General features: G+C 34.2%; 1 protein-coding gene and 2 long non-coding RNA genes across 5 annotated transcripts; 2 read left to right on the top strand and 1 right to left on the bottom strand.

Annotated features, from left to right (window-relative positions):
• Nucleotides 1-26,725: 26,725 nt before the first annotated feature.
• On the bottom strand, nucleotides 26,726-35,555 carry LOC139521916 (uncharacterized). Its single transcript, XR_011664095.1, has 3 exons — nucleotides 35,451-35,555; nucleotides 29,297-29,382; nucleotides 26,726-26,895 (listed from the first exon to the last, which is right to left on the bottom strand). It is a non-coding gene; the product is annotated as an uncharacterized lncRNA (long non-coding RNA).
• A 3,772-nt stretch (nucleotides 35,556-39,327) lies between these two features.
• Nucleotides 39,328-57,974, top strand: LOC139521909 (ubiquitin thioesterase Zranb1-like). 3 transcript variants are annotated; one of them, XM_071315628.1, is made up of 8 exons: nucleotides 39,328-39,458; nucleotides 51,460-52,628; nucleotides 53,396-53,467; nucleotides 54,213-54,408; nucleotides 55,140-55,258; nucleotides 56,020-56,145; nucleotides 57,178-57,407; nucleotides 57,686-57,974. In XM_071315628.1, the coding sequence occupies exons 2-8, from the start codon at nucleotides 51,503-51,505 to the stop codon at nucleotides 57,908-57,910; spliced, it is 2,094 nt and encodes a 697-aa protein (XP_071171729.1). In that variant the 5' UTR covers nucleotides 39,328-39,458; nucleotides 51,460-51,502; the 3' UTR covers nucleotides 57,911-57,974. The 3 variants fall into 3 exon arrangements, with proteins under 3 accessions (XP_071171729.1, XP_071171730.1, XP_071171731.1); XM_071315629.1 differs by having other exon boundaries at nucleotides 39,368-39,471; XM_071315630.1 differs by lacking the exon at nucleotides 39,328-39,458 and adding an exon at nucleotides 47,174-47,253.
• Nucleotides 57,975-65,145: 7,171 nt separating this feature from the next.
• Nucleotides 65,146-68,506, top strand: LOC139521915 (uncharacterized). Its single transcript, XR_011664094.1, has 2 exons — nucleotides 65,146-68,147; nucleotides 68,184-68,506. It is a non-coding gene; the product is annotated as an uncharacterized lncRNA (long non-coding RNA).
• The last annotated feature ends 3,583 nt before the right edge of the window (nucleotides 68,507-72,089 follow it).

Genomic DNA, 72,089 nt, shown 5'->3' with positions numbered 1-72,089 from the left:
TCCAGAAAAAACAGATCTTATTGCCTATCGAATATAAACAAAGTTTGAAGAAAAACTGTAATGACGGAATAATACCCACATGTGAAAACCCTGCCCAAGCCATGAGTGGTGTGGTGTCCTCCCTCCTGTTCATCTGTGCAGGCCGGGCCACGTAGAGGCTGTCTACCTGCAACAAAAAACTATAAATTAATATCATCTTTAAATACCGACTCTTTCCTGTTGCAATTTTTCAGAATTTAATCTTGATAAAGAAAGAAGATGTGGTATGATTGCCAATGAGAGACAACTCTCCGCAAGAGACCAAAATGACACAGAAACTAACAATTATAGGTAACCGTACGGCCTTCAACAATGAGCAAAGTCCAAACCCCATGGCATTTTTAAATCAAAACCAAAAGTTTGCTCTCCGCAGAGTGAATACTGCTTTTAAAAGTCCCATTTTAACATAAATAAAGCCTCTGTTTTTTTTCAAACTATTCCAGAAAAAAACAGATCTTATTGCCTATCGAATATAAACAAAGTCTGAAGAAAAACTGTAATGACGGAATAATACCCACGTGTGAAAACCCTGCCCAAGCCATGAGTGGTGTGGTGTCCTCCCTCCTCTTCATCTGTGCAGGCCGGGCCACGTAGAGGCTGTCTACCTGCAACAAAAAACTATAAATTAATATCATCTTTAAATACCGACTCTTTCCTGTTGCAATTTTTCAGAATTTAATCTTGATAAAGAAAGAAGATGTGGTATGATTGCCAATGAGAGACAACTCTCCGCAAGAGACCAAAATGACACAGAAACTAACAATTATAGGTAACCGTACGGCCTTCAACAATGAGCAAAGTCCAAACCCCATGGCATCTTTAAATCAAAACCAAAAGTTTGCTCTCCGCAGAGTGAATACTGCTTTTAAAAGTCCCATTTTAACATAAATAAAGCCTCTGGTTTTTTTCAAACTATTCCAGAAAAAAACAGATCTTATTGCCTATCGAATATAAACAAAGTTTGAAGAAAAACTGTAATGACGGAATAATACCCACGTGTGAAAAACCCTGCCCAAGCCATGAGTGGTGTGGTGTCCTCCCTCCTCTTCATCTGTGCAGGCCGGGCCACATAGAGGCTGTCTACCTGCAACAAAAAACTATAAATTAATATCATCTTTAAATACCGACTCTTTCCTGTTGCAATTTTTCAGAATTTAATCTTGATAAAGAAAGAAGATGTCGTATGATTGCCAATGAGAGACAACTCTCCGCAAGAGACCAAAATGACACAGAAACTAACAATTATAGGTAACCGTACGGCCTTCAACAATGAGCAAAGTCCAAACCCCATGGCATTTTTAAATCAAAACCAAAAGTTTGCTCTCCGCAGAGTGAATACTGCTTTTAAAAGTCCCATTTTAACATAAATAAAGCCTCTGTTTTTTTTCAAACTATTCCAGAAAAAACAGATCTTATTGCCTATCGAATATAAACAAAGTCTGAAGAAAAACTGTAATGACGGAATAATACCCACGTGTGAAAACCCTGCCCAAGCCATGAGTGGTGTGGTGTCCTCCCTCCTCTTCATCTGTGCAGGCCGGGCCACGTAGAGGCTGTCTACCTGCAACAAAAAACTATAAATTAATATCATCTTTAAATACCGACTCTTTCCTGTTGCAATTTTTCAGAATTTAATCTTGATAAAGAAAGAAGATGTCGTATGATTGCCAATGAGAGACAACTCTCCGCAAGAGACCAAAATGACACAGAAACTAACAATTATAGGTAACCGTACGGCCTTCAACAATGAGCAAAGTCCAAACCCCATGGCATTTTTAAATCAAAACCAAAAGTTTGCTCTCCGCAGAGTGAATACTGCTTTTAAAAGTCCCATTTAAACATAAATAAAGCCTCTGTTTTTTTTCAAACTATTCCAGAAAAAAACAGATCTTATTGCCTATCGAATATAAACAAAGTTTGAAGAAAAACTGTAATGACGGAATAATACCCACGTGTGAAAACCCTGCCCAAGCCATGAGTGGTGTGGTGTCCTCCCTCCTCTTCATCTGTGCAGGCTGGGCCACGTAGAGGCTGTCTACCTGCAACAAAAAACTATAAATTAATATCATCTTTAAATACCAACTCTTTCCTGTTGCAATTTTTCAGAATTTAATCTTGATAAAGAAAGAAGATGTGGTATGATTGCCAATGAGAGACAACTCTCCGCAAGAGACCAAAATGACACAGAAACTAACAATTATAGGTAACCGTACGGCCTTCAACAATGAGCAAAGTCCAAACCCCATGGCAATTTTAAATCAAAACCAAAAGTTTGCTCTCCGCAGAGTGAATACTGCTTTTAAAAGTCCCATTTTAACATAAATAAAGCCTCTGTTTTTTTTCAAACTATTCCAGAAAAAAACAGATCTTATTGCCTATCGAATATAAACAAAGTTTGAAGAAAAACTGTAACGACGGAATAATACCCACGTGTGAAAAACCCTGCCCAAGCCATGAGTGGTGTGGTGTCCTCCCTCCTCTTCATCTGTGCAGGCCGGGCCACGTAGAGGCTGTCTACCTGCAACAAAAAACTATAAATTAATATCATCTTTAAATACCGACTCTTTCCTGTTGCAATTTTTCAGAATTTAATCTTGATAAAGAAAGAAGATGTGGTATGATTGCCAATGAGAGACAACTCTCCGCAAGAGACCAAAATGACACAGAAACTAACAATTATAGGTAACCGTACGGCCTTCAACAATGAGCAAAGTCCAAACCCCATGGCATTTTTAAATCAAAACCAAAAGTTTGCTCTCCGCAGAGTGAATACTGCTTTTAAAAGTCCCATTTTAACATAAATAAAGCCTCTGTTTTTTTTCAAACTATTCCAGAAAAAACAGATCTTATTGCCTATCGAATATAAACAAAGTTTGAAGAAAAACTGTAATGACGGAATAATACCCACGTGTGAAAACCCTGCCCAAGCCATGAGTGGTGTGGTGTCCTCCCTCCTCTTCATCTGTGCAGGCCGGGCCACGTAGAGGCTGTCTACCTGCAACAAAAAACTATAAATTAATATCATCTTTAAATACCGACTCTTTCCTGTTGCAATTTTTCAGAATTTAATCTTGATAAAGAAAGAAGATGTGGTATGATTGCCAATGAGAGACAACTCTCCGCAAGAGACCAAAATGACACAGAAACTAACAATTATAGGTAACCGTACGGCCTTCAACAATGAGCAAAGTCCAAACCCCATGGCATCTTTAAATCAAAACCAAAAGTTTGCTCTCCGCAGAGTGAATACTGCTTTTAAAAGTCCCATTTTAACATAAATAAAGCCTCTGGTTTTTTTCAAACTATTCCAGAAAAAAACAGATCTTATTGCCTATCGAATATAAACAAAGTTTGAAGAAAAACTGTAATGACGGAATAATACCCACGTGTGAAAACCCTGCCCAAGCCATGAGTGGTGTGGTGTCCTCCCTCCTCTTCATCTGTGCAGGCCGGGCCACGTAGAGGCTGTCTACCTGCAACAAAAAACTATAAATTAATATCATCTTTAAATACCGACTCTTTCCTGTTGCAATTTTTCAGAATTTAATCTTGATAAAGAAAGAAGATGTGGTATGATTGCCAATGAGAGACAACTCTCCGCAAGAGACCAAAATGACACAGAAACTAACAATTATAGGTAACCGTACGGCCTTCAACAATGAGCAAAGTCCAAACCCCATGGCATTTTTAAATCAAAACCAAAAGTTTGCTCTCCGCAGAGTGAATACTGCTTTTAAAAGTCCCATTTTAACATAAATAAAGCCTCTGTTTTTTTTCAAACTATTCCAGAAAAAAACAGATCTTATTGCCTATCGAATATAAACAAAGTCTGAAGAAAAACTGTAATGACGGAAAAATACCCACGTGTGAAAACCCTGCCCAAGCCATGAGTGGTGTGGTGTCCTCCCTCCTCTTCATCTGTGCAGGCCGGGCCACGTAGAGGCTGTCTACCTGCAACAAAAAACTATAAATTAATATCATCTTTAAATACCGACTCTTTCCTGTTGCAATTTTTCAGAATTTAATCTTGATAAAGAAAGAAGATGTGGTATGATTGCCAATGAGAGACAACTCTCCGCAAGAGACCAAAATGACACAGAAACTAACAATTATAGGTAACCGTACGGCCTTCAACAATGAGCAAAGTCCAAACCCCATGGCATTTTTAAATCAAAACCAAAAGTTTGCTCTCCGCAGAGTGAATACTGCTTTTAAAAGTCCCATTTTAACATAAATAAAGCCTCTGTTTTTTTTCAAACTATTCCAGAAAAAACAGATCTTATTGCCTATCGAATATAAACAAAGTCTGAAGAAAAACTGTAATGACGGAATAATACCCACGTGTGAAAACCCTGCCCAAGCCATGAGTGGTGTGGTGTCCTCCCTCCTCTTCATCTGTGCAGGCCGGGCCACGTAGAGGCTGTCTACCTGCAACAAAAAACTATAAATCAATATCATCTTTAAATACCGACTCTTTCCTGTTGCAATTTTTCAGAATTTAATCTTGATAAAGAAAGAAGATGTCGTATGATTGCCAATGAGAGACAACTCTCCGCAAGAGACCAAAATGACACAGAAACTAACAATTATAGGTAACCGTACGGCCTTCAACAATGAGCAAAGTCCAAACCCCATGGCATTTTTAAATCAAAACCAAAAGTTTGCTCTCCGCAGAGTGAATACTGCTTTTAAAAGTCCCATTTTAACATAAATAAAGCCTCTGTTTTTTTTCAAACTATTCCAGAAAAAAACAGATCTTATTGCCTATCGAATATAAACAAAGTTTGAAGAAAAACTGTAATGACGGAATAATACCCACGTGTGAAAACCCTGCCCAAGCCATGAGTGGTGTGGTGTCCTCCCTCCTCTTCATCTGTGCAGGCCGGGCCACGTAGAGGCTGTCTACCTGCAACAAAAAACTATAAATTAATATCATCTTTAAATACCGACTCTTTCCTGTTGCAATTTTTCAGAATTTAATCTTGATAAAGAAAGAAGATGTGGTATGATTGCCAATGAGAGACAACTCTCCGCAAGAGACCAAAATGACACAGAAACTAACAATTATAGGTAACCGTACGGCCTTCAACAATGAGCAAAGTCCAAACCCCATGGCATTTTTAAATCAAAACCAAAAGTTTGCTCTCCGCAGAGTGAATACTGCTTTTAAAAGTCCCATTTTAACATAAATAAAGCCTCTGTTTTTTTTCAAACTATTCAAGAAAAAAACAGATCTTATTGCCTATCGAATATAAACAAAGTTTGAAGAAAAACTGTAATGACGGAATAATACCCACGTGTGAAAACCCTGCCCAAGCCATGAGTGGTGTGGTGTCCTCCCTCCTCTTCATCTGTGCAGGCTGGGCCACGTAGAGGCTGTCTACCTGCAACAAAAAACTATAAATTAATATCATCTTTAAATACCAACTCTTTCCTGTTGCAATTTTTCAGAATTTAATCTTGATAAAGAAAGAAGATGTGGTATGATTGCCAATGAGAGACAACTCTCCGCAAGAGACCAAAATGACACAGAAACTAACAATTATAGGTAACCGTACGGCCTTCAACAATGAGCAAAGTCCAAACCCCATGGCATTTTTAAATCAAAACCAAAAGTTTGCTCTCCGCAGAGTGAATACTGCTTTTAAAAGTCCCATTTTAACATAAATAAAGCCTCTGTTTTTTTTCAAACTATTCCAGAAAAAACAGATCTTATTGCCTATCGAATATAAACAAAGTCTGAAGAAAAACTGTAATGACGGAATAATACCCACGTGTGAAAACCCTGCCCAAGCCATGAGTGGTGTGGTGTCCTCCCTCCTCTTCATCTGTGCAGGCCGGGCCACGTAGAGGCTGTCTACCTGCAACAAAAAACTATAAATTAATATCATCTTTAAATACCGACTCTTTCCTGTTGCAATTTTTCAGAATTTAATCTTGATAAAGAAAGAAGATGTCGTATGATTGCCAATGAGAGACAACTCTCCGCAAGAGACCAAAATGACACAGAAACTAACAATTATAGGTAACCGTACGGCCTTCAACAATGAGCAAAGTCCAAACCCCATGGCATTTTTAAATCAAAACCAAAAGTTTGCTCTCCGCAGAGTGAATACTGCTTTTAAAAGTCCCATTTAAACATAAATAAAGCCTCTGTTTTTTTTCAAACTATTCCAGAAAAAAACAGATCTTATTGCCTATCGAATATAAACAAAGTTTGAAGAAAAACTGTAATGACGGAATAATACCCACGTGTGAAAACCCTGCCCAAGCCATGAGTGGTGTGGTGTCCTCCCTCCTCTTCATCTGTGCAGGCCGGGCCACGTAGAGGCTGTCTACCTGCAACAAAAAACTATAAATTAATATCATCTTTAAATACCGACTCTTTCCTGTTGCAATTTTTCAGAATTTAATTTTGATAAAGAAAGAAGATGTGGTATGATTGCCAATGAGAGACAACTCTCCGCAAGAGACCAAAATGACACAGAAACTAACAATTATAGGTAACCGTACGGCCTTCAACAATGAGCAAAGTCCAAACCCCATGGCAATTTTAAATCAAAACCAAAAGTTTGCTCTCCGCAGAGTGAATACTGCTTTTAAAAGTCCCATTTTAACATAAATAAAGCCTCTGTTTTTTTTCAAACTATTCCAGAAAAAAACAGATCTTATTGCCTATCGAATATAAACAAAGTTTGAAGAAAAACTGTAATGACGGAATAATACCCACGTGTGAAAACCCTGCCCAAGCCATGAGTGGTGTGGTGTCCTCCCTCCTCTTCATCTGTGCAGGCCGGGCCACGTAGAGGCTGTCTACCTGCAACAAAAAACTATAAATTAATATCATCTTTAAATACCGACTCTTTCCTGTTGCAATTTTTCAGAATTTAATCTTGATAAAGAAAGAAGATGTGGTATGATTGCCAATGAGAGACAACTCTCCGCAAGAGACCAAAATGACACAGAAACTAACAATTATAGGTAACCGTACGGCCTTCAACAATGAGCAAAGTCCAAACCCCATGGCATTTTTAAATCAAAACCAAAAGTTTGCTCTCCGCAGAGTGAATACTGCTTTTAAAAGTCCCATTTTAACATAAATAAAGCCTCTGTTTTTTTTCAAACTATTCCAGAAAAAAACAGATCTTATTGCCTATCGAATATAAACAAAGTCTGAAGAAAAACTGTAATGACGGAAAAATACCCACGTGTGAAAACCCTGCCCAAGCCATGAGTGGTGTGGTGTCCTCCCTCCTCTTCATCTGTGCAGGCCGGGCCACGTAGAGGCTGTCTACCTGCAACAAAAAACTTTAAATTAATATCATCTTTAAATACCGACTCTTTCCTGTTGCAATTTTTCAGAATTTAATCTTGATAAAGAAAGAAGATGTGGTATGATTGCCAATGAGAGACAACTCTCCGCAAGAGACCAAAATGACACAGAAACTAACAATTATAGGTAACCGTACGGCCTTCAACAATGAGCAAAGTCCAAACCCCATGGCATTTTTAAATCAAAACCAAAAGTTTGCTCTCCGCAGAGTGAATACTGCTTTTAAAAGTCCCATTTTAACATAAATAAAGCCTCTGTTTTTTTTCAAACTATTCCAGAAAAAACAGATCTTATTGCCTATCGAATATAAACAAAGTCTGAAGAAAAACTGTAATGACGGAATAATACCCACGTGTGAAAACCCTGCCCAAGCCATGAGTGGTGTGGTGTCCTCCCTCCTCTTCATCTGTGCAGGCCGGGCCACGTAGAGGCTGTCTACCTGCAACAAAAAACTATAAATCAATATCATCTTTAAATACCGACTCTTTCCTGTTGCAATTTTTCAGAATTTAATCTTGATAAAGAAAGAAGATGTCGTATGATTGCCAATGAGAGACAACTCTCCGCAAGAGACCAAAATGACACAGAAACTAACAATTATAGGTAACCGTACGGCCTTCAACAATGAGCAAAGTCCAAACCCCATGGCATTTTTAAATCAAAACCAAAAGTTTGCTCTCCGCAGAGTGAATACTGCTTTTAAAAGTCCCATTTTAACATAAATAAAGCCTCTGTTTTTTTTCAAACTATTCAAGAAAAAAACAGATCTTATTGCCTATCGAATATAAACAAAGTTTGAAGAAAAACTGTAATGACGGAATAATACCCACGTGTGAAAACCCTGCCCAAGCCATGAGTGGTGTGGTGTCCTCCCTCCTCTTCATCTGTGCAGGCTGGGCCACGTAGAGGCTGTCTACCTGCAACAAAAAACTATAAATTAATATCATCTTTAAATACCAACTCTTTCCTGTTGCAATTTTTCAGAATTTAATCTTGATAAAGAAAGAAGATGTGGTATGATTGCCAATGAGAGACAACTCTCCGCAAGAGACCAAAATGACACAGAAACTAACAATTATAGGTAACCGTACGGCCTTCAACAATGAGCAAAGTCCAAACCCCATGGCATTTTTAAATCAAAACCAAAAGTTTGCTCTCCGCAGAGTGAATACTGCTTTTAAAAGTCCCATTTTAACATAAATAAAGCCTCTGTTTTTTTTCAAACTATTCCAGAAAAAACAGATCTTATTGCCTATCGAATATAAACAAAGTCTGAAGAAAAACTGTAATGACGGAATAATACCCACGTGTGAAAACCCTGCCCAAGCCATGAGTGGTGTGGTGTCCTCCCTCCTCTTCATCTGTGCAGGCCGGGCCACGTAGAGGCTGTCTACCTGCAACAAAAAACTATAAATTAATATCATCTTTAAATACCGACTCTTTCCTGTTGCAATTTTTCAGAATTTAATCTTGATAAAGAAAGAAGATGTCGTATGATTGCCAATGAGAGACAACTCTCCGCAAGAGACCAAAATGACACAGAAACTAACAATTATAGGTAACCGTACGGCCTTCAACAATGAGCAAAGTCCAAACCCCATGGCATTTTTAAATCAAAACCAAAAGTTTGCTCTCCGCAGAGTGAATACTGCTTTTAAAAGTCCCATTTAAACATAAATAAAGCCTCTGTTTTTTTTCAAACTATTCCAGAAAAAAACAGATCTTATTGCCTATCGAATATAAACAAAGTTTGAAGAAAAACTGTAATGACGGAATAATACCCACGTGTGAAAACCCTGCCCAAGCCATGAGTGGTGTGGTGTCCTCCCTCCTCTTCATCTGTGCAGGCCGGGCCACGTAGAGGCTGTCTACCTGCAACAAAAAACTATAAATTAATATCATCTTTAAATACCGACTCTTTCCTGTTGCAATTTTTCAGAATTTAATTTTGATAAAGAAAGAAGATGTGGTATGATTGCCAATGAGAGACAACTCTCCGCAAGAGACCAAAATGACACAGAAACTAACAATTATAGGTAACCGTACGGCCTTCAACAATGAGCAAAGTCCAAACCCCATGGCAATTTTAAATCAAAACCAAAAGTTTGCTCTCCGCAGAGTGAATACTGCTTTTAAAAGTCCCATTTTAACATAAATAAAGCCTCTGTTTTTTTTCAAACTATTCCAGAAAAAAACAGATCTTATTGCCTATCGAATATAAACAAAGTTTCAAGAAAAACTGTAACGACGGAATAATACCCACGTGTGAAAAACCCTGCCCAAGCCATGAGTGGTGTGGTGTCCTCCCTCCTCTTCATCTGTGCAGGCCGGGCCACGTAGAGGCTGTCTACCTGCAACAAAAAACTATAAATTAATATCATCTTTAAATACCGACTCTTTCCTGTTGCAATTTTTCAGAATTTAATCTTGATAAAGAAAGAAGATGTGGTATGATTGCCAATGAGAGACAACTCTCCGCAAGAGACCAAAATGACACAGAAACTAACAATTATAGGTAACCGTACGGCCTTCAACAATGAGCAAAGTCCAAACCCCATGGCATTTTTAAATCAAAACCAAAAGTTTGCTCTCCGCAGAGTGAATACTGCTTTTAAAAGTCCCATTTTAACATAAATAAAGCCTCTGTTTTTTTTCAAACTATTCCAGAAAAAACAGATCTTATTGCCTATCGAATATAAACAAAGTTTGAAGAAAAACTGTAATGACGGAATAATACCCACGTGTGAAAACCCTGCCCAAGCCATGAGTGGTGTGGTGTCCTCCCTCCTCTTCATCTGTGCAGGCCGGGCCACGTAGAGGCTGTCTACCTGCAACAAAAAACTATAAATTAATATCATCTTTAAATACCGACTCTTTCCTGTTGCAATTTTTCAGAATTTAATCTTGATAAAGAAAGAAGATGTGGTATGATTGCCAATGAGAGACAACTCTCCGCAAGAGACCAAAATGACACAGAAACTAACAATTATAGGTAACCGTACGGCCTTCAACAATGAGCAAAGTCCAAACCCCATGGCATTTTTAAATCAAAACCAAAAGTTTGCTCTCCGCAGAGTGAATACTGCTTTTAAAAGTCCCATTTTAACATAAATAAAGCCTCTGTTTTTTTTCAAACTATTCCAGAAAAAACAGATCTTATTGCCTATCGAATATAAACATAGTCTGAAGAAAAACTGTAATGACGGAATAATACCCACGTGTGAAAACCCTGCCCAAGCCATGAGTGGTGTGGTGTCCTCCCTCCTCTTCATCTGTGCAGGCCGGGCCACGTAGAGGCTGTCTACCTGCAACAAAAAACTATAAATTAATATCATCTTTAAATACCGACTCTTTCCTGTTGCAATTTTTCAGAATTTAATCTTGATAAAGAAAGAAGATGTCGTATGATTGCCAATGAGAGACAACTCTCCGCAAGAGACCAAAATGACACAGAAACTAACAATTATAGGTAACCGTACGGCCTTCAACAATGAGCAAAGTCCAAACCCCATGGCATTTTTAAATCAAAACCAAAAGTTTGCTCTCCGCAGAGTGAATACTGCTTTTAAAAGTCCCATTTTAACATAAATAAAGCCTCTGTTTTTTTTCAAACTATTCCAGAAAAAAACAGATCTTATTGCCTATCGAATATAAACAAAGTTTGAAGAAAAACTGTAATGACAGAATAATACCCACGTGTGAAAACCCTGCCCAAGCCATGAGTGGTGTGGTGTCCTCCCTCCTCTTCATCTGTGCAGGCCGGGCCACGTAGAGGCTGTCTACCTGCAACAAAAAACTATAAATTAATATCATCTTTAAATACCGACTCTTTCCTGTTGCAATTTTTCAGAATTTAATCTTGATAAAGAAAGAAGATGTGGTATGATTGCCAATGAGAGACAACTCTCCGCAAGAGACCAAAATGACACAGAAACTAACAATTATAGGTAACCGTACGGCCTTCAACAATGAGCAAAGTCCAAACCCCATGGCATTTTTAAATCAAAACCAAAAGTTTGCTCTCCGCAGAGTGAATACTGCTTTTAAAAGTCCCATTTTAACATAAATAAAGCCTCTGTTTTTTTTCAAACTATTCCAGAAAAAACAGATCTTATTGCCTATCGAATATAAACAAAGTTTGAAGAAAAACTGTAATGACAGAATAATACCCACGTGTGAAAACCCTGCCCAAGCCATGAGTGGTGTGGTGTCCTCCCTCCTCTTCATCTGTGCAGGCCGGGCCACGTAGAGGCTGTCTACCTGCAACAAAAAACTATAAATTAATATCATCTTTAAATACCGACTCTTTCCTGTTGCAATTTTTCAGAATTTAATCTTGATAAAGAAAGAAGATGTGGTATGATTGCCAATGAGAGACAACTCTCCGCAAGAGACCAAAATGACACAGAAACTAACAATTATAGGTAACCGTACGGCCTTCAACAATGAGCAAAGTCCAAACCCCATGGCATTTTTAAATCAAAACCAAAAGTTTGCTCTCCGCAGAGTGAATACTGCTTTTAAAAGTCCCATTTTAACATAAATAAAGCCTCTGTTTTTTTTCAAACTATTCCAGAAAAAACAGATCTTATTGCCTATCGAATATAAACAAAGTTTCAAGAAAAACTGTAATGACGGAATAATACCCACGTGTGAAAACCCTGCCCAAGCCATGAGTGGTGTGGTGTCCTCCCTCCTCTTCATCTGTGCAGGCCGGGCCACGTAGAGGCTGTCTACCTGCAACAAAAAACTATAAATTAATATCATCTTTAAATACCGACTCTTTCCTGTTGCAATTTTTCAGAATTTAATCTTGATAAAGAAAGAAGATGTGGTATGATTGCCAATGAGAGACAACTCTCCGCAAGAGACCAAAATGACACAGAAACTAACAATTATAGGTAACCGTACGGCCTTCAACAATGAGCAAAGTCCAAACCCCATGGCATTTTTAAATCAAAACCAAAAGTTTGCTCTCCGCAGAGTGAATACTGCTTTTAAAAGTCCCATTTTAACATAAATAAAGCCTCTGGTTTTTTTCAAACTATTCCAGAAAAAAACAGATCTTATTGCCTATCGAATATAAACAAAGTTTGAAGAAAAACTGTAATGACGGAATAATACCCACGTGTGAAAACCCTGCCCAAGCCATGAGTGGTGTGGTGTCCTCCCTCCTCTTCATCTGTGCAGGCCGGGCCACGTAGAGGCTGTCTACCTGCAACAAAAAACTATAAATTAATATCATCTTTAAATACCGACTCTTTCCTGTTGCAATTTTTCAGAATTTAATCTTGATAAAGAAAGAAGATGTGGTATGATTGCCAATGAGAGACAACTCTCCGCAAGAGACCAAAATGACACAGAAACTAACAATTATAGGTAACCGTACGGCCTTCAACAATGAGCAAAGTCCAAACCCCATGGCATTTTTAAATCAAAACCAAAAGTTTGCTCTCCGCAGAGTGAATACTGCTTTTAAAAGTCCCATTTTAACATAAATAAAGCCTCTGTTTTTTTTCAAACTATTCCAGAAAAAAACAGATCTTATTGCCTATCGAATATAAACAAAGTCTGAAGAAAAACTGTAATGACAGAATAATACCCACGTGTGAAAACCCTGCCCAAGCCATGAGTGGTGTGGTGTCCTCCCTCCTCTTCATCTGTGCAGGCCGGGCCACGTAGAGGCTGTCTACCTGCAACAAAAAACTATAAATTAATATCATCTTTAAATACCGACTCTTTCCTGTTGCAATTTTTCAGAATTTAATCTTGATAAAGAAAGAAGATGTGGTATGATTGCCAATGAGAGACAACTCTCCGCAAGAGACCAAAATGACACAGAAACTAACAATTATAGGTAACCGTACGGCCTTCAACAATGAGCAAAGTCCAAACCCCATGGCATTTTTAAATCAAAACCAAAAGTTTGCTCTCCGCAGAGTGAATACTGCTTTTAAAAGTCCCATTTTAACATAAATAAAGCCTCTGTTTTTTTTCAAACTATTCCAGAAAAAACAGATCTTATTGCCTATCGAATATAAACAAAGTTTCAAGAAAAACTGTAATGACGGAATAATACCCACGTGTGAAAACCCTGCCCAAGCCATGAGTGGTGTGGTGTCCTCCCTCCTCTTCATCTGTGCAGGCCGGGCCACGTAGAGGCTGTCTACCTGCAACAAAAAACTATAAATTAATATCATCTTTAAATACCGACTCTTTCCTGTTGCAATTTTTCAGAATTTAATCTTGATAAAGAAAGAAGATGTGGTATGATTGCCAATGAGAGACAACTCTCCGCAAGAGACCAAAATGACACAGAAACTAACAATTATAGGTAACCGTACGGCCTTCAACAATGAGCAAAGTCCAAACCCCATGGCATTTTTAAATCAAAACCAAAAGTTTGCTCTCCGCAGAGTGAATACTGCTTTTAAAAGTCCCATTTTAACATAAATAAAGCCTCTGGTTTTTTTCAAACTATTCCAGAAAAAAACAGATCTTATTGCCTATCGAATATAAACAAAGTTTGAAGAAAAACTGTAATGACGGAATAATACCCACGTGTGAAAACCCTGCCCAAGCCATGAGTGGTGTGGTGTCCTCCCTCCTCTTCATCTGTGCAGGCCGGGCCACGTAGAGGCTGTCTACCTGCAACAAAAAACTATAAATTAATATCATCTTTAAATACCGACTCTTTCCTGTTGCAATTTTTCAGAATTTAATCTTGATAAAGAAAGAAGATGTGGTATGATTGCCAATGAGAGACAACTCTCCGCAAGAGACCAAAATGACACAGAAACTAACAATTATAGGTAACCGTACGGCCTTCAACAATGAGCAAAGTCCAAACCCCATGGCATTTTTAAATCAAAACCAAAAGTTTGCTCTCCGCAGAGTGAATACTGCTTTTAAAAGTCCCATTTTAACATAAATAAAGCCTCTGTTTTTTTTCAAACTATTCCAGAAAAAACAGATCTTATTGCCTATCGAATATAAACAAAGTTTGAAGAAAAACTGTAATGATGGAATAATACCCACGTGTGAAAACCCTGCCCAAGCCATGAGTGGTGTGGTGTCCTCCCTCCTCTTCATCTGTGCAGGCCGGGCCACGTAGAGGCTGTCTACCTGCAACAAAAAACTATAAATTAATATCATCTTTAAATACCGACTCTTTCCTGTTGCAATTTTTCAGAATTTAATCTTGATAAAGAAAGAAGATGTGGTATGATTGCCAATGAGAGACAACTCTCCGCAAGAGACCAAAATGACACAGAAACTAACAATTATAGGTAACCGTACGGCCTTCAACAATGAGCAAAGTCCAAACCCCATGGCATTTTTAAATCAAAACCAAAAGTTTGCTCTCCGCAGAGTGAATACTGCTTTTAAAAGTCCCATTTTAACATAAATAAAGCCTCTGTTTTTTTTCAAACTATTCCAGAAAAAAACAGATCTTATTGCCTATCGAATATAAACAAAGTTTGAAGAAAAACTGTAATGACGGAATAATACCCACGTGTGAAAACCCTGCCCAAGCCATGAGTGGTGTGGTGTCCTCCCTCCTCTTCATCTGTGCAGGCCGGGCCACGTAGAGGCTGTCTACCTGCAACAAAAAACTATAAATTAATATCATCTTTAAATACCGACTCTTTCCTGTTGCAATTTTTCAGAAATTAATCTTGATAAAGAAAGAAGATGTGGTATGATTGCCAATGAGAGACAACTCTCCGCAAGAGACCAAAATGACACAAAAACTAACAATTATAGGTAACCGTACGGCCTTCAACAATGAGCAAAGTCCAAACCCCATGGCATTTTTAAATCAAAACCAAAAGTTTGCTCTCCGCAGAGTGAATACTGCTTTTAAAAGTCCCATTTTAACATAAATAAAGCCTCTGTTTTTTTTCAAACTATTCCAGAAAAAAACAGATCTTATTGCCTATCGAATATAAACAAAGTTTGAAGAAAAACTGTAATGACGGAATAATACCCACGTGTGAAAACCCTGCCCAAGCCATGAGTGGTGTGGTGTCCTCCCTCCTCTTCATCTGTGCAGGCCGGGCCACGTAGAGGCTGTCTACCTGCAACAAAAAACTATAAATTAATATCATCTTTAAATACCGACTCTTTCCTGTTGCAATTTTTCAGAATTTAATCTTGATAAAGAAAGAAGATGTGGTATGATTGCCAATGAGAGACAACTCTCCGCAAGAGACCAAAATGACACAAAAACTAACAATTATAGGTAACTGTACGGCCTTCAACAATGAGCAAAGTCCAAACCCCATGGCATTTTTAAATCAAAACCAAAAGTTTGCTCTCCGCAGAGTGAATACTGCTTTTAAAAGTCCCATTTTAACATAAATAAAGCCTCTGTTTTTTTTCAAACTATTCCAGAAAAAAACAGATCTTATTGCCTATCGAATATAAACAAAGTTTGAAGAAAAACTGTAATGACGGAATAATACCCACATGTGAAAACCCTGCCCAAGCCATGAGTGGTGTGGTGTCCTCCCTCCTCTTCATCTGTGCAGGCCGGGCCACGTAGAGGCTGTCTACCTGCAACAAAAAACTATAAATTAATATCATCTTTAAATACCGACTCTTTCCTGTTGCAATTTTTCAGAAATTAATCTTGATAAAGAAAGAAGATGTGGTATGATTGCCAATGAGAGACAACTCTCCGCAAGAGACCAAAATGACACAAAAACTAACAATTATAGGTAACCGTACGGCCTTCAACAATGAGCAAAGTCCAAACCCCATGGCATTTTTAAATCAAAACCAAAAGTTTGCTCTCCGCAGAGTGAATACTGCTTTTAAAAGTCCCATTTTAACATAAATAAAGCCTCTGTTTTTTTTCAAACTATTCCAGAAAAAAACAGATCTTATTGCCTATCGAATATAAACAAAGTTTGAAGAAAAACTGTAATGACGGAATAATACCCACGTGTGAAAACCCTGCCCAAGCCATGAGTGGTGTGGTGTCCTCCCTCCTCTTCATCTGTGCAGGCCGGGCCACGTAGAGGCTGTCTACCTGCAACAAAAAACTATAAATTAATATCATCTTTAAATACCGACTCTTTCCTGTTGCAATTTTTCAGAATTTAATCTTGATAAAGAAAGAAGATGTGGTATGATTGCCAATGAGAGACAACTCTCCGCAAGAGACCAAAATGACACAAAAACTAACAATTATAGGTAACTGTACGGCCTTCAACAATGAGCAAAGTCCAAACCCCATGGCATTTTTAAATCAAAACCAAAAGTTTGCTCTCCGCAGAGTGAATACTGCTTTTAAAAGTCCCATTTTAACATAAATAAAGCCTCTGTTTTTTTTCAAACTATTCCAGAAAAAAACAGATCTTATTGCCTATCGAATATAAACAAAGTTTGAAGAAAAACTGTAATGACGGAATAATACCCACATGTGAAAACCCTGCCCAAGCCATGAGTGGTGTGGTGTCCTCCCTCCTCTTCATCTGTGCAGGCCGGGCCACGTAGAGGCTGTCTACCTGCAACAAAAAACTATAAATTAATATCATCTTTAAATACCGACTCTTTCCTGTTGCAATTTTTCAGAATTTAATCTTGATAAAGAAAGAAGATGTGGTATGATTGCCAATGAGAGACAACTCTCCGCAAGAGACCAAAATGACACAAAAACTAACAATTATAGGTAACTGTACGGCCTTCAACAATGAGCAAAGTCCAAACCCCATGGCATTTTTAAATCAAAACCAAAAGTTTGCTCTCCGCAGAGTGAATACTGCTTTTAAAAGTCCCATTTTAACATAAATAAAGCCTCTGTTTTTTTTCAAACTATTCCAGAAAAAAACAGATCTTATTGCCTATCGAATATAAACAAAGTTTGAAGAAAAACTGTAATGACGGAATAATACCCACATGTGAAAACCCTGCCCAAGCCATGAGTGGTGTGGTGTCCTCCCTCCTCTTCATCTGTGCAGGCCGGGCCACGTAGAGGCTGTCTACCTGCAACAAAAAACTATAAATTAATATCATCTTTAAATACCGACTCTTTCCTGTTGCAATTTTTCAGAATTTAATCTTGATAAAGAAAGAAGATGTGGTATGATTGCCAATGAGAGACAACTCTCCGCAAGAGACCAAAATGACACAAAAACTAACAATTATAGGTAACCGTATGGCCTTCAACAATGAGCAAAGTCCAAACCCCATGGCATTTTTAAATCAAAACCAAAAGTTTGCTCTCCGCAGAGTGAATACTGCTTTTAAAAGTCCCATTTTAACATAAATAAAGCCTCTGTTTTTTTTCAAACTATTCCAGAAAAAACAGATCTTATTGCCTATCGAATATAAACAAAGTCTGAAGAAAAACTGTAATGACGGAATAATACCCACGTGTGAAAACCCTGCCCAAGCCATGAGTGGTGTGGTGTCCTCCCTCCTCTTCATCTGTGCAGGCCGGGCCACGTAGAGGCTGTCTACCTGCAACAAAAAACTATAAATTAATATCATCTTTAAATACCGACTCTTTCCTGTTGCAATTTTTCAGAATTTAATCTTGATAAAGAAAGAAGATGTGGTATGATTGCCAATGAGAGACAACTCTCCGCAAGAGACCAAAATGACACAGAAACTAACAATTATAGGTAACCGTACGGCCTTCAACAATGAGCAAAGTCCAAACCCCATGGCATTTTTAAATCAAAACCAAAAGTTTGCTCTCCGCAGAGTGAATACTGCTTTTAAAAGTCCCATTTTAACATAAATAAAGCCTGTTTTTTTTCAAACTATTCCAGAAAAAAACAGATCTTATTGCCTATCGAATATAAACAAAGTTTGAAGAAAAATTGTAATGACGGAATAATACCCACGTGTGAAAACCCTGCCCAAGCCATGAGTGGTGTGGTGTCCTCCCTCCTCTTCATCTGTGCAGGCCGGGCCACGTAGAGGCTGTCTACCTGCAACAAAAAACTATAAATTAATATCATCTTTAAATACCGACTCTTTCCTGTTGCAATTTTTCAGAATTTAATCTTGATAAAGAAAGAAGATGTGGTATGATTGCCAATGAGAGACAACTCTCCGCAAGAGACCAAAATGACACAGAAACTAACAATTATAGGTAACCGTACGGCCTTCAACAATGAGCAAAGTCCAAACCCCATGGCATTTTTAAATCAAAACCAAAAGTTTGCTCTCCGCAGAGTGAATACTGCTTTTAAAAGTCCCATTTTAACATAAATAAAGCCTCTGGTTTTTTTCAAACTATTCCAGAAAAAACAGATCTTATTGCCTATCGAATATAAACAAAGTTTGAAGAAAAACTGTAATGACGGAATAATACCCACGTGTGAAAACCCTGCCCAAGCCATGAGTGGTGTGGTGTCCTCCCTCCTCTTCATCTGTGCAGGCCGGGCCACGTAGAGGCTGTCTACCTGCAACAAAAAACTATAAATTAATATCATCTTTAAATACCGACTCTTTCCTGTTGCAATTTTTCAGAATTTAATCTTGATAAAGAAAGAAGATGTGGTATGATTGCCAATGAGAGACAACTCTCCGCAAGAGACCAAAATGACACAGAAACTAACAATTATAGGTAACCGTACGGCCTTCAACAATGAGCAAAGTCCAAACCCCATGGCATTTTTAAATCAAAACCAAAAGTTTGCTCTCCGCAGAGTGAATACTGCTTTTAAAAGTCCCATTTTAACATAAATAAAGCCTCTGTTTTTTTTCAAACTATTCCAGAAAAAAACAGATCTTATTGCCTATCGAATATAAACAAAGTCTGAAGAAAAACTGTAATGACGGAATAATACCCACGTGTGAAAACCCTGCCCAAGCCATGAGTGGTGTGGTGTCCTCCCTCCTCTTCATCTGTGCAGGCCGGGCCACGTAGAGGCTGTCTACCTGCAACAAAAAACTATAAATTAATATCATCTTTAAATACCGACTCTTTCCTGTTGCAATTTTTCAGAATTTAATCTTGATAAAGAAAGAAGATGTGGTATGATTGCCAATGAGAGACAACTCTCCGCAAGAGACCAAAATGACACAAAAACTAACAATTATAGGTAACTGTACGGCCTTCAACAATGAGCAAAGTCCAAACCCCATGGCATTTTTAAATCAAAACCAAAAGTTTGCTCTCCGCAGAGTGAATACTGCTTTTAAAAGTCCCATTTTAACATAAATAAAGCCTCTGTTTTTTTTCAAACTATTCCAGAAAAAAACAGATCTTATTGCCTATCGAATATAAACAAAGTTTGAAGAAAAACTGTAATGACGGAATAATACCCACGTGTGAAAACCCTGCCCAAGCCATGAGTGGTGTGGTGTCCTCCCTCCTCTTCATCTGTGCAGGCCGGGCCACGTAGAGGCTGTCTACCTGCAACAAAAAACTATAAATTAATATCATCTTTAAATACCGACTCTTTCCTGTTGCAATTTTTCAGAATTTAATCTTGATAAAGAAAGAAGATGTGGTATGATTGCCAATGAGAGACAACTCTCCGCAAGAGACCAAAATGACACAGAAACTAACAATATAGGTAACCGTACGGCCTTCAACAATGAGCAAAGTCCAAACCCCATGGCATTTTTAAATCAAAACCAAAAGTTTGCTCTCCGCAGAGTGAATACTGCTTTTAAAAGTCCCATTTTAACATAAATAAAGCCTCTGTTTTTTTCAAACTATTCCAGAAAAAACAGATCTTATTGCCTATCGAATATAAACAAAGTTTGAAGAAAAACTGTAATGACGGAATAATACCCACGTGTGAAAACCCTGCCCAAGCCATGAGTGGTGTGGTGTCCTCCCTCCTCTTCATCTGTGCAGGCCGGGCCACGTAGAGGCTGTCTACCTGCAACAAAAAACTATAAATTAATATCATCTTTAAATACCGACTCTTTCCTGTTGCAATTTTTCAGAATTTAATCTTGATAAAGAAAGAAGATGTGGTATGATTGCCAATGAGAGACAACTCTCCGCAAGAGACCAAAATGACACAGAAACTAACAATTATAGGTAACCGTACGGCCTTCAACAATGAGCAAAGTCCAAACCCCATGGCATTTTTAAATCAAAACCAAAAGTTTGCTCTCCGCAGAGTGAATACTGCTTTTAAAAGTCCCATTTTAACATAAATAAAGCCTCTGTTTTTTTTCAAACTATTCCAGAAAAAAACAGATCTTATTGCCTATCGAATATAAACAAAGTTTGAAGAAAAACTGTAATGACGGAATAATACCCACGTGTGAAAACCCTGCCCAAGCCATGAGTGGTGTGGTGTCCTCCCTCCTCTTCATCTGTGCAGGCCGGGCCACGTAGAGGCTGTCTACCTGCAACAAAAAACTATAAATTAATATCATCTTTAAATACCGACTCTTTCCTGTTGCAATTTTTCAGAATTTAATCTTGATAAAGAAAGAAGATGTGGTATGATTGCCAATGAGAGACAACTCTCCGCAAGAGACCAAAATGACACAGAAACTAACAATTATAGGTAACCGTACGGCCTTCAACAATGAGCAAAGTCCAAACCCCATGGCATTTTTAAATCAAAACCAAAAGTTTGCTCTCCGCAGAGTGAATACTGCTTTTAAAAGTCCCATTTTAACATAAATAAAGCCTCTGTTTTTTTTCAAACTATTCCAGAAAAAAACAGATCTTATTGCCTATCGAATATAAACAAAGTTTGAAGAAAAACTGTAATGACGGAATAATACCCACGTGTGAAAACCCTGCCCAAGCCATGAGTGGTGTGGTGTCCTCCCTCCTCTTCATCTGTGCAGGCCGGGCCACGTAGAGGCTGTCTACCTGCAACAAAAAACTATAAATTAATATCATCTTTAAATACCGACTCTTTCCTGTTGCAATTTTTCAGAAATTAATCTTGATAAAGAAAGAAGATGTGGTATGATTGCCAATGAGAGACAACTCTCCGCAAGAGACCAAAATGACACAAAAACTAACAATTATAGGTAACCGTACGGCCTTCAACAATGAGCAAAGTCCAAACCCCATGGCATTTTTAAATCAAAACCAAAAGTTTGCTCTCCGCAGAGTGAATACTGCTTTTAAAAGTCCCATTTTAACATAAATAAAGCCTCTGTTTTTTTTCAAACTATTCCAGAAAAAAACAGATCTTATTGCCTATCGAATATAAACAAAGTTTGAAGAAAAACTGTAATGACGGAATAATACCCACGTGTGAAAACCCTGCCCAAGCCATGAGTGGTGTGGTGTCCTCCCTCCTCTTCATCTGTGCAGGCCGGGCCACGTAGAGGCTGTCTACCTGCAACAAAAAACTATAAATTAATATCATCTTTAAATACCGACTCTTTCCTGTTGCAATTTTTCAGAATTTAATCTTGATAAAGAAAGAAGATGTGGTATGATTGCCAATGAGAGACAACTCTCCGCAAGAGACCAAAATGACACAAAAACTAACAATTATAGGTAACTGTACGGCCTTCAACAATGAGCAAAGTCCAAACCCCATGGCATTTTTAAATCAAAACCAAAAGTTTGCTCTCCGCAGAGTGAATACTGCTTTTAAAAGTCCCATTTTAACATAAATAAAGCCTCTGTTTTTTTTCAAACTATTCCAGAAAAAACAGATCTTATTGCCTATCGAATATAAACAAAGTTTCAAGAAAAACTGTAATGACGGAATAATACCCACGTGTGAAAACCCTGCCCAAGCCATGAGTGGTGTGGTGTCCTCCCTCCTCTTCATCTGTGCAGGCCGGGCCACGTAGAGGCTGTCTACCTGCAACAAAAAACTATAAATTATCATCTTTAAATACCCACTCTTTCCTGTTGCAATTTTTCAAAATTTAATCTTGATAAAGAAAGAAGATGTGGTATGATTGCCAATGAGAGACAACTCTCCACAAGAGACCAAAATGACACAGAAACTAACAATTATAGGTAACCGTACGGCCTTCAACAATGAGCAAAGTCCAAACCCCATGGCATTTTTAAATCAAAACCAAAAGTTTGCTCTCCGCAGAGTGAATACTGCTTTTAAAAGTCCCATTTTAACATAAATAAAGCCTCTGTTTTTTTTCAAACTATTCCAGAAAAAACAGATCTTATTGCCTATCGAATATAAACAAAGTTTGAAGAAAAACTGTAATGACGGAATAATACCCACGTGTGAAAACCCTGCCCAAGCCATGAGTGGTGTGGTGTCCTCCCTCCTCTTCATCTGTGCAGGCCGGGCCACGTAGAGGCTGTCTACCTGCAACAAAAAACTATAAATTAATATCATCTTTAAATACCGACTCTTTCCTGTTGCAATTTTTCAGAATTTAATCTTGATAAAGAAAGAAGATGTGGTATGATTGCCAATGAGAGACAACTCTCCGCAAGAGACCAAAATGACACAGAAACTAACAATTATAGGTAACCGTACGGCCTTCAACAATGAGCAAAGTCCAAACCCCATGGCATTTTTAAATCAAAACCAAAAGTTTGCTCTCCGCAGAGTGAATACTGCTTTTAAAAGTCCCATTTTAACATAAATAAAGCCTCTGTTTTTTTTCAAACTATTCCAGAAAAAACAGATCTTATTGCCTATCGAATATAAACAAAGTTTCAAGAAAAACTGTAATGACGGAATAATACCCACGTGTTAAAACCCTGCCCAAGCCATGAGTGGTGTGGTGTCCTCCCTCCTCTTCATCTGTGCAGGCCGGGCCACGTAGAGGCTGTCTACCTGCAACAAAAAACTATAAATTAATATCATCTTTAAATACCGACTCTTTCCTGTTGCAATTTTTCAGAATTTAATCTTGATAAAGAAAGAAGATGTGGTATGATTGCCAATGAGAGACAACTCTCCACAAGAGACCAAAATGACACAGAAACTAACAATTATAGGTAACCGTACGGCCTTCAACAATGAGCAAAGTCCAAACCCCATGGCATTTTTAAATCAAAACCAAAAGTTTGCTCTCCGCAGAGTGAATACTGCTTTTAAAAGTCCCATTTTAACATAAATAAAGCCTCGGTTTTTTTTCAAACTATTCCAGAAAAAACAGATCTTATTGCCTATCGAATATAAACAAAGTTTGAAGAAAAACTGTAATGACGGAATAATACCCACGTGTGAAAACCCTGCCCAAGCCATGAGTGGTGTGGTGTCCTCCCTCCTCTTCATCTGTGCAGGCCGGGCCACGTAGAGGCTGTCTACCTGCAACAAAAAACTATAAATTAATATCATCTTTAAATACCGACTCTTTCCTGTTGCAATTTTTCAGAATTTAATCTTGATAAAGAAAGAAGATGTGGTATGATTGCCAATGAGAGACAACTCTCCGCAAGAGACCAAAATGACACAGAAACTAACAATTATAGGTAACCGTACGGCCTTCAACAATGAGCAAAGTCCAAACCCCATGGCATTTTTAAATCAAAACCAAAAGTTTGCTCTCCGCAGAGTGAATACTGCTTTTAAAAGTCCCATTTTAACATAAATAAAGCCTCTGTTTTTTTTCAAACTATTCCAGAAAAAACAGATCTTATTGCCTATCGAATATAAACAAAGTTTCAAGAAAAACTGTAATGACGGAATAATACCCACGTGTTAAAACCCTGCCCAAGCCATGAGTGGTGTGGTGTCCTCCCTCCTCTTCATCTGTGCAGGCCGGGCCACGTAGAGGCTGTCTACCTGCAACAAAAAACTATAAATTAATATCATCTTTAAATACCGACTCTTTCCTGTTGCAATTTTTCAGAATTTAATCTTGATAAAGAAAGAAGATGTGGTATGATTGCCAATGAGAGACAACTCTCCACAAGAGACCAAAATGACACAGAAACTAACAATTATAGGTAACCGTACGGCCTTCAACAATGAGCAAAGTCCAAACCCCATGGCATTTTTAAATCAAAACCAAAAGTTTGCTCTCCGCAGAGTGAATACTGCTTTTAAAAGTCCCATTTTAACATAAATAAAGCCTCGGTTTTTTTTCAAACTATTCCAGAAAAAACAGATCTTATTGCCTATCGAATATAAACAAAGTTTGAAGAAAAACTGTAATGATGGAATAATACCCATGTGTTAAAACCCTGCCCAAGCCATGAGTGGTGTGGTGTCCTCCCTCCTCTTCATCTGTGCAGGCCGGGCCACGTAGAGGCTGTCTACCTGCAACAAAAAACTATAAATTAATATCATCTTTAAATACCGACTCTTTCCTGTTGCAATTTTTCAGAATTTAATCTTGATAAAGAAAGAAGATGTGGTATGATTGCCAATGAGAGACAACTCTCCGCAAGAGACCAAAATGACACAGAAACTAACAATTATAGGTAACCGTACGGCCTTCAACAATGAGCAAAGTCCAAACCCCATGGCATTTTTAAATCAAAACCAAAAGTTTGCTCTCCGCAGAGTGAATACTGCTTTTAAAAGTCCCATTTTAACATAAATAAAGCCTCTGTTTTTTTTCAAACTATTCCAGAAAAAACAGATCTTATTGCCTATCGAATATAAACAAAGTTTGAAGAAAAACTGTAATGATGGAATAATACCCACGTGTTAAAACCCTGCCCAAGCCATGAGTGGTGTGGTGTCCTCCCTCCTCTTCATCTGTGCAGGCCGGGCCACGTAGAGGCTGTCTACCTGCAACAAAAAACTATAAATTAATATCATCTTTAAATACCGACTCTTTCCTGTTGCAATTTTTCAGAATTTAATCTTGATAAAGAAAGAAGATGTGGTATGATTGCCAATGAGAGACAACTCTCCACAAGAGACCAAAATGACACAGAAACTAACAATTGTAGGTAACCGTACGGCCTTCAACAATGAGCAAAGTCCAAACCCCATGGCATTTTTAAATCAAAACCAAAAGTTTGCTCTCCGCAGAGTGAATACTGCTTTTAAAAGTCCCATTTTAACATGAATAAAGCCTCTGTTTTTTTTCAAACTATTCCAGAAAAAACAGATCTTATTGCCTATCGAATATAAACAAAGTTTGAAGAAAAACTGTAATGACGGAATAATACCCACGTGTTAAAACCCTGCCCAAGCCATGAGTGGTGTTCTCCTCTTCATCTGTGTAGGCGGGCCACGTAGAGGCTGTCTACCTGCAACAAAAAACTATAAATTAATATCATCTTTAAATACAGACTCCTGTTGCAATTTTTCAGAATTTAATCTTGATAAAGAAAGAAGATGTGGTATGATTGCCAATGAGACAACTCTCCACAAGAGACCAAAATGACACAGAAATTAACAATTATAGGTAAACTTTAATAATAAGCAAAGCCCATACTGAATGTCATTTTTAAATTGAAACTTACGGTAAGTTTGCTCTCTGCAGTGGTCTGCTTTTACAAGTCCCAATTTAACATGAAGCAGTTTTTTTTCCAAAACTGTTCAGAAAAAATTGATCTGAATGTCTATCAAATAGAAACATAGTTTTAAGAAAAACTGCAAAAAAAAATACATACAGGTTGACTGACTCCTCCTGTCTGCCATGAATCCATCTTCTTCAGTCCAAAGTGGCAACATATATTAAAGAAAAGGCTGTATCTTTAACAAAAGCTATAAATAATTATCAACTTTAAATAGACACTGATTGGTGTTGCAATTTTCCGATTTAAAAAAAATTAATTTTAAATTAGAGCCAATTATGAAAATCTATATTGGTGCACCAGCCATTAGCCTTGCTATCAAATGTTAACAAAATGGTAAATATTTTATTGAAATTTTTTCTATACAATTTCAACGAGCAAACTCATTTATACTCAGGAGAAACTATAAGTCTTGGGTCAAGGTCAATCCAAATTTAAAGGCATGATCATTAATCAATGCAATTATCAAAAACATGATTTCATCATAACACATCAATAAAGAGGTCAATAATGAATATGCTTTTTGAAGGAGCTAGTTCCAGTGGTCCCTAGTCCCATTCAACTTGGATATTTTGTCCAGGTGTAGTGTCTTCAGTCCACGTGCAGTGTTTTGGTCTTCAGTCCAAGTGCAGTGTTTTGGTCTTCAGTCCAAGTGCAGTGTTTTGGTCTTCAGTCCATGTGCAGTGTTTTGGTCTTCAGTCCAAGTGCAGTGTTTTGGTCTTCAGTCCAAGTGCAGTGTTTTGGTCTTCAGTCCAAGTGCAGTGTTTTTGTCTTCAGTCCAAGTGCAGTGTTTTGGTCTTCAGTCCAAGTGCAAGTGCAGTGTTTGTCTTCAGTACAGGTGCAGTCTTTATGCAATATATAGTATATACAAAGTAGAGATGAGTTAAATTATTTTCAATCAATATTTTCTTCACAAGTTAGTAAAATATATTACATTGTAATATATGGTCTATGACGTAGGATACACTAAGAAGTTAGTGTGCTTATAGGGAGGGATCCATGCTATTCCAATGTTTCGTTTAAAAAAATGGCATCCAACATCATAACCAGTTATAAAAAAAATGAAAAAGTTATCTTTAATTGACGTAAGCATGGCTATGGTTAATGTTATATAGGAAAAGTTTTGAATTTCTTTAAGTTATGTTATCACTTTATAGAAATGCTGAAAAGAAAAAATATTTATTAGAATTTTGTATGAAGAAACCAGATTAAGAGAAGGTCTACACATAAATTAGCTCATTGAAATAAATATCTTAAATACCTAAATAATTATGATCAAAAATAATTCTAACTAGTTTTAAATGTTTTATAATTGATAATTTATAGTTTTATGCAAAACCAAATCATGAAAATTCAAGTCAGCTGACTTTGGATAAAACAATGATCAATGTTTATCATAAAAATCAATAACCTCAATGTGATTAGAGTTATCTCCCATTGAATACTGGTCTAAACTTCATGAAAACAACCACCTTTAGCTTTTAAAAAATGTCTTGTCTTTTCAATAACTTTTTTCAGTTCATAGTGATTAAAAACTTGAATATCCCTTATTTAAGTATCTTGTGATAAGTCATCTTTCCTTTCTGAATAAACATAAACATGCTAGCTCACAGATATATCAAAAAAACAACTTCTCTGGTTTAGGTCTAACTGATAGAATCTTAATAAAGCAATCTTACATATAAAATGTATTTATCAAAGTTGTACAAAATGGAACATGTAAAATGTTGTTTGTTTTTGTTAACATGTGTTTGGTTAATTATAGTAAGGTCGGTTCAATTGGAATATTGAGTTCATGCACGAGTGAACTCAGGTGGTTTAAAGTCATTCGAGCCATTGCAGTCAAAGTGTACATGTGGTAGCATTTTGCAAATTAAATAATATTATTAATCATATTATTTATTTTCAGATTTGTGGACCACAAGTATGGGGAAACCAGTACAAGCGGCTTAATAGCTATGTATATATATATATACTGTATATGAACTTTCAACAATATTATACTCATATTTATAATCAAATGTGCGCTTGTCTCTGCAAGTGGCGTCTCCCATGTAAGAGTTTGTGGTTATTTGATAAATATTTTATGTTCGTTTGAGTTTATGAATTAGAATTTAAGATCAATAGCTTATGGCATAGTTTTATCTGTTTAATATTGAAAACCAATTAAAGATTTGGAGTCTGCACAAAGGAAAGAAAAATGACTGACTAAATGGTTAAAACCTATGTAGCATGGGGTGTGATAATAATAAGATTTTTTGTGTGAATCCCTAAGGTTCAAGCATATTTATAAGTTAGAAATATAGTCTATGGAGGAATATTCGAAACCTTAATTATTGTTCGTTCAGAACATTTATTCTTCTTATCTGTATTAGCTTCCTGTAATTAAGAGCACCTTAAAAATTGGCAATAAAGAAATTTATACAGTTCACTTTATATCTGCTACATGTATATGGTAATGAATGATATAGTTGATAATCTATATAGAAAAAAAATAGATTCCCATACGTATAATTCTTAAAGAATAATAAAGATTCAAAACATGGACAAATGTACCTCAGTCTTTCAAAAATTCTTTAAATTAATCTAGAAATAATAAAAGAGGCATTGTGAAATGGTCAACCAGTAGGAGACATTAATTGATGTTCCTTACGACTGATCATCAATAAGTGTAATTCTCCAACAAGACCCATTGAGAGATTACATGATCTAATATACAATAATTTTTGCATCTCTCTGTCTTATTAATAAATATGTGAGATAGGTTCAAATGCAAAGAAAACATTTAAAAAAAAACACAAAAAATAGACATGTCACATGATAATAATCAAACAGAAAAACAGGCTCCGGATATGACAGGATATTAAGTATTCATTGTGTGTTAATTTGTGTTTTTTTTTATTGAGCAAAGCCTTCCAATTGATATTTTATAGTGTGTCTTTCTATGTTGTGATGTTGTACTATTGTTTCAGAAAAGGGAGAAGGTTTGGCACCATTAAAATGTTTAACCCTGCTGCAAATGATAGCACCTGTCCTAAATCGGGAATCTGATGTAAAATGGTTGTCATCCATACATGTTTCTCGTTTTTTATATAGATTAGACCCTTGGTTTTCCTGTTTGAATGGTTTTACACTAGTAATTTTTTTGGACCCTTAATAGCTTGCTGTTCGGTGTGAGCCAATACTCTGTGTTGAAGGGAATCAAGGTGTAATATTACCTCTACCAATAAACACCATAGAAGTGTCATCCATTGGTAGTAGTTGGTATTCAAACTGGTAAAAATGAAAGCTAACACCATCCAGAAACGAACTAATGAAATAAACACATCCCTTATCTCCCTTCTTTATATTTAACACCACTCTCGACATGCCATAATTATCCTGATTTACAATAAAAAGAAAATGTTAGCCTCCACACACATGGTAATGAAAATACTGAGATTTAATTTACAATTCAGTTAAAATAATTAGCAAAAAAAAAGTTCTAAGGTTCACGTATTGACTTTTTTTTTTTAAAAAGCAACTTGTCAAATCATTTATCATAAATAAAAAGCTGACTATACCTAGGGCTACCATAATCTGGCTCTCCAAAATACATCTCATTTCCAAGTAAGGTGACTGCAGGTTTTAGTCATATCATATTCAAGAACTGAAATGAGATGAACAACATAGGTCAATAAAGTAAAATCAAAGCACCAAAGGCTGCTATAGGCAGTTAATCAAAAACCCAAAGGCAAACTTGGCCACGTTCAGATGAATATAGTGTAGAGAATTAGTCAAAATATTTATCTCAGGCATTGTTCTCAGCTATTTCTAAAGTATCAAATAATGCTTGTACAGTAATGTTTATGTTATGCAATCCTACCACTTTCAAAAGTTATTTCCAATTTATATTGATAAAGATTCAATGTCTGAGATTATACACATACACTGTCCTATGTTAGGGGAGAGTTTTGTGCCAGTTAAGATGTTAAAGCCGCCACATTCTGTATGTACCTGTCCATAGTGAGGACCCACTAATGCAGTGATTGTTGCTGTATATCATATTTATTTTTCATAATTGTTTTGTACATTTTTTTAAATTTTATTAATTTCTTGTGTATGCTTCTGATTTTAGTATGATGTCCAAGTTATTGTAAATGCTCTTTTGTTCCGACGTTGGAAAGTTCCAGGCGGAAAGAACTAACTAGCCGAAAAGTTCTCCAGAACTTATTAACTACATTGTAGTTACTTTGTTCTTCCTCTGGTTTAAAAGTTCCACCTGAACAAGTGACTAGTTGAAATAGTTTACATTTTTGTTATCATGGTTATTGTGTTAAGGGGCCAGCAAAAGCAATCCTTTGGGTGTAGGAGTTTCTCCCTGCATTAAAGATCCATTGGTAACCTTCGACTGTTGTCTGCTCTAAGATCTGGTTATTGTCTCTATGACACATTCCCCATTTTCACTCTTGATTTTTTTTACGTCTCAAATTATAACTGAATTAAAATATATTGATTACGGTTTAACTGTCTTCCATTACTAATATCATATAGAAAAAACATTTATTTAAACTTTCAATAACTGTAATAGTAAGAATTAAGACAAGAGGCTCTCAAGAGCCTGAATCGCTCACCTGAATTTTTTTGGTTTAATCTCTCATCAATGATTATTTTGGCTTTTCAATTTATTTAAATGTTCTTTGAATCGTCCTATTTTCTTCAAAAGCAAAAAAAAATCATTTTCTCCTATGTTCTATTTTAGCCATAGGAGCTATGTTTCTTGACATACAAGGAAATGAAATATAAAATTTATACTAGATACTCTGAAACTCTGAAACTCATTTAGCATAAGTTTGGCTGAAATTGATACTGCAGTTTCATAAGAGAAGATTTTTTAAAGTAAGTCAACATGGTGAACAAATTGTGAAAAAAGTCTTTAAAGGGCAATAACTCCTAAAGAGGTCAATTGACAATTTTGGTCAAATTGACTTATTTGTAGATCTTACTTTGCTGATCATATTTGCTGTTTACAGTTTATCTTTATCTATAATAATATTCAAGATAATGACCAAAAACTGCAAAATTTCCTTAAAATTACCAATTAAGTGGCAGCAACCCAACAATTGGATATTTGATTCATCTGAAAATTTCAGGGCTGATAGATATTGACCTAATGAACATTTTTACTCCATGTCAGATTTGCTCTTAATGCTTTCGTTTTTGAGATATAAGCCAAAAACTGCATTTGACCCCTATGTTCTATTTTAAGTAACGGCGGCCATGTTTTTTGACGGATCAAAAATCAAAGCACACACTTTGTGCAGGATAATCTAAGGAACAACCATGCTAAGTTTTAACCAAATCCATTCAGTAGTTTCAGAGGAGAAGATTTTTTAAAGTTAGCAAATATGATGAACAAATTGTGAAAAATTGTCATTAAAGGACAATAACCCCTTAAGGGGTCAATTGACAATTTTGGTCAAATTAACTTATTTGTAGATCTTACTTTGCTGATCTTTTTTGCTGTTTACAGTTTATCTTTATCTATAATAATATTCAAGATAATGACCAAAAACTGCAAAATTTCCTTAAAATTACCAATTAAGTGGCAGCAACCCAACAATGGTTTGTTTGATTCATCTGAAAATTTCAGGGCTGATAGATCTTGACCTAATGAACATTTTTACTCCATGTCAGATTTGCTCTAAATGCTTTCGTTTTTGAGATATAAGCCAAAAACTGCACTTGACCCCTATGTTCTATTTTAAGTAACGGCGGCCATGTTTTTTGACGGATCAAAAATCAAAGCACACACTTTGTGCAGGATAATCTAAGGAACAATCATGCTAAGTTTTAACCAAATCCATTCAGTAGTTTCAGAGGAGAAGATTTTTTAAAGTTAGCAAATATGATGAACAAATTGTGAAAAATTGTCATTAAAGGACAATAACCCCTTAAGGGGTCAATTGACAATTTTGGTCATATTAACTTATTTGTAGATCTAACTTTGCTGATCTTTTTTGCTGTTTACAGTTTATCTTTATCTATAATAATATTCAAGATAATGACCAAAAACTGCAAAATTTCCTTAAAATTACCAATTAAGTGGCAGCAACCCAACAATGGTTTGTTTGATTCATCTGAAAATTTCAGGGCTGATAGATCTTGACCTAATGAACATTTTTACCCCATGTCAGATTTGCTCTAAATGCTTTCGTTTTTGAGATATAAGCCAAAAACTGCATTTGACCCCTATGTTCTATTTTAAGTAACGGCGGCCATGTTTTTTGACGGATCAAAAATTGAAGCGCACATTTTGTGCAGGATATACTAAGGAACAATCATCTTAAGTTTCATTCAAATCCATTCAGTAGTTTCAGAGGAGAAGATGTTTGAAAAATTGTTAACGACGACAGACGACGACGACGACGTCGACGACGACGGACGCCAAGTGATGAGAAAAGCTCACATGGCCTTTTAGGCCAGGTGAGCTAAAAAACTTGTTTGTAACTTCAACTTGTTGAAAACATATTAAACGTTTCTCGAGTCTTGTTAGTCGACTCGTTACCTTTTTATCGTATCATGCGATTTCTTTTCTTATTATTTTCATGGGGAAATCGTTTACCAGCATAAATATATATCATAATCAGTAGCCCATCCATAACTATTCAAAATGTTACAACTTCTTAAATCAGTGTAGAGGTTAATAAACTTAATATACATTTCCGTTTTTACAGGAAAATATGATTTTGTCTTAGATTTTATGCATAAAAAAATCCCAATTGGGATAAAAATTCCCAATTAGGTGTTCAAGGGACCTATTTGAAAACACTTGGAATCATCCCTGGTTTGTTAAACATTCGTCAAAGTTTTTTTAAAGTTTTTTTTCATGGTTAATTTCTGAAGCAAACTTTTTTCCGTTCATTTTTCAGTTTTAAACTAACAGGTGGACTTATCTTTACGCAATTTTGATCAGACAATCTGGAATTTTTGGCGCAAGTACAAAATTTCAATGCTGGTATCTATGATGAGTTAATTTAAAATGATAAATTTATAAACCTCCATAGTATGCATGAAACTTCAAATGAAAATATTTGATTTGTTTAAATCCTGTAATGGATTGATAAATGAATCAATATACTTTATGCGGGGAGAAATCCCAGGCGAGAACCAAGGTTCCATAGAGAACCCTTTACAAATTTTAATATTGCACCTGAAAAACTAATTTACGAAATTTGCACATGAACTTGTGTTTTTGTTGATTGAGTCCTTTGCCTAACAACTCTGTTTAGTCATATTTCAAAGTAACTGGTTTGGACGTTTACTCCAAAGCCAATGACCGTCAGTAGATTCTAAATAAACACAATGAATAGATTAAACATAAAAAAGAAACCATTTGTAATCTGAAGAATGTTGTTATTGATGAGTTTTCAATGACAGGAATGGTATGTCAGTCTCGATAACTCTTAAACTTCGGGAGGCTTCCCTCCCGCTAATCTACTACCAGCAAATTCTTTGTCCTGGATCCGCTTGGGTCTTCAGGCCACTTACCAAGGTTCAGCTGTACACGTAAAACTGACCTAGCTACGCCACTGTACAACACCATACAATAATTCCACACACCAAATATAGTGGACCTATTGCATACAGTATAACAAAAACAGACGTAAACACAAAAACTATAACCACTGAAACATGAAAATGAGGACAAGGTCAGATGACACCTGCCAGTTGGACATATACACCTTACAGTGCTTCCATACACAGAATATACTAGACCTATTGCTTATAGTATCTAAGATATGGACTTGATCACCAAAACTTTACCTTTTTCACTGATCCATGAAATGAGGTCGAGTAAAAACTGTCTGATGGGCATGAGGACCTTGCAAGGTAAGCACATACCAAATATACCAAATATAGTTATCCTATTTATTTATAATAAGAGAGAATTTAACATTACTAAAAATAACTTTTTTTTCATGTAGTCACTGAACAATAAAAATGAGGTCAAAGACATTGGACATGTGACTGTCGGAGGGAAACTTCGTGACATGACGCATCTATATACAGAGTATGAAGCATACAGGTCTTCCACCTTCTAAAATATAAAGCTTTTAAGAAGCTAGCTAATGCCCCCCGTGGCCCCTGGATCACTATCCCTATGTCAAGCTTTCTGCAACAAAAATCGCAGGCTCGACAAAAATCAGTTGAAAAAGGCTCAACTCATCAGATGGACAAAAATACAAATGGATGTGGCCGGGTACTTGTACAACAAAAAGACACTAGGCCACACTTAAAAATATTTTGGTTTGCCCAAACTCTACCCAAAGGTTGAGACAGTGGGTAGGTAGGTAGGCATTTTTTTTTTTTTTTCAAAAAAAGAAATTGAAGTATCAGATGTTTATTAACGTAACTACAATCCCCTTCCCTTTCATGAATATGACCTACTGAATTAGACTATTTACCGGATTTGTAATCACATAAGCAACACGACAGGTGCCACATGTGGAGCAGGATCTGCTTACCCTTCCGGAGCACCTGAGATCACCCCTAGTTTTTGGTGGGGTTCGTGTTGTTTATTCTTTAGTTTTCTATGTTGTGTCGTGTGTACTATTGTTTTTCTGTTTGTCTTTTTCATTTTTAGCCATGGAGTTGTCAGTTTGTTTTAGATTTATGAGTTTGACTGTCCCTTTGGTATCTTTCGTCCCTCTTTTATTAGTCTTCATGCCTATTTGATTAAAAAAAAACTTCTTCAAATCAGGACAATAAAAGAATTTGAGTAGGCAGCTTTTTTCTGGGTAGGTAGCGTTTGGGCAAACAAACCTATTATTTATTATGGCCCTAGGAACAGATCTGAGAGTACTCACAGTTAACTGACAGCTAGTTCAAAGCCACTAACAACTAATAAAAAAATCATGCATCTAAGACTAAATTATCAATCTGCACACATCCATTAGTGTAAAGACGTCATAAACAGTCAAGAGAAAAAAACATGACCTTGTGCAATGCCAAGATACAAGTATCCACAGATTGTAGATCCATTAATGTGTATATATATATATACATTGTATATAACCATGGAAGTATTATATTGACAGGAACTAGTACAACCCGACTTCAAAAAATTCATCTGCGAAGGCCGGGCGCAATTTAAAGACTTGTTAATTAGCATGAAACATAGCACATAATTTACACACCAGCACATGGCGCCCTACAATATTGTCATCCTTGGTTGCTTTCGTAATTACAGAAATAAACCAATAGAGTGCTTGATGGATTAATGCAAGTCATCATTTACTCTATAGAAAAACACAGACAATGGAAATTTGTACCAAATTTATTGAATAAATAAATTGGGATATACCATTTTCATGGCTGTAATGTGGGTCATTTAGACACACTCAAGTGTAAACAAACTGTGTGGCATGATTCTGTATAATAAAGTATCATAAAATTGAGCTGTTTTCATTAAGAAACACATACAAACATATATATACGTTTATCATACAACTCAAAATGTAAACAACCCCTAAAATACACAAATAAAATTGTTATTAAATACACGGTTTCCGCTGAGTTTGTCAGTTGGTATGACTGACATTAGATAAAATAAAAATAGATATGTCAGTTGATAATATATTCAATAAATTTTTGTTGGTTGAAATGTCAGAAATGTGATGGGATTATGCCTCAGTTTTGAATATAGACTAGAGTTGAGACTAAATGTGTACAAACCTGACATCTAACTGTGTTGTAGAAAATGTGATCATCAACAATTTTATTTCACAATATATATGCATTAATCCAAATTCACATCCATTCGTACGGTCTCAATAGAAGAATTTCCCGCGGAAATGTCATGTGATATAAACATGGAATTGTTCACACCGATACACTAAATACGTAGAAAAAGAATTGTGGACACAGCAATAAGATCAGATTTAAGACCCTCATGAGCTCGGTGTTAACTAAAAAATAAGTAAAAATCAATTATTTAATAAATGTGCTCGATTAACCTTAATTTTTGAAGTTTAAAATTTGCGTCTATCGAGTGAACCTTTAGTCTTTGGTCTTTAGAAGTGTCAACTTGACACTATAATCTCTATCTGTAATTTAGATCACTCTGGTAATTTTATGTCGCTATTGTATAAAACTCATTAGTACATTTGTATTTATGATGTGGCACTGCAGAAAGAAAAAAAAATCCTTAGGGCGCACTACGTTTGCGCGCATTTGGGGATTAAATATTTACGTTATAAATAATTGAACAAATTAATAAATAATAAGTATTATGACCTGTATAATATTTTACCTGATTTTACCTGTCAAAAAATGCGCGCAAATGTAAGCAAAAGCTGCGCGCAAACGTAATGATTTTTGCGCGCAAATGTAATGGTAATGCACGCAAACGTAATGCACCGATTCCTTAAACGCCAACATAATTTTACAGGTAAATTGTCGGTAGATCAAAGGATGTTGGCTTTCAAGGGATAAACCGGCCTGTGTGTTTTTCTTGACTAATGTTTCTAATTAACTTTAAGTTTTCAGTGTTCAATATATGGTCTATCGTTTGCAGTTATGTGTCTTATCTGTACCCGGGTTTGTCTTTTTTTATTTATTGTCCTACTTTATGACTATAGTCTAAGTGTTGATTTTTGTTTGAAAATCTAGAAATTTTGTTTTAAGCTTGCGTTTATTATACCTTTCGTCTACTAGTTATTAAAAAAAAACTTCGAATCATTAAATTGTAAGAATATTTGAAATTAGCTATGGCATCAAATCATTTGGAAAAAAAACAATGTATTGCAATATGACCTTTTGCATTGAAGGATTAAACTTGCATTAAGTCGTGTGCAGACCCTTTATACGGTAATAAAAACTAAAGGAGTATTGAGTAAACTTGCATACGGGACTTAATCGAACACAAACCCAATACTAGTACATAGAAAAATACAAATTTTCAATGGTCATTTTTTTTTTCCTGTTCTTCATCTTGATAGTCGCTGGAGTGTCTTCAACATGAAAGAACCATTAATACCATAAAACAAAGCCAAGATGGTCCCTATATATATATACAGTGTCGACTTGAGCGGTACTTAAAGTAAATTACTTTAATACTTCACTGTCACAAGGACGTATATTGTTAGTTATACGTCCTTGACTGTCACTATATGAAAATGTTGTCCTAAAAAATCACCAAAGTCTAAACATAATACAAGACAAGAACAGACTGAATCGGTATTAATGATTTTGAGGAAAACGATTTTTGCCTTATCCTACATATCGGTCTTTTGAGTTTCTCCCTAAAACCTAAATATCTTAAATCATATTGATTCTATATAATTTGCTTTGAGACCAGAACATTGTTGAAAATAGCTAAAAATTAAATACTTTTCAGAGTAAGAAAGAGTCTGGGAAACGCTCAAAATGCACGATTTAGCTTCTTTTTTTTTTGGATCGAGCTTCTTGGGGCCTTGAACGAATATATTTTGCCTCACTTGTAAAAGAGTCTAGTGATGTTTGTATTTATCAAAGTTGTAGTAAAAATCAGGCCGAAGGTATACATTTTTTAATCATTTACATTTTTATAATTAGTATTCGTTATCATGTGATTTTGCTCGTTGTTGAAGGTCGGATAAAGGTTTTAAATCAAATTTTTATGGACTTTGATCCACTTTTTAACTTCCACCCTGACGTGCCATATAAGCTGTTGGTATGCTGTTGCACCTACCGCACGTAAACTTTCACAGTCATCGTCTTTTTTGAAATATTTTACCCAATTAATACGTGATAAGATTATTATCCTAGTAACCAATGTATTGAACATAAGTTCAAAAAATTCCTCAATACTATATTCATTTTGTTTGTCAATATTTTTTAGGCAAAACAAAACAAAACTGCAAAAAAATCGAACACAAGAGAGATTTTTTTTCTGCAAATGTCATGATTATCTGTCCATTTCTAGATCTATGCTTAGTATTTATTTCACTGAGATGACATGGCAGTTTTCACACCCTGGTGACCCTGCTGTTTTTCATTATTATATTCATATACATATAAAAATAAACAAAATGAAGGAAGCTGTGTAGGTCAAAATCTTATCATTTGCTGATAAATGTTGCTGGACCAAGTTTCGTGATCTAATATGAATTTTCTGAAAAATGCAAGGTAGATAGACATTGGCCTGTTGAATGTTTTACTCGGTAACTCACTCACTGATCCTCTTTGTGCCTGTCAGCACATAAGGCCTCAACCAGTACGGGTCACATTTGCCTGCCTTTTGCCTTCTTCTCGATCTCCTTCCATGTTTTCCCAAAGTGTTTCATCTCTGGTAAGTTTTGCTCTAGCTGCTTGAACGTTTGCGATAAAAACAAAAATTCGAACACACAGTGGTCATGTTTGTTGATTAATCTTGAAAATTCAATTGGTAAAATTTGGTCAAGTAATTTCAGAGAAGATCTTTTTTTTTTATAACGGACGCCAAGTCAATACATGAAGCTATAACTCACGCGGCCCCTCAACACAGGTGAGGTTATAGCGAAACGGGTTGATAACCAGTTGAAATTAAACCAGTTTTAGTAATAAAAGTTTGTACATTGGAATCGTTTTAAACTGTTATGGCCAAAAGTTTCAGAGACATTCTCTGTATTAAAGCATCAAAATGGGTTGGCCACGACTATCTGCAGACTTTATTCATTTTATGTATATTAGTTGACTGTTGTATGAAACTTTGAAAAATAAGTCTAGTTTTGTATAAATGTGTCCTTGGTTACCATAGCAACTACATCAACATTTGGTATAATTCAACTGGGTTAATGTTGAGAAAATTGCAATTTTACGTACTTATAGTCGCCGTCTGGATAGAAACAATTTGTATGATATTTAAAAGCACTTGATTATTTTAATTGTTCAATCATTTATGTTTAAAATGGTATAGTATAGTATTTCCGAATCAGTTATATTAGGAGGGAAACACACTATTTGGAGAAATGTTTTAAAATTTCAGAAAATTATAAGGGTTTTTTGAGGGAGTTAAATGATATAGAGAGGGGTGCTCATATTCGCCGGGGACACAATTTCGCCGTTTTATGATTTTGAGGTGCAAAAACTTCAAAGGATGGGTGAAATGGAAGAAATATGCCGGTAAATTATATCATTATAACAAATATTAGTATTTTTTAAACTAAGACAAAATTTCGGCACTTACAGAAAAGGACCGAAAAACAGACAACGATTTTCAGCCAATTTCCTGAATGAAAAAAAATATTTCAAAGAAGTATTTCCTAGTAATTCTTTGACTGATTGCCCTAAATATCAGTTCTTTACACATTTGAAATGTTTGCTATTTATCTATAATGAATTTGATTTGATAAATATTGTTTAAAGCTGCAGTTATTTGGTTTTAAATAGATGTGTAAAAATGGCGAATATGTGTCCCCCATTGACAAAATATCAGGCAATTTCAAACACCCTTTAATCTTACTTTAATGATGGTAGTAATATTGAAAATATTTAAATATTACTTCCATGTCAGCTCACATGTCAGTGTCTTCGACGTGGTATTTTAATCGTAGTCTGTTAGTGCTTGATTTCGTTTCGTAAAATATTGACTGATTCGATTGTTTAGGATTCGTTATATATATTCACCAATCGTAGACCTCCACTGCACTTTGTTATTGTTTTCATGTGTGTTTAAAAACAAACAGATGATGTGAAAAAATAAGACGTTAAAGAGTCATTTTGGTATGAACAATCGGTAATGATAAATTAAGAAAATGATGCGTTTGATGGCGAAAACGCAGTCAGTCCAATATGTACTCTGACTCAATTACACGATTGGTGACTGATGAAGTGTTATAAATTTGTGTATCCTCATGTTGTATGTAGATGATGACTTCGATAGTAACTGTACGCATAATTTTTTAAGGTCCGTCTACATTGCTTACAAACGACTGTTATACTTAGATCTGTAATAATTCACATTCTTGTTTACCTCAGACTCAAATGTGCAGGTTTGCATCCAGGATGTCAAGATAATTAAGATACAGACTTACTAGTCCAAATAATAATGACGTCTTGAAAGGTTTTTATAATTTTTTTCTTTGACGCCTTACTTCGAGACGTCAAAATTATTTGGACTACAGACTTACAGTACCTGGCCAAAAGTATTCGTCACCTGCTTTTAAAAAAAACGTAACATGGTCAAAAACACAATACGAGACAATATATTTCATGTAAGGGAACAGTCATTATTTATCAACTGAGGGGGTCGGTGCATTTTAGGGGGGGGTCATTGCCAAAAATATCATACCACTGGGGGGGTTACCATCAAAAAATATTTTAACTAGGGGGGTCACTCAATAAAGGTGCTTATGTCTGACTTGTATATAAATTGTTGACAAAATTGAAGTGAGTGTGCGATCTGTGAAATAATGTCTGTTTATTAAATCTTTGATAGTGTAAACTGTAAAGCACCATGCAGAAGAATATGCGTAATTTCTCAAGGGCAGTGAATCTGATCACTCCTTATCACAGTTGTGTAAATTTATAATCAATAAATTAACAACTCTATGAAACGTTTCTCCCTAGTTTTGACCACAGGAAACAGTGAGTTGGAAAGGTTTCTGGACATGCATACTTCACTTTCTATAGTCATGATAGTGTTTAACAAAAATCATTTTGATGTGATTCTTGAGATGAAATGGTGTGTACATATGATTATTTTGATGAAAGCAAGGATGCATGTTTAACTTAGTTATATGTCCGTCACGTGGTAATAGGTATACTTATTTTATGAAATTATTACAAAGATATCGATTAAGAATAAAATATGATCTCGATATTATAGGTATATCCCTTCTGTATTCTTTAATTTTTCAGGTAATAATTTTCTATTCGTTAAAGTCATATGAAACCTCAAATTAAAAAAAAATATGCATCTGTTTTTTATAACTAAATGGATAGTTTTCATTATAAAACTTTTGTACATATACTTTTTCTGAGGAAAATTCTTTAATTTGTCCACATTTAGAAGAAGTTTACTTATTTTAAATTGCTTGCTTCCAGGAAGCAATTCGCCGACATATTTTCCGTATGCATAGTGACCCGAGCGTAACCCTCCTCGTAAAAATCCGGTGATCGCAATACGCATGAATCTGTCATTAAAATAAACAATTATCTGATTGTACATCTTAAACACGTGCTCAATACCCATGCTTTTTGTTATTTATTTACTATAAGGTGACAATCCACTTCGGCTTCAAAACACGGCATTTAATGAGCAGCCATATTTGTTAAATCATAACAGACAGAGAGAAAAAAAAATTGACGATTATACGATATATTTGCGTAAATAATGATAAAATCGTGCACAGAGGACTTAGTTTATTTTTCACCACTCACTCGTTTCATATGACTTTAATTAGTATTTTTTGCCCTTTTCTCCTTTTATTCATATCTGAACACCAGTGTTCTCTGTTCTTTTTTTATTTTATTTTTTGGTCCATTTTTCTGTAAATTTTATCCATTCTCCGATATTCTTTCCTATCCAGATTTCAGACCTTAATAAAAAAAAAACTTGATGGGCACCATGGTATTCACACACACTAAACAATACACTATATAATTTGGAAAAAGAACAAATATAATTAGCTGGGGCCCCTAAACAAAAATGTGTACTTGTTCAGAGAAAATTGATAACACACTAAACTCTTAAAACATACATCTGTACAAAACAAAGAAAGCCCAGAGGTTCCTGGCTTGGTTGTATTATACAATTACTGTCTTTTGATGAGGTAAATATGCGGTTTTATTGACTTTTGAAAAATGATATTCACTAAGGCCGAAGGCCGAAGTGAATATCAGTTTTTCAAAAGTCAATTAAACCCCATATTTACCGAAACAAAAGACAGTAATTGTTTTATTCCATATTCCGAGAGAAGAACATGTATTTAAAGAATAACCTATACCAAAACAAATTTTACATGAAACATTTAACCGTAACGTTGCATGTAAAAGCGCGTGACGTTTAGCGCGGTGAATAACACTTTCTCGGGTGAATATGCTGTTTTATTCAAAATCCAATTCATATAGAGAAACCTACTAATATAATACCAATATGGAATAAATTTCTTTATCTCAAATAAATCATTTACATATTTAATCAAGAAAGGACAAGAACCATTTAATCGGTGTTATTTTATTTGCACTTCCTAAATCATTTGTACATTGGAATCCTGAACCCCCCCCCCCCCCCCCCCCCCCATTCATAACTAGCTATTTTAAAGTTCAAAGGTTAAAAAAAATAAGATACAAGGGCCTGTGATTGGGATTAAAATAACAGTCAGTATTGAAAGTTTATCTACCAGTATACTGATAAAATTTGTAGAATTATAGGTTGCAGTAAAATAAATTAATAAATTGGAACATACAATTTTCTGTATATTTTTTTTTCTATTTTTCTTCATGCACGTGTCAGATATTCCTTTTAAAAAAAAACAAGAAGAAAAGCTGTTTGTTATACTTAGAGCTTCTCAAAGCCAGGTTACTATGTAGCTGGTCATTATCTCCTCAACACAACTGTGAATTCTTTTTTTTATGGGGGATGGGGGGGGGGGTCAAACTTTTGAAATTATTTTCTTAGGGGGGGTCATTATGTGGTTTTATAAAATAATGGGGGGGTTACCAACATAAAATTTTATATCAAAAATTTGAACCGACCCCCTCAGATGATAAATAATGACCATTCCCTAAAAGACATTTTTTCGTAAAATTTTTATTTTGAGGGCATTTATGGTTGGATTTTTATCAACAAGGCCGTACAAGATGTAGAATTGTCTAAAGATATATATATATGTTTGTTTATTAAAATGTAGTTAATAGTTTTGTCTTAAAGGGATAATTCGCGATTTTTCACTTTTCATCTTATTATGTTCATAATACCATAAAAAACATATTCACCAAGTTTTATTTCGATATGAAAAGTAATAAAGGAGAAAATTGGGAATTTTTTATTTTATTTTATCAAACTTCCTGACTTATGTGACGTAGTTTAAGTCTTTGAGCATGTTGGGAGTGAAATTAGTCTCATTTAAGTCTTGTTCGTTAACCATCTAATAACGCTATTTAAAGCGCATCGACGACTTTTGGTGTAGCTATCAACCAACGAAAAGTAAGTGATAGCCATGCAACTTTTTAAATTAGATTGTAGGATTCATGTGTGGATTTTTTATACGAATTCTAGTAATTAAAGTAATTAGAACATTTTTATGATTTTTTTTCTTCAAATACTTTAAACAAACATATGAAACTGACACGATCGATAGTGTATTAAAAAATACATGTTTGTATTCTGAACTTTTTGCTTCATTCCAGAAAACATTTTCACTTGCTTGTACTGTGGAAATTAAATGTGTATTAATTTGTGACACTTAGTGAATGTTGAATGCGTAGTTAAACTCAAGGTAATTAAAAGATTAGCATTATGTAATTCTAATCTTTTGATCTTCATTCATTGACACCTAGGCGTCACGGTTCAGCATTTCAGGTGTGAACAACATTTCGTATGAATGATAATAATATACGGGAGTCAGTTATAGTTATAGACACAGAAATGTAAGAAAAAGAATTAAAATGAATTTACGGGAGAAATAAGGTCGCACAATAACTGGATAGCTTTTGTATATTTTTATATATTTTGCATAAGCTCACTTTTAAATGAATTATGACTTCTGATTAGTTTTGTAACGATAAAATACTGAATTATTTTAATTGAATAAATTTATAAATAAAAATAGCCTTCTAAACACGAGTGTATGAACTAAAAATTGTACTTTTTTAAATTAAAATCGCCAACCTTTAATATTTCAAACAGATTGCAATTATATAATTTAGTCCATCCAAAGCGATCTTTATTTACATATTTAGGAGTAAATGTTCTCATCAAAATATTTTAAATCTCACAACGCATGCATGAATACTTCAGCTATTTGAAAAAAAGGTGTTATAAAAAATTGACAGGAAATTTAAGGATCCTCTTGGAATGGAATCGAAAAATTACGAATAGAAATTCTTTTCAAGTGTGAAAAACGTCAACCAAATTTATTCATAATCGGGAGCGTCCTTATATTAAAATAGTCTTCTTCTCACAACAAATAATACTTTAGCTATTTGACCAACTATGTTTAAAAAAAAAGACAACGAATTTAATGTCATTTGCGATATAGCTCCGTAACTTTCTATCCAGGCGTAGAAATGAATCGTCGACAAGTGCGTACATTTTTTTTAAATTAATATTTCTGGTATGTTCCAATCTGTCCTTTACTATTGACAACGGGTATATATTACATTTCCCCAAATTAAACCTTGGGAAAAAAATGTAAATAGATTTTTATTTTATCAAATCTTTTTTTTTGTTGGTATTATTTATATTTTTATAAATGATATTCTTTACACCAGTAATGTTATTTATAAACAAGCGTATGAGTTTAGTAATGACTAGTATATTATATCACTTTGGACACGCAAGACAGAGAGGTATATTATACACCTGATAGTTCAAAATGGAGAGTTATAAGTTATCGGCCGTGTACACTGATCAATACCTTCAGAAGTGAAACGATGCATGAACTTGCAAGCCCGACAGGAAATCGCTTGAATACCTGGACGTGTCACCTCACACCCCTCACAATACCTTTGGGAGTAATACCTTTAGTCATGCTGGTGATCAGATGAGGGAAGATCCGAATTTATTTGAATAAAATTTATTACTTTAAAGAATTATAAACGAATTAGATTTACGAAAACAGTTTTCACGGAACACTTATTTATGATCTAAACTCTGACTTTTTAACTAATTCCAATATTAACAGTTTAAAAATAACAGACTATGGTTATTTAAAAAAAATAAGATCATTTTCCGTATCAAGTTAGTTTGTCAGATAAAACAACCGTACAATTGACAAGATATGGACACGCAATTACGACTACATCGGTTACTGTAGTTTTGGTCCTTTGTGGTTTATAGACATATCGTGATTTTTAATCGGGGAAGACGACAAAATGGCGGAATGCAGAGAATTGATACTCTAAATTTAAAATCGATGGTGATCTCTTATCTAGCGGAATAAAATTTAATATCTATAAATTTGAGCATTTCTGTATAGAATGGACATAATATCAATTTTTGATTTTTTTGCGAAGTTTCCCTTTAAGGTGTTTTTGTTTTTCTCTTGATTTGAACACATACAATAAATTTTTATAATTTGATTTGGTTGATATATATAGCAAATTTCTGAACAGAAAATAATATTTGTGTTAACTTGTGAAAAAATGAAAATGATCCATAAAAAAATATAACCAAATAAACCAATAAACCTGTGACAATTTCTGCTTCTATTGGTACCAAGTTGCTTAAAATCAAACCCAAAATGACCCCAAAATATTTTATAAAATGTAGTTTTATATATACAATATACAATGTATAGAGAAAAATCTCAAGTGACGAATATGGCCACACTTTGTATATTAAAAGAATTTGTCTCAAACACCCCCCTTATTCAAATTCATGTGTGCTCTCATAGCAGTCATTTAATTACAAATTATGCATAAATTATTTCTACAAGTGTGCACCTTTTGGCTTTTCAGCGGCGGATCTCATAAGTTTCTTTATTTTTGTGTTCATTAAGCTATAGCTAACACCTGAGATTTTGCCAAAATTGTTAAGTTTAACTAAAGATCAAAGAGAAATCTATATATACAGTATCTGCAACCAGAGAGCATGAATATTATTAGATAATTGCTTGTCTCCATTGGAACTTGAACCTTGGACCTCTGTGTAATAAGGCAGCATGTTAACTGAATGAGCTATAATATGTACTTCCTTACTGTAGCTCAACTGCTTACGGCTGACAAAGTATCTACCACATTTACTAAGGGAAGCAATCTGGTCACACTCCCCCTCTCAAGAATCATTGGGTCCAACAATAAAAACCCACAGTTAGAAGAATTACACAGCGCATGAATATCATTACAAAATTGCTTGTCTCCACCGTGACTGTGTAACAAGGCAAAGCATTGATTGACTGAGCTAAATACATGTAAGCTAAGTATATCCTTGGCTTTACCGCTTAAAGCTGACTAAATATCTACCACATTTACTAAGGGAAGCAATATTCCCATCACATTTCAAAGGAAACAGCTGCCACATAAGCATAATAATGTGTGAGTCTTAGCTAATTGCATGCGATTTGACTTGACAGCTGGATTTATATTATAATTATATAACCGTGATAAACATTAATCTTTAAAGAACCTGATCATTCTTTCAGTGATTTGCTGGGGTTTTTTTTGGCATGAAGAATGATTCAATAATTTTCATACGTAATAAAGTGAAGAGATGAATTTCCTCACTTTAACATTGCATGTTTGATTTGTAAAACATTTCATGCTCAAGCTTTTTATACGACTGCAAACATTTTTTTGGAATCGTATAATGGTATGATGTCATCGTCCTCTGCGTCGTTGTCCGAAGACACATTGGATTCTGGACAATAACTTTAGTTTAAGGGAATGGATCTCTATGAAATTTTTTAAGAAGGTTCAATACCACAAAGGGAAGGTTAGGATTGATTTTGTGGATGATGGTCCCAACATTTAAGGAATTAGGAGCCCAATAAGGACTAAAAACAATTGTTTTTCTAGTTTCAGGATGATAACTTGTGTATATAACTATTTCAATTGATTGAAATTGTACCATAATGTTTAATACCACAAGTGTAAGGTTGAGATTAATTTAAAGGGATAATGGGGCCAACAGATTAGGAATTAAGGGCCAAAAAGAGGCATTCTAGTTTCCAGACAATAACTTGTGTGTAAGTGTATGGATCTCTGACATTGTACCACAAGTTTCCATATAACAAAAGGAAGGCTGGGATTGAAAAAGGGGTTAACTCCCCAAACATGTTGGAATTTGGGGTAAAAAAAAAGGCCAAACACAAGCATTTTTGTAGTTTTGAGACAATAACTTGTGTTTATTAAGTGTATGGATCTCTCTTAAATTGTACTACAAGGTTCCATACTACACTGGTGTCAACGTGATGATCAAAACTGCAGTTACGGTCATCCCAATATGGCGGACACAAATATAGGGTTGATCAGGCCGATTTCTCCATTTTAACAGCTTATTTTCAGATTTGTATTATGTTAAGAAACATCTTTATAAGCATTGCCTTTGAAATATTTTTTCGGACAGGATGGAAAAGCAACAAGAAGAATGAAAATGGAGATACAAAAAATCACGATGATGATAGTAACTTTTATTTATTTTTATCAACGATGATCGTAACTTTTACTTAAGAAGATCGTAACTGTCTGTTCCAAGGAAGCATTTTCTGATAAATAAGGACATATAGCTGTCTCGTATGCAAAAAAATGTAAGTTATCAGCTGATATTGTGATAATAATAAGATCGTAACTGTCTGTTCCAAGGAAGCATTTTCTGATAAATAAGGACATATAGCTGTCTCGTATGCAAAAAAATGTAAGTTATCAGCTGATATTGTGATAATAATGAGGAACGATCTCTGAGGGAGGGTAACATCTTATTGATGAGTGCACACATGGTTATGACTTCGCGAGATTTCGTATAATCGTATTTATTTTTTATCTAGTTCAATATTAAAATGCATTGGGGGTTAACAACTTTATATTTTTATATAAATAAGGTATTGGACAGTTCATTAATGACCAGTTTGTTAAAATTGGAGATTTAAAAAAAAATTTCCCCTACACTTTATAGGGACAATAGTACCTTTCGAGGATCTTGTATTTTTGGGGAATTCAGTCTTCATAGTTTCTTTTTATTAACAGATTAACGATTTTTAAAGGAGTGGTTGACAAAATAAAGCATTAAGAAGTGTAATCATATCTGTTGAATGAAAAAAACAACAACCAATGAAACCGTCAATAAAGGGAGCTATTATTTGATTTTTATTTGGGGGAGGGAATAGGATGAATAATTTTGTCCTGCATTTTTTTATGTTGAAATCTCTATCCTGTATTTTTATTTTTACTCTATTCGGTCCTGCTTTTTTTCATCCTGATTTTTTTTACATAAATTGTCACTCTGCCTTTTTGTTTGGCCAAGATGTTCATCCGGCTTTTTGTTTACTCAAATCTCCTGTCCTGCCTTTTTCCAAATTCCATCCCCCCTTATAAACATCACATGGTAGATCCCTTATTGATATGTTTGGCTTAAAACAACTACTTCGACTAACCTCAATAATACATGTCTGATACCGTATAAATGTAAGGATTTGTAGCTTAAAAAATCTAATATGAACATGTATACCATCTATTTCAACTTTTCCTTCTTTACATAAATAGCCAACACATGGTAAATATAGGCAACAGTAGTCCAGTGGCGTATCCAGAGATTTTCATAAAGTGATGGGGGACTGGCTGTGTAAGAGTAGGCCCGCTACAGTCATGCTTCATTGATACTCTTTACAATCAACCAAATTTCCCCCACAAAAAGGTGGAGCACCTTGACCCTCCCTCTAAGTCCTCCTCTGTAGTCTACCAAGGTTTAATAGTCATAGTTTGGTTAAGAAAAAACAAGACCAGGCAACAATTTCAAACCGATAGAAAGTCATCAAAATAATGTAATTTCATGCCTTCCTTTACTTTATTCAGTGAAAGTTTTGGCCTGTATTCTTAAACTGCATCATGAGAATGATATTCATATCAACTTCATATTACTTTCTATAATTTATGAAAAACATATTCAATGGCAATGCTTATAAATATTTTTCTTGATATAAAACAAATCTGAAAATAAGCTGTTAGAGTGGAGAAATCAGCCTTCTAATTTATCCCTATATTTTTGTCCCCCATATTGGGATGATCGTAATTGCAGTTACGATCATCACGTTGACGCCAGTGGTACTACAAAGGAAAGGCTGGGATTGAGTTTTGTCAGAAACTAATAGCTCTTTCCAATAAGTTTGTTTTCCTTTTTTGTCATAATTCTCTAACAATTTATTATGCATACAATTTATACATGTACATGTATGCAAGTACTTAATGTACCCCATGCAACAAACAAAAAACACTTTTATTTGACTTCAATTAAGTTTTTGCTTATAATTAGGCCCTAGAAAAACTGTTTGTTTCCCCTAAGCCAACCATATAAAAAAGAAGATGTGGTATGATTGCAAGTCTTTTTATTGAACAAAAGAAATTGCATGCCCACTCCTATGGGTGGGCAGAGAGGACAAGCTAGAAAAATTGCCCACCCCGTGCCCACTCCCACTGTGGGCAGGTGGACAAAGCAAACTCCATCTAAGCTGTAGTTTAAATTTCCACCGTTATTAACGGTACCTGATTTTATTTCCATTTGTGTTACACACAGTCTATAGCAACACTATTTGATACACACACTAAAAATCCTGCCTGCTGGGCCTTGAAAATTTTCCAATACTAGAAGAAACAATGTAGCCATTCATTCATGAACTAGCCATTTCAGATGTGTCTTTTTTTATGGCCGTCCATTCGTTCGTCCCTCTGTGCGTCCGTTTGTCTGTCCTGCTTCAGAAAGTTTTTGGTTGAGGTAGTTTTTGATGAAGTTGAAGTCCAATCAACTTGAAACTTAGTAAACATGTTCCCTATGATATGATCTTTCTAATTTTAATGCCAAATTAGAGATTTTATCCCATTTTCATGGTCCACTGAACATAGAAAATGATAATGCGGATGGGGCATTGGTGTACTTGGGACACATTCTTGTTTTATCCTGAGATCATGTTGATACAAATGAAGAGGATGTGAATGGGGTTTATAGAAAAGAGAATAATGGGGAAAAACATTAATACAGAAATAATGGACCCCATCCATACTCTTATTGCTCCACACATGTTACTTTTATTTTTCTCTCTCAACATTTCAATAGCGGACATTTTCCGTCTCAGCGTATATGGAAGCGAATAGTTCACAGATCTATTTTTGAATATGAACTTAAGGAATGGCAACAACGTATAAATATAGATAGTGACTTTAACATTTTCAAGAAGATACATAAAGTATTTCAGCCTCATCCTGCATGGACAGTTGCATTAGACTTTCCGTGTTTGCGTAAACAGGCAAATTACATAGTATCCCTGTGTTGTTTGGTCCACAATACGAACAGTGATAGTATTTTATGTGATAAATGTGGTAAACTTTTCACCGACCCGTGTATTCACGCAATTTCTTCGTGTGACTATTTATCCGACATTCGAGATGAATTCTGGTGCGAGCTACTATGCTTAAACCCAATAACTTTCAGTGCCTTTCTTGGTTCCTTAGTTGATGAAGATTTCTGTTACATTTTACTCTCATGCGAAACCGAATTTGAACTAGACTGTGAGCAGAAAAAAGGTTTTCAATTTTTATGCGTCAAATATGTTTACAGATTTTGCAAAACATTTTCTCATTCCTAATTGACAATATGAATTAAGTTCAAAAGTTTGTTTTTTTTCTCAATCCGAATTAACAATGTGAATTAAGTCGAAAGTACTTTCAATTATTATTTTTTTTTTTTTCCGTTCATGTGGTTTTTTTTTTTGGTTTTTTTTTTGTGTATTCAAATTTGTACATATTGTGTTATGCAATAATATTGTATTGGTATCACTATCTCTCCTTAGGGAGGCTAATAAAGATATATATAATAAAAATGTTTCAATAATGAATAAAGATAAAACAAAACAATTGTTAGCTTAGAAAAGAAATATACATAACTTTTTTAATACATATTTTGTATTTGATATCTGTGTACATTGTTTAACTTTCCAAAATGTTTACATATATAATAATAACAACTTTAATGTTACTGTAACAAATTTTAAACAATTAAAGCTGTTTACATGTTTTTTTTTAGTTCAACATAATTACATGTACAATAAATTTCTCTTCTAAAGCAGAATTTATTATCATTTTGTACACGTTCATTTTCCTCCTGCTTTGTGCAAAGCCATTTATTTTCAGTTCTTTCCAGGCTTAGTTGTATAACTGTTATTTTCAAAATCAGTTAATCCTTCACAAACATCACAAAAAAATCTTTACTTGTATATACATGTATATAGGCAAATTAATTAATTCTAAGAACACTTTGGATTTTAATTAATTGTTGATAATTTTTGACATAACATTTGTAATCTGATACACAGCTTTTCATTGTGATATATCTACATATATACAATGTATATCATATGTACCAGACCATATGAGTATTTGGACCGTACACGTAAGGTCCGGACCGTATACGTATACTCGTATGGTCTGACCATAGGTGTATGGTCGGACCGTATGAGTATACATGTATGGTCCAGTACGAGCTGACTATAGATGTGATTGGATCAAATGGGTTATATTTAAACAATTTATCACAATCTTTATTTTTAGTTTTACAAATTGTTATTAATACAATTAGATGGATAAACTGAGCAATTGAAATTAAACATTTGTTTAATTGGTTATCTGAATCCTATTTTGGTACACTCGCCCAAGGTGACACTTGCTACAACAAGCAACGTAATATTTTTAACATTTAAAAATGTACATGTTTGCAGTAATTCATGCATGTTCCTTTCAATTTGCATTTTTTGTAAAGTTGCTAAACATTCTAGAACAACTTTGTATAAATGTATTTAATTTGTTATATCAGGTTGCACTATAAAATAAAATCATATATATATTTGTATATTTTCAGGGCAGCTTCAGCCTGACTGGTATCAGAAAGGTACCAGTTCATCATGGCAGATGCAGCAAGGAAAAAGTGGTCCTGTGAATACTGTACGTATCAGAACTTTGAAGCTGCTATAAAATGTACTCTCTGCCATGCTTCACGAGGATCACCACTTATTATTACTGACCTTCACAATGAAGAGCAGGACATTTATAAAATGGCTGTCAAATCAGGAAACAATAGAGAAAATAGTGAAGTTATTTGCTCTTCAAAACTGAATAAGTGGAACTGTCGTACATGTACATATTTGAATTGGCCAAAAGCTGTAAGATGTGTTCAGTGCTATACCCCGAAAAACAAGAAGTCTTCCCCTCCTAGTGCCTCTCCTACTCATGAAAAGGTCCCATCTGGTCCCTTATCAGGGGAGGCTATAACACAAAGAAAGACACCTCCCCATCGAGATATGCCATCATCGCCAAAGGCAGCTAATAAAACATCTAACAATGATATTAATAGGCAAAAAACTTATGCAAGAGTAAAATGGATATGTAAAAGTTGTACTTATGAGAACTGGCCAAGGAGTTTCAAGTGTTGTATTTGTGGAACAAGTAAAGGAAGAACTTCTCCAGAAATTACAAATACTATACTGTCTTGTGAAAACAGTCCAACTTCTGGATCACCTACTGGCTCGGGTTGTGCTTCAGGTGTTCAAACCAGTTTATCTGATACCAGTTTGGCCACTGCTGTAAATAACCAAGAAGACAATAAATCAATGGAGCGTAAACTCAAACAAATTAAAAAGCGAATGCGAGAGAAAGATTGGTTATGGTTGAATGCCTGTGTGGGAGTTGTTGAAGGTGAAGCTCAAACTGTGGAAGCGTATATTGCCTCTGGTGGGGACACTTATAGACAATTAAGCCAGGATGAAGCCGCTATCCTGAATCGGCCTAGCGCCTTCCAACCTGGATATACATTAGTACATTTAGGTATAAGATTCAAACGAGAAGATATGTTAGCTGTGTTATTAACCAGTACAGAGTCAGCTACAAATTGTAAAAAAAGACTGCCATCACACATAAGTCCAGATTTAGCAGCAGATATCCGGCGTTTGATATCAGCATCACTTAGACAGAGCAAAGGGGAATTCCCTTGTCAGATCATGTCAGAAAGTGTTACATTTTCTTTACCCACTGGTAAGTTTATTACATATTATTATACGACCGCAAACAAATTGTTGGGATCGTATATTGGTACAAAAAAATGTATGATGTAGTCGTCTGCGTCGTCGTCCAAAGACCAATTTGGTTTCCACATGTTCCAGACAATAACTTAAGTTTACGTGAATGGATCTCTTTGAAATTTTTGGAGAAAAAGTTTGGATTAATTTTGGGGATGGTGGTCCCAACCCTTTAGGAATTAGGGGCCCAAAAGGGGCCCAAAACTAGCATTTTTATACTTTCAAGGTAATAACTTGTGTATAAGTATTTCAATTGCTCTGAAATTGTACCACAATGTTTAATACCAAGTAGAAGGGTTGGATTCATTTTCAGAGTAATGGGGCCAACAGATTAGGAATTAAGGAATTTGGAAGTTTGGGAGTAATTGCTCCAAGGAGGGATTCAAGAAGTTGGTTGAATGCTTGTGTGGGAGTTGTTGAAGGTGAAGCTCAATTTTTTTTAAGGGTTTCATAATTTTTTTTCAGAATTTTAAATTTTTGAAAAGTTTCAAGAAGAAAGAAGAAACCTTCAGTTGCACAATAGATTTGTAAGATCTTTGACCACATTTTTTGTGTGTCAGAAACCTATATTTTGCCAAAATTGATCACAATCCAAATTTAGACAGTATCAAGCTTGAATATGTGTCCAAATTTGCCCCAACAGTTCAGGGTTCAACCTCTGTGGTCGTATCAGGCTGCTTAGTGAAGCAATTTTTCATGTTTGTACTGTGTTTTACTTTTCAGGCATTAACAACTTACCCAGCCCTGTGCAGACTCAATTGTTTGATGAAGTCTTGGATAATGATGTTCAAAAAGGTAACTTTTAAGTTGATAATTGGCAGGCAAAAAAAATAGTTTCCTTTTTAAGAAATATACAATGTAAATATAAAGATGATATTTCAAGTAGAAATTATTAACTATAAAAATCTTCTGCAGTTTTTACAGCCAAACATGTAATTATTGTCATACATCATGCAGCTGCAATAAATAAGAAAAATCAGTCCAAATGATTTGAATTAGTGAAAAATAGATATTCCACAATATAATTGGAGATCATTTCATTTTTTTCCCCTTTCATACTAAGATCTAAAGAAATTCCTATATTTATATATAAGTACATCTGAGCCAGTGACTACTCTACAACAGATTTATCCATCGGATCACCAGCAGTGATGGTGATACATGGCTGTGTACATTATGTATATACAACTTGTCTAAACATCAACCCAACAATGTAAGATCTGTAAATTTGCTTTCACAAATTTTTGGTTCTTCCCTCGCCAGAATTCGAACCCATGCTACTGAGATATCTTGACACCAAATCGCCTGCACTGTAACCGGAGCTACTTACTACCAGGTCATAGGGTCATAAAACCCTACTGACAGTACTCACTGTACAAAATTAGTGCTCCAAATTCCAAATCCAACATTTTGATTGGTTGAATTCTGAGTGAGTGTCATAATTGTACCTGAAAATTTTAATGATTGTACATTGTAAGGCATGACAGTTATTATAGAGAGTTAACTAAGGTTTATCTTTGTGATTTGTTTGAATCTATAGAATTGGAAGAAGATTTAGTGATAAACTGGAGTAAAGAATTAACAGAAAGGCTCGGCAGTAGGTTATACGCCCTGTGGAATAGAACTGCTGGTGATTGTCTGTTAGACTCAGTTCTCCAAGCCACATGGGGGATATTCGACACAGATAATACACTCAGGAATGCTTTATCAGAAAGTCTTAGTGATGCTGCTATGATGTAAGTTTAAACATTTTATTCTCTATTTTTTCACTACTTTCACATTTCCCAAACAATTCTGAAAAAGTAGTTCACACTTGTGAAATATCTGTTTTTGCTAATGATAGGTTGGAAGTTAATTATGACATCAAATTTCATTAAAGGTGATCATGACCATGCATAATGATGTCGCATATAAAGAACACAAATTTCTGCAAATGTTTGAAAAGGAAGGATAAAAATCATAAGGGGAAACAGATTCCACCAATATAATTATTAGGATATTTCTCCACTCTCAACAGTAAAATTTTAACTATTTAAAAGAACGGCAAGCCTTGAGCTTTAATTTGAATACTAAAATTTAACTGTCTTGAGTAGAGAAATATTGTAACACTTGTTGCAGTGTAGGAATCTATATTTTCAATTTTCCAAAATTTCAATAGGGTAGAAAAGATCAGTCAAAACTGCTATGCAACAGTTACACAATAATTGTTGTTTTTTAAATTAGGTAATTTTGGGTAAAGATTTCTTAAAATGCAATCAAAACCCTATGATAAGATGTCAAGGTTTTTTTTTATCGATTTTGACTACCCATTATGGCCATATACTGTCAGTGATCTTGAAGTTGTTTTTTAATGAAAGACTGATTTTCTGGCTTATAAGTCCAAAGTTTTTTTCTCCTGGATAACGGAATATATACCGGTATGTATAAAGTAAATTAAACTTCTAATATTTTTCACATTGATTTTTAGGTTCTACCCACGATGGAAGGAGTATGAATCATATCAGGCAGAAATGTTACAGTTTAGTCTGGATGAAGCACAGTGGCAGAACGATTGGGCGTTACTACTTAGTATTGCTAGCCAACCAGGTATATTTCAATTTGACAATCAAAGAACTGCATGAAAAAAATTATTGTACTGTAAGTAAGAGAACAGAAAAAAATACCAATTAGGTGATTGATTGATTAGTGTTTAATGCCACTATCAACACTTTTGTGCTATTTGGTGGTGGCCAGTTCCCGGAGAGAACCACTGATCTTCAGAAGGAAACTGACAATCCTAGTCAATTAAGATTGGAGTCAAGTGCACCTGCCCAGTGCAGGATTCAAACTCACAGTTAGAAAAAACCATAACATAAAAAAGGGGACTTATACAAAACAAATCTAATAGACTACTTTCGAGTTCATCCTTCATCGGAAAATAACTCATCAATTATACACGCCTTTATGACGTCATATACCAGATAGAGGGGGTCGCCTGTATCCCTGCACTATTTACATTCATCAAGCGTCTTAGTGATCGTCATTGTGCAGGATAAACTAGAAATAATGGTTGTTCTGAAGGTACTTAATGACAATTCCCTAATGACAGCAATGCTGATTGTCAATTTTGAGAATTCAATTTGCCGAATACTTTGTACAATATAGAATTATAGTTTTCCAAGCACTTGGAATGGAAGTGACGACGCCCCTAAATGCACAAATGACGTTCACTAAAACCAGTGTTTTTGACGGAAATGCATCGAACTCGAAAGTTGTCTATTGTTGCTTGCAGTTCATAAATTTTTATCTCTTGACAAAGTTTTAATGTCATGAGCAAAGATGTAATTGTATTATTGCTTTTTTTATAGGTGCAGCTTTAGAACAGACCCACATTTTCTGTTTATCCCATATCCTTAGACGTCCAATAATTGTGTATGGTATTAAGTATGTTAAAAGTTTTAGAGGAGAAACTCTGGGATTTGCTCGTTTTCAGGGTATGTACCAGTTATGTACCAGTAATGAATTTGTAAAGTAAAAAGATGTTATTTGTTAAGGATCTGAGATTCATTATTATCTTCCACATGCCTCATTGACTGTACTTTCATGGAGAGCTGTGGAATGAAATATGTAGAATTTGTCTCATGGATGGCATTTATTTTAAGCATTGAATTAAAAGAAGCTCCTTTATCCTGTGAAATAAAAAGCATTGCTGATTGAAGACCACTGGATGTTAAGGGCATACGATACAGTTACAGGGAAGGTAATGATGTTGCTAACGTAAAATGTTATTTTCGCGACGTCAAACTGTGACATATCGGGAAAAGATCCATTTTTCGACTGATTTTTATCATTCAAACTGATTTAATTTGAAAACGAGTGCATGGACCCCCATTTTTTAAACCGACATTTTGTTTCATTCTTCATGGAGATTATGTGGACCAAATTTTATGAAACTGTAAATAGTGCAATTTTTTTAATTTTGATAAATACACAGCAAAAAATTACGTTTTTTTCTCAATTCATGAAATATGAGTTATTTCTGAACAAAAAAGGCATACATTTTTAGAATACTTATAAAATACAGAAATTACAAATTATTTAACAAAAAACAATTTGTGTTTATCTTTTAAAACAAAAAAGTTATGTCTTTCTTTCGAAATGGAAAATACGGCCACAAATTCGAATTTTGAGCAAATATACAAAATTTCGACCTCATTTAACTCAAAAAGTAGCACATGAAGGTATATTTTTTATTACATATTTGATTTAATCAGGTAAAAAATAGCCTATATATGCAAATTTTCATCAACATGTAAATACGGAATCAAAACTGTATCGTATGCCCTTAAGCAACCAACAATCTATCAATCAGATTTTAGAATCAGTAAAGGAACACACTTTTCTGACATTTTTTCAATATGTCTTTTCTATTTTTGGCTTTAAAGATTTCTGTGTAGACCAATTATTACCCTTTTTGTCATTATCTGTATTACTTTTCTTTTCATTACATTTGTTTACATTTTTAGGAATTTATTTGCCATTACTGTGGGAGAAAAGTTTTTGTTGGAAATCTCCAATAGCTTTGGCTTATACTAGAGGCCATTTTTCATCGTTGGTAACCATGGAAATGGTAAAAGATGATTTGATTGGTGCTGGTGCTAATGTTGATAACAATGATGATGAATCTGTTGCCTACTTACCGGTTGTAGATTACGAAGGGAAATTATTACCTGTTCCATTTCTCAAACAGTCCGAGGTGAGTTAATAAAATTCTAGAGGCGATGGATGCAATTTTTCTTCTGTTACCTTATGGTTATGAAGATTTACCAGGTGTTGATTGACTGTTGTATGTTATATTTATAACAGAGTTAAAACTTGTTTTGTATTCATGTACAATGTAATAGACTAGAATGATAATTGGTTGAATAACATTAACTTAAAAACTACTATAGATACTACATCATTGCCTTATGTTTTGCTTTTCATTTTCACTCTTATCTATAGAAAATATATGAAGAAAAATTGTGATTTTAGATTGGTCGAGAGGAGAGTATTCTTCATGAATGGTTAGATATCTGTGTTACAAAGGCTGGACATACCGTCGCTTTACAGATATTAGGACAATGTCCACTAGTTGTCAAACAGATGGTTGAAGAATGGCTTGACCATTATAGACATATTTCTCATCAAATTATACCACAGCCTGGATCATTGTCATCTCAGACATTTTCCAGTGACGGAGAAAGTGACCAAGAATAATGAACACATTTGACTGTATAATTTCATCTTTAGTCAGTTATAAAGTTCATTGTTTGTTTCTAAAGCTTAGTCATATTCATTGTTGAAGCAGAATTTTAGGATAAAATGAAATTGTAAACTCTTTCTCCCTACAAAAGACTTTCAAATTTTTATGCCCAACCTACGATAGTAGAGGGGCATTATGTTTTCTGGTCTGTGGGTCCGTTCGTTCGTCCTTCCGTCCGTTCATCCCGCTTTAGGTTAAAGTTTTTGGTCAAGTTAGTTTTTTATGAAGTTGAAATCCAATCAACTTGAAACTCAGTACATATGTGCCCTATGATATGATCTTTCTAATTTTAATGCCAAATTAGTGTTTTGACCCAAATTTCACGGTTCACTGAACATAAAAAATGATAGTGCAAATTTCAGATTAAAGTTTTTGGTCAAGGTAGTTTTTGATGAAGTTGAAGTCCAATCAACTTGAAACTCAGTACACATGTGCCCTATGATATGATCTTTCTAGTTTTAATGCCAAATTAGTGTTTTGACCCCAATTTCACGGTTCACTGAACATAAAAAATGATAGTGCAAATTTCAGGTTAAAGTTTTTGGTCAAGGTAGTTTTTGATGAAGTTGAAGTCCAATCAACTTGAAACTCAGTACACATGTGCCCTATGATATGATCTTTCTAATTTTAATGTCAAATTAGTGTTTTGACCCCAATTTCACGGTTCACTGAACATAAAAAATGATAGTGCAAATTTCAGGTTAAAGTTTTTGGTCAAGGTAGTTTTTGATGAAGTTGAAGTCCAATCAACTTGAAACTTAGTATGCATGTTCCCTGTGATATGATCTTTCTAATGTAAATGCCAAATCAGAGTTTTTACCCCAATTTCACGGTCCACTAAACACAGAAAATGATAGTGCGAGTGGGGCATCTGTGTACTATGGACACATTCTTGTTAACAGCTGTTTTTGAGTTATTACTATTGGGAGTAGATGAAAGATAACTAACTGACGGCAAACACTTCCTTAAATTAATGTATAAATAAAATATACCATCTTCTTAGCTCTAATACGAAACCAAAATGTCTACTATTTAGCATTTTTGCCTCAAATTCAGACTCCACAATTGGCTCCTGTTCAGATATTGAAAGAAAACCATGAAGTACTTAATTTTATATCAATATTTATAAACAGAACACTAGAATTGTATAAAAATTTAGATAATAAGGCTTAGGGAGTACAGTAAGTGCTGACAAATAGAATTTACAACTGATCCCAGCATTTTCCTTTTGAAAAACAGGAATGCTAATTTCCATCTTTTTGGCTATAATATATTGATAGTGAATAATAAGAAACATGTACAATGAAGCAAGTGTGTAAAATTTGAAAGAAAGATAGTATGTATTAATAGTGCTAGTAATTGCATTAGAATATGATAAAATTTTCAAGTAATTGAAAAAAATTATGTATGTGTACATGTTTTAAGTTTTCAATAACTTTGTGTGTTTTTTTCAACATACAAAATGTTTTCTGAAATTTTCTGCAAAATATTTGTTTAATATTGAATGAAAATACTTTCAGCAGGTTAAACACTTGTTTTTTTTAGAATAATTATTATTATGAAACCATTCTGAAAGTTTACAACCTTTTACACACGAAGAATATCATGGCTCAACATTGAGAACTTTAGTATGAAATCCAAATTATTTTGTAGTGATCTCAAGTTATTTACAATAAGAAGCTGTAGCCTGATGTAAATTGTGTCTGATGTTATAAAATTGTTTTTTGTCGAGCCTTAAAGCGAGACATAGCTATCCTACATTCTTTTGGCGTCTTCGGCGGCGGCGTCCACAAATATTAACTCTGTGGTTAAAGTTTTTAAAATTTTAATAACTTTCTTAATCTGTTCTGGATGTCTACCAAACTTGGACAGAAGCTTGTTTATGATGATAAGATAGTATCCAGAAGTAAAATTTTAGAAAAATAAAATTCCATTTTTTCCGTATTTTACTTATAAATGGACTTAAATGAACTTAGTTTTTCTGCCGAGAAATATAACATTCACTTTGTGGATAAAGTTTTAAAAATTTTAATAACTTTCTTAAACTATCCTGGGTTTGTACCAAACTTGGACAGAAGCTTGTTTATGATCATAACTTGACAGAAGATAGTTTTCAGAAGTAAATTTTGTAAAAAAATTAATACATTTTTTCCATATTTTACTTTTAAATGGACTTAAATTTTCTGCCAGGAAACAACACGTTCACTCTGTGGTTAAAGTTTTAATAACTTTTTTACACTATTTTTTATTTGTACCAAACTTGGACAGAAGCTTGTTTATGATCAAAAATGCTAGTATCTAGAAGGAAATTTTGTTTTCTTCTAGTTGACATTACATGCAGTCTGCAGTTCAAATTTTTAATCTTTTATAAGATTCATAAACTATCTTGGATTTTTACCAGACGTGGACAGAAGCTTTTTACAATCAAAAGATAGTATCAAGAGGAATATTTTTATTGACTTATTTCCTTATTTTTGTTGAGCCTTGGATTAACAGAAAAAAGTAGGTGAGACACTGGGTTCCGCAGAACCCTTACAATTTTTTTTTATAACAAATTAAGGCAAGATATTTGTCCATATGCTGTTTTATAACTAAAATATACACATGAAAAATTATAATTACTTAACAATGTTTAGGAAAATCTTGTACACTTAATGAACCATGTGCTAAATTTTCATAAGTTCTGGAAAACATGCTTTTCTTGAGTCTCCGTCATATTTTTGAAGATTGAGCTTTACTCAATTTGAAGTACACAGACTGTTTGTTACATATTATTTACTATAAAGGAGTCAATTTTAAAAGGAGGATAATACAATAAGAAAAGCTGTATGTCCTATCTCGTTTTACATCTGGTTATGATATTAAGAAAGGATTCCATGAGTACACACTTTGTGTGCTTAAGAAATTTTTATTTGATTTTTCTCGCACTTCTTTACAGAATAAAAATTAAACTAGTACATACTGCATTGTACAGATTTTTCAATGCATTCTGCTCAAATAATTATTTTTGAAATTTGGCATTTTATTTTATAATCCCAGGATGGACAAGAAATCAAAAGGATTGCTGTAAAAATTATGAAAAGAGTTATTCTGAAAAGGCTGTGGCATTATTAAACTAATAGAATGTTGGTTTTAATTATACTGAATGAAAAGATGCTTTGTTGTTGTGATAATCATTAGCAGATATAATATCATGTAAATTTATATATTAAATGATGTTGTATTATGACAATACATTGGAAATTGTCATAAAAAAAATCATGTTTTACTGTTCCTGATTTTTGGAAAATGACGCAGTCATTGTTCCATTACTGGCGACCTGAACTTCATTACATTTCTCTGCCTACCGCGCTTGGTTTCGTATTTACTATTTTCAATACAAACTGGAATCTGCTTGTGTTATCATCATGCATGATCATTGTGTAGTAATCAGCCAGGAACCAGTTTACACTCGGTTTCATATTACTATTTTACAAACTAACTGGTTTCTGCTTGTATTCCACTACACTCGAACAAAGTGTTGTAGTTTGACGGGAACCAGTTTAGAATTTGTAAACTACAAAACGTAATCGGTTATTGTTCATTCCGTTTTGGTGTTTCATACCGACTTATATGTCTTATATGGTTCGAATAACCTTAAGACCCTTCAAACATTAATGTGATAGGTATATTAAAGACTGTTTTACAAAAAGGATGGAACTGTTTTACTTTGAAAGTCGTACTATAGTGATATCTGTCATGTACGGATTTCCACTCTCACCGGTTAATTTCTTCTTTTACACGTGCTCTTGAAACTTCCTGTTTAAACATCGCAAGTTTCAAAATTGTTTTTTGAGTGAATTTTAACAATCATTAAGCGTTCAAGAATCATTTTCAAGCAGTTTCTTCTTCTCTTTAATGATGGAAAATAGGTTTTCTCAAGAAAATACCACAAACGATCGCAGAGGAATTGAAACGTACAAGTCAAGTCCGACTTGAAGTTCAAGTTGGCACCTGGTTAAATTGGCATCTAGTCAAATCGGCACCTATTTGACGTCAATTCGGCATCCAATAATATTTGTTATAATATTTTCTATTTAATCAATTAATAACCAGGCGCGTATCTGCCTATACGCTAACACGCAGTTGCGTGCACATCGATTCGGCATGCAAAAAAATAAATAAATGGCATAATAAAAATTTATAGATTGAATGTTAAAGGAAACACCTATGTTGTCACTTTTTTAATTGATGAAATATCATTAAATAACGGCATTTGGTTTCAAAATAAAAGTTTCATTGGAGATAATGACAAATCGGACAGTAACTTGTATCTTTTACTAGATTTGAATTTTGAATACTCAGTCTAAGACATGTAGTTTTTGGAGCACATATTACAGTGCACGGTTCATTAGTTTGGAATGAGATGTACCAATCAGCATTAGAATTATCAGAACCCCTCGATATCGTTGAAAATATGCCGAGGCGATGTGGTCGACAGACTACCAGATCCAATCACCCTGCAAACACGCCAAAACAGTATTGGAAAGTCTCATTATTTTTTGCGTTCATAGCCCATATGATATAAGGGAACTGGAGAGTGGAGTCGCGTCTAGTATTATCAGAAAATCGCACTTTTGCGCTGTATCTGCTCCATCGTGTTGTAAGAAATATAACAAACGAAAAAATCTCAACTTATCTGAGACACATGAAACTGACCTGGCATGTGATTTTGACGAATTCAATTGGGAGGTCGCTCGATGCTGAACACGTACGCTGGTTCATAACATCTCGCGAGTGCTACCATGGAGATCTATCAGTGTACTAAGTATGTTGAAAACAAATGTACAAACAACAATGAACGACAGTTACTAGCATTACTGCATATTCATCGGGATTTCAGTGTGAATATTGACAATTATAGTAATACAGAAGTTTGTTTCTGCCTAGACCGAAGAGCAGATTTTGGACAATTTTGAGTAAATTCTGTATCACAAATATATGTTGTTTATGTATTACTCTATTCAGAAGATTTATTAATAGTTTTACATTCATAATTTTTTTATAAGTCCTATCTACATATAGCTCCTCTTTTAACAGTCCTATGACCGAAAACTGGAAAAAAAAACATTTTTCTGCATAAAAGGGTCCCAAAAATTTTTGCTTGCACATCGTATCTTTCTAGCTACGCCCCTGATAACTGTTACCAAGTACATAGTGAATATGTTGTTGTGTATTTAGGTAAACAACGAAACCAAAGTGAATATGTTGTTGTGTATAAAGGTAAACAACGAAGCCCTTGCCCAAGCTGTTGTTTTAACAATTTGACAATTATTTAAATAAAATGGAAAACTATGAGTCCCTTTCAATAAATCAAACTTTCATGCCAAATAATTAGCAAATTTAAGGTGTTTTTTTCAGTAAAGTTTAAACAGCATTAAACGAACAATCCTGTAAAATGCTCAACTGGTTAAAATAATGCATAAAAATATCCAATATCTCATGTATTAGTCCAAATAATTATGACGTCTGGCAAGGATATTTTTTTTTTTCTTGGACGCCTTCCTACGACCCAGAAAAAAATTAACATAGCCTTGCGGTCATAGGAAGGTGTCCCAGAATAAAATTAAAAAAGCCTTGCCAGACGTAATAATTATTTGGACTACTCATATATATATCATTAAAAATACACCAAAAAAGTCATTTAGTTGAGAAAAATAATTATATACAAAATGTACATGAACACCCAAAAATGTGAAAGTTAGTATTTATCTCTTTTTGCTTAAATACTGAAAAAAATTCTGGCAACCCCTTTCTTATTTTTACTCTTTTTGCTTAAAATGCTGTTAAAAATATATATTTAACATGGGTGACGAATTGACTATATGAGGTGTCGATTTAACCAGGTGCTGATTTGTCCAGGTGCCAATTTAACCAGGTGCCAGTTTGACTAGAATTCTTTGACAAATGTTTGAAATTACCTGAGTTTCATTAGACCTTTGATAACAGTAACAAAAAGATTATTTACTTAATATTTTGTGGGAGAAGGGGGTTCAGACTATGTGGTATCAGGTCTGTTCACGCCCAATACACTTTTGCACCCTACACGTTCGCACCTCGCACGTTCGCACTCAAGGTCCTTTCGCCCAATTTTATCACAAATTCAAGTTGAATAATTGGAAAATCATGATTTTTGTTTTAAATTGCTTTGGTGGAAAAACACAAAAGATAATTGTTTTTAACAGCTTGGTCCCTTTGATCTGAAACAACGAAACAATAAAATATAGGAACCAAAATATAGCAATCCACTATTATAACCAAAACATGATAAAATTTATTCAACACACAGAAAAAAACATAGTCAGAATCTCACTTCATTTTGAAACAAGTCAATGAAACAAAGTTATAGCAATACACTAACCAAAACATGATTAAGAGTTATTCAACACAAAATTAAATGTTGACAAAATACCACTTTATTTAGAAATGATTATTATTATTTTTAACAATACGCTATCCAAAACATGATTAAGTTTTATTCAACACAAAAAAAAAGTGCGGTCTCACTTAATTTGAGATAATGACAACAATTATACTTATAAGAAAACACTTGCTTACAGAGTTATTAAACACAAAACCAATTAAGATTGGGTGCGAACATGTAGGGTGTGAAAGTGAAAGGGGGCGAACATGAGTGGGCGCAAATGTGAATGGGCGCGAACGGACCCCGATTCAGACTATGTACCAGTGTTAAATATACAAGCCTTTCTACGGTATTTATTTGTACAATTCAGGTAGTCTTGATCTATTCATTTGTCTTAAAAAAAAAACAGCCAGTTGTAACCTTCACTTCACACACACACATATACGAATATCAATTTTATGCTTACGAGACATGTTGCATTGTTATACTAATTAAGGTGTGTGAAAATCAAGACTTGCATAAAAACTATCCCAATATTAGAGACAGTGGCGTCATTTTTCCTCAGAGCTTACAGCTCTTTGATTTGTATTGAATCAATAACATAATATTAAACCTTGATTTATCAAAATATTATGTTCACTTAGATACTGTTATTGAAAGTCTTTGGTTTTTCAATGGATGTTTGTCTCTTGAAATCATAGTACATCTGGTTATTTTCATATTCTAAGATTTATTATTACAGAGTCTTGAAAGATGTTTAGAACAGTCCTTAGGTTTTAATACTTCATGAATTGTCTCTGAAACTGTTATGACTACAATTGTTTTCTTTCTTAATCTCAGGGTTACTAGAATTATTTTACTTTTCTTAATAAAAGACAGGAGATTTGCCTGTTCTGTAGTTATTCCCCTTAGTTTTGAGTTATCTCCCTTATTAACATCAATCCCATTCATTCAGTTATAATGCCTTTCTTATGGATTGTTTATAACTGTTACAGGGTCAAGTTTTTGTTGTCTGTTGTATTATATATTACACATGTCATGTTGTAGATAATATCAAAATTGTGTGATATATTTGTTATTATATGAAGAAGTTTTTCTCGTCTGAAAAATTTATACAGAAACAATACAATTTAAAAGTTTAATGACAATGTGATTGTTTTTTTAATCGCAGTTTCCCTTATTTAATTAACCAAAAAGCTTGAATTTCTACACCTGAAAATTAAAGTAGGAAGTTTGCTTCTTTTTTTCAAGTAAATTGTTTAAATGAAAATTACTACTTCTTATAAGAAAGGAATATGAAAAAACTTTCAGCATTTTTTTGCATTAAAGATTCAGCCGGTTTGAAATAAGTGAAAGAAAAAATATTTTGTTAGCTTTAGTTTTGTTATTAATTTGCTAACTTGGTGATACAGTTATAGTCTTGTTTTTTCACCTCTTTTATTTAGTGTTTTTTCTGTGATATCAAAACTATCAAGGTCTTTGTATTCCCCATAATTTATGTACCATTAAAGACTTAACTATTTTATATTAAAGTAGTAATAGATTTATGTTCAAGTTTTATATATATTAAGGTACTAATATTATTATAAGAACTTTTTTTTTGTACAAAGTAGATTTGAATTAACAAACCATTCGTTAAAAGAGAGGATATATGCAGTGTATACAGCTTTTCTTTTGTAATAATTGCAACTAAAATGTAATGTCAGTCTAGCTGTGTTTCATTAACCAAAACTATAATTTATTAATTAACAGTGCTTTACAATTTTTGTTATTTTGCCAATTGTGCTTATGTATAGGTGCTATTTTGTTGTTTATACATGTAACTATTTTAAAGGGAAAGTATATTCACTTATTTTGTATATCTTGAAACTTAGTACACATGTTCCTTATGATATGATCCTTCTTATTTTAAATCAAAATTAGACTTTTGACACCATTTTCATGGTCCACTGAACATAGAAATTAAAAGTGTGAGTTTCAGGTTAAAGGTTTTGGTCAAGGTAGTTTTTGATGAAGCTGAAGTCCAATCATCTTGAAACTTAGTACACATGTTCCTTATGATATGATCCTTCTTATTTTAAATCAAAATTAGACTTTTGACACCATTTTCATGGTCCACTGAACATAGAAATTAAAAGTGTGAGTTTCAGGTTAAAGTTTTTGGTCAAGGTAGTTTTTGATGAAGCTGAAGTCCAATCAACTTGAAACTTAGTATACATGTTTCTTATGATATGATCTTTCATATTTTTAAACCAAATTAGGCTTTTTACCCCATTTTCATGGTCCACTGAACATAGAAATTAAAAGTGTGAGTTTCAGTTTAAAGTTTTAGGTCAAGGTAGTTTTTGATGAAGTTAAAGTCCAATCAATTTGAAACTTAGTACACATGTTCCTTATTAGTTGATCTTTTTACTTTTAAGGCCAAATTAGATTTTTTACCCAATTTCACGGTCCATTGAACATGGAAAATGATAATGCGAGTGGGGCATCCGTGTTACTTTGGATACACTGTACTTTGGACACATTCTTGTTTACCACAGCTTCACTGAATAATTTATCTGTCTAGCTGTGTTTCATTAACCAAATTTACATATGAACAATATATTTGTTTTTTCGGATGCAAATGTAAGGATCTAAAAATCAATGCACCTGTAATGCTGTTTTATACATTTTGTAAAAACTATTCATTTTGTTTGTTCAAAACTATCATATAAGTCTTTTTTTTTTGTTGTTGTTTTTCTTAAAGTGAATTTCTTAACTGGGTTTATTTAGCCTCTTTGCAAATTTTGTAGTATGAAAAAGGTATATTTTCACAGGTTAATTTTTGTTGTTTGGTGTGTACTTGTTTTTAATAAGCCAAATGCACAATTCAAATCTTATTCTGTAGTAAATTATAAGGTGGTAAGAGAATATGTAGTGAATAAGTTGAGGTGAAGATTTTTTTTCTGCTATTTAAGATTGTGAATTGTATGATATGTCCCCTTCATGGTAATAATTTTTGTTGTGTATTTTTTCCCCAAATTGTTTGATTTTTATAAAAACATTTTATTATATGAATTTATATCATATGATACCTATTTTATTTGACCCAAGAGGCATTTAGTATTTTCTTTTTAAAGATTGAAAGATATTTTTACTTTAGTGACTACATTTGATATCAATTAAGTCAGTACAATCTTTTTATAGAACTACTTTTTGAACAACTGTTTAAGAAGTAGGTTTTAAGATTTTAGAAGCAACTATCAATATAACAAAGTACTCTTTCAATTTATGAGTGTGGGTTAAAAAATTCAGCTGACTGCTGGCAATAGTGATGCCTGAGTACAATGTGTTGGATGTGTGAAATTTCTGACTTTGACAACAAAAACACAAACCGTTAGAATTTAATATATAAATGTTCCCCTGTTCTATGAGATAACTTGGCCACCAGGCATTGTGATCCACTCCTTTGAAGAATTGTTTTCCCAAGACTGAAATGCTGTATATTTTATTGAGGGATGCATTTACTTCATTGAATACCAAGGCAAAAAGCTGGGGTTAAATCAGTGATGTGTAGTGATTATTATAGCTTGAACTTTACATGTGCAATATGATAAATGGCCTTGTAGAATTAGTATCCTGAATTATTGTTTTCATCTATGATTCAGATAGAACCTATTCTGTAATTACAGTCAAACCTGTGTAAAAGGGACATCCGAGGGGAAAGAACTATGGATGCTTTATACTTAAGTTCATTTAGAGATGTTTACATGGAATGAATGGTTTTTTTTTCAAAATTTCTTTTGTAGGTAGTGATGGGGTTTTTTTCAAAATTTCTTTTGTAGGTAGTGATTTGCTAATTAGTGATGTCCTTTTTGGTAATTTTGACTGTTTATTTAAATTTTAAATGCCATTTATATTTTAAGAAATTATGTAAAAGATGAACACTTTAGAATAAAACTAGTTAGGTGAAGGGGACAAAACTTCTTGATGTATGATCTCTAGATATAATAATTTCAAAGCTTAATGTAAAATTATAAGTTCTTTGTTCAGGTAATCTGTAGGTTGTATAGTATATTATGAAACCATATGTTATGTGTCTGAAAATATTCAGTAATATTATTCATAGAATTAAACACATTGTTTTCCAATTAAAGATTTTATCCAATGGTGTTTATTTTATTTCTTTTGTAGAACATTCTAAGCTGGTATGAATGTCCCTGATAAAAAAATACAAATTTGAACATCAACTCTTAACCAATAATTAATGAATTAGTCTTTTCTCAGACACCATGCAAGCAAAAGGTTAACTGTTTTTGGTGTATGGAAATATTGTCAAGTTAGCAATAGGTTAACTATACATGGTATATAGAATTATTGTAAGGTGAACATGGCAATGAACTCATTTGCATAGTACATCTGTCAACTTTTTTTCTCACTTTTACAATACAAAAAAAGCCATGGGTGAATAATATTTGGTGTACAGAATGATTGCAAGAAGCACATGTCTGTCAGGAAGGGTTTTTCTTACCTTGACCTCATTTTTAGCTCACCGTTCAGAAGGAACAGTGAGCTTTAGCCATCACTTTGCGTCCGTCGTCCATTGTCTGTCTGATGTAAACTATTTCAAACAACTTCTCTGAAACTACTCAACAAATTCCAACCAAACTTAAGCTGAATGATCCTTAGGGTATCTTGAATAAAGTTTGTGTTTTATTTTCTGTTTCGTCAAAAAACATGACCACCATGGCTAAAAATAGAACATAGGGGTAAAATGCAGTTTTTGGCTTATATCTCAAAAACCAAATTAAAAAGAAAATTTCTTCAAATATTTGTTTTAAGCAATTAATATTCAACAGCATAGTGTATTGCTCAAAAGCAAAAAAAAATATTGTTAAGTTCATTAGACCACATTCATTCTGTGTCAGAAACCTATGTTGTGTCAACTATTTAATCACAATCCAAATTCAGAGCTGTATCAAGCTTGAATGTAGTGTCCATACTTGCTCCAACTGTTCAGGATGCGACCTCTGCGGTCCTATAAAGCTGTGCCCTGCGGAGCATCTGGTTGGTTATTATCTTGAACCAAATATAGAAAAGAAGATATCTTGTATGATAATCAATGAAACAGTTATTTGTAAGCATCTTCAAGTCAACTGCAGTTAATCACCTTTTAAAAACCTAACAAACTTCAAAATCTCACACCAAACACCTTTTTCTTTTGCTTTTGAAGAAAGTATGACAAAAAACTGCATTTTCAAACACTTATTAATATACATTAAACCATTAAACCAAAAAAACAAACTACGATGGAATTGGAAACTTAAACTCCTAAACGAAAGATAAATGCCATAAAATCAAGGTGAGCAATTCAGGCTCTTGTTATGGTTCACTGGCCAATGTTAAGTTTTCCTGATTATGTCTGTTTCTCAGGTATTGTAATCTATAGGTCAGCTTTATTTAGTGTATAGAATAATTTTATGTTGTACATGTTTGCCTGGAAGGTTTCTTCTGACCTTGACATCCTTTACATAGATCATTGATAATATTCATATACAAATGTGGTATAATTATACCCCCACTTTAAAAAAGGGGGTTATACTATACTGTTTTACCTCTGTCTGTCCATCCATCCTTCTGTCCAATGAATATTTTCGTTGCATTTTTCTTAGGAACTACTTGACAAGGATTTCTGAAATTTGGTTTCAGGGTTTATATAAATAAGTTATACCGTGTGATGCATTTTTAGATTCATCACGCAACAATTTCCTGTTTACCGGAACACTTGTTTCATTTTACACATGATAGCCAAGTTGCAAATTTTCGTCACATTTTTCTCTGCAACTACAATACAAGGATTTCTGAAATTTGGTTTCAGAGTTTATACAGTTCAGCTTTACCGTGTGATGCATTTTCAGATTCATCACTCGACAACTTCCAGTTTACCGAATACTCATTTTACACATGATAGCCTAGTTAAAACTTTTGTCATATTTTTCTTATAAACTGCTTTACATATGGCAAGCCAAACTGGACAAAAAGAGCTATTTTCTAATATAAAAAAATGATTTTCTAATATTAAAAAATGATTTTCTAATATTAAAAAAGCATTTTCTAATATTAGAAAATCATTTTCTAATATTAGAAAAGCATTTTCTAATATTAAAAAAGCATTTTCTAATATTAAAAAATAAGGTACTTTTTAATATTAGAAAATGCTTTTTTAATATTAAAAAATCATTTCTTAATATTAGAAAATGCTTTTTTAATATTAGAAAATCCTTTTTTAATATTAGAAAATCATTTTTTAATATTAGAAAACCATTTTTTAATATTAGAAATCATTTTTAATATTCGAAAATCATTTTCTAATATTCGAAAATCATTTTCTAATATTAGAAAATCATTTTCTAATATTAAAATATCATTTTTCAAAGCGTCTGAATGAAAAGTAATAGCGTTTTATGACGTCATTGAATATAGTACGCCAAGTGACGCCACTGTACTAAAGACGGTTTATAGTCTACATGAGTATTTTGATTTGTCAACATGCGGCTAAAACTTGCATTTCCAAAGTTTATTTCTTTGATGTTGTCTCCACGGGCATTGAAACAATACACACGATATTGGTGGATATTTCATTATTTGAACATCATGATACAACCTTGTGTTCATTTTTATTGGAATGCGAAACTATAAACAGAATGAAAGTAGAATGGAGTATCCAAGGATCAGTCCTAGGACCCCGGTTTCTTTGTGTTTATGTTACGATATCGCCTCGTCTTAATAATATTAGTGTTGGGGTTGCAACTAGCACATTTACATATATACAATCTATATGCTGAAGGTCCACACTAAACAGCGAGACTGTATGCGGATGATGCTGTTGTCTGCTTGACCACTTACTCGGGCAATCTCAGACAACGACTGCTATGCACGAACTACAAGAAGTCCTAGATAAACTGCCGAAATGGGAAAATGCCTGAGATAGAATTTTAACGGTTCCAGCCAAATAAAAAATAGAGGTCATCATTTACAAGAGATTGTAAAGATGGCCTTTAATGTCTTTCTTTGTACATTTACATACTCAGCTACATGTATTTGTTTTATAGTTGCTTTATAAGTATTGATCTCATTATAGACACTTGTTAATAATTTTTCTAGACATAGTAAATTGAATTTGAATTGAAATAACAATTTTCTTCTCAATTTGTATTTCTTTTCAGATGTACAGGTAGTAAAACTCATTAATTTATTTCAACTCGCTCACTCCAACTCACTGCGTAGCTTGCATATATGCTCAGATGCTCAAGCATCCACATCATTTTAACAATATAATTGCATGTGTTCGCAGCAGATACACAAGGTGTTATCTGAATATAACAAGGGCGATGATACGAAAATAGCGTCCAACCACATCCGAAGAAGTATCATGAATATAGGTGGTCTTTCCTTTCAGATCAATTAGTTTATCAGTTTAAACAAGATGGATAGATTGCAGATAAGTGTTTTTTTGTAAAAAGTCTACGTCATAGCGCTAAGTTGGCTACCTCAAGCGTAGAGAGTGATGGTACGTAGACTTGCAGACATATTTGGTCAGTTATTGAGCCAAGCGGATCGATGACATAGCAACGTTACTAGTTAAAACAACTAAACCATCATATCCTGGTATCGTTTCCTGTGACACGAAAGACGACGGGATAAAAACTATATTTGTAATGGAGTGTTTTTATTCTTGGGCAGTATGGGCT

This window comes from Mytilus edulis, chromosome 4 (genome assembly GCF_963676685.1).
Source record: "Mytilus edulis chromosome 4, xbMytEdul2.2, whole genome shotgun sequence".
Classification (NCBI taxonomy): domain Eukaryota; kingdom Metazoa; phylum Mollusca; class Bivalvia; order Mytilida; family Mytilidae; genus Mytilus; species Mytilus edulis.
The sequence above is the reverse complement of the archived record's forward strand: the minus strand, read 5'-3'. Positions and strand labels throughout refer to the sequence as shown.

What these genes read in the sequence shown, in the direction of transcription:
- LOC139521909 (XM_071315628.1), top strand. Translation starts at nt 51,503, where the DNA reads ATGGCAGATGCAGCAAGGAAAAAGTGGTCCTGTGAATACTGTACGTAT. An exon ending in GGATAATGATGTTCAAAAAG is followed by an intron (nt 53,468 to 54,212) that starts GTAACTTTTAAG and finishes TTGAATCTATAG; the next exon opens with AATTGGAAGAAGATTTAGTG. An exon ending in TAGTATTGCTAGCCAACCAG is followed by an intron (nt 55,259 to 56,019) that starts GTATATTTCAAT and finishes CTTTTTTTATAG; the next exon opens with GTGCAGCTTTAGAACAGACC.